Source organism: Heloderma suspectum, chromosome 5, assembly GCF_057233095.1.
Source record: "Heloderma suspectum isolate Gila_16-S chromosome 5, 16-S_ref, whole genome shotgun sequence".
In the NCBI taxonomy this organism is placed as follows: domain Eukaryota; kingdom Metazoa; phylum Chordata; class Lepidosauria; order Squamata; family Helodermatidae; genus Heloderma; species Heloderma suspectum.
In genome coordinates this window covers 119831326-119886018 of record NC_139462.1, presented here as the reverse complement: position 1 = coordinate 119886018, position 54693 = coordinate 119831326, and the positions used below count along the sequence as shown (strand labels likewise).

The following is a 54693-nucleotide window of genomic DNA, read 5'->3' as shown; positions in this document are numbered from 1 at the left end:
GCCTAAACCCCACTTACTGGAAAGAGGAAGGTAAAAGAAGGAAGGAGGGGCTCTTAAGGAGGCAAGAGATTCTTAAGGGGTTGCTCAGGGGGTCCAGGTCATAAGGGGAATCTTGAGAGGAGGGCACACTCACAACCTCTCAAAAACTGGCATAGCTGCATATTAATGTCTAAACATGTCATCTTGGTTTTTACCATGGTCATCGTCATATTGTCCATGGCTAGTTTGAGTCACCCTGTAACCTTTGATGTTGCTGGCTGACCTTTTAAAAGCTGGCTGGAGCTCAGTTATAAGCAATGTTTTGGGGACAGCTGTGTAAAATTAAAAATGAGTTCGAATGCAAACAAAATGAACGGTTTTATGTGTATATGTGTGTAAGAGAGAATGTAATTTCCAAGATGGCTCCTTTCTAAAATAACCAGTGGCACATTTACACAATCTTGGGGGAAGGGTGGGCAGTGGAGCCCACACAACCGGCAGCATGGTTCCCTTACCCATACCCATGGCACGGTTCCTGCATTGCCCTCCCACCACTGCAGCTGTGTATCCCAGCAGCCACTGCAACAGGAATCAGGATGCACTGGCTACTCCAGCTGGCGCTATGCGATTGCAACCTTAGAGATCGCCCGTGCCAGCTACAGTGTCCCCAGAAATTCCAGATGCTCTAGGCAGCGTCTTTATGGGATTTCTCCATGGAGCCGCCAGATTTATCCACGCATTGCCTAATGGATGACATGGTAAGCCACCCCAGGGCCCCTTACCCCCACTGCAGAAGGTAGGTAACAGGGGTGGGCAATTTATCAGTCTTGGGGGGGAAAACACCCCCACACACCCCCACACACGACATGCTAACCCACCATGGTTCGCTCTAGAACGGGACTCACAATGGGTTAGCATTACATGTGAACCCAGCCAGTAGCTAAACAAAATAATTAACCTTTAAGGAAAGAAGCAGCCGAGTCCAGAATCCAGACACTAGAGAGAAGAAGCAGCAACCAGCAGGTAGGTACATTTCTTACTTTTTGGCTTTTTTTTTTTGCTATTCTTAAACTAGTGTCCAGGGATTGAGGGAGTGATCAAGTTGCCAGGACCCCAGCCCCAGAATCACGACGACTCCTTTTTCACATGCTTCCTTCCCCCTCCTTCTCCTCCATAGCTGAGTCTTCCATTATCTTTCATTGATCTCACTCCTGTTCTTGCCGCTTTCCCTCTTTTCATGGAGGGAACTCGAGCGGAACACAATGGGGTAATTTGGTAGCTCATTATCTGCGATCTATTTAAAAATGGAACAAAGGGCATTTAGTGCAGGAGACGCCCTGGAGGTTCACGGCATCATCTAAAGAGCCTCAGACTTCCGTGACTGAGCCATCATAGCAGGATAAAAGCTCCATGTGAAGGAGCCCTCAGACTCCAGGAGTGTCAGGAGACAGGCACTTAAAGTGCTCATGTGGAATGGGTGCCTCTTTTGTGGTACATGAATAATCGGTTGGTGGGAGGAGGGGGGATAGATAATGAGGCCCACTGGGCCAAAGCAAAGTAGCACAATGGCGTGGAGTTGCCAGGAGCGACAAAGGCTAAGGGCCCCAAGCAAGAGCCAGGCTTCTGGCCCATGCAGCACAACTACTGATCAGCTGAGGCAGCACAATCTCAAGTGTATCTGAGAACCCTTTTGAACCTTTTCCAGTGAGAACTGCAGGATTTGAACTTGGAATCTCCTGCAGGAACCTGAGCAGTACCACTGGTCTGAGGTCCTTAGATGCTAACATGGTGATGTATATGCAGGCGTCTAGCGAGACAATTTTAATGGGGTGGGCAGAGACAAAAATGGGGGGTGCAAAAGGGTTGGGGAAGCGATCACTTTAAAAGTGGTTTCTGGAGATTTATGTATTTATTTATCGTATGGCACATTTACATCGCATTACAATAATACGTTTTCACAAAAATAAACCCCAATTTTATGCATTTTAATGAAAAACTAGGACTTGTGAAGTTTATAAAAACGCAAATAATTTAAAATACATTAAAGCTGTCCACATGCAAAATAGTTGTCTAAATTAAATAACAGTGACTAGGAAGTAAATGTATATTGTGCAAGTCATCCTACCATAATGATCTGAACTGTTAATGAAGTCTAGTATGCCATGATTTCTCTGCAAACATGTGGAGGAACTGTTCACTTGGAATTCCTTCAGATATGTTACTTTCAAAGACCAAGATTACAAAGTTTGCTTTTCTCTGATTAAGTACTGAATGCCTGTATGGTGTCAGCACATGTGTAAAAGTTGAGAATGAATTTTCACACCCAGCTGTAGATGCACCAAAGGTGAATCCTGCAGCATAGAAAGTGTAGAAAAAAGTGTGGAAAAGCTTCCTTGTACAGGTACAATGTTTTAGTAAGCTTGTGAAGTGTTGGGGTTTTGCATGATTCTGCCATATCCTTGCAGTTCCTCAGTAGATATGTTTGAAGTTCCTTGATTTCTGGAGTGCATCTTGAAATTTCACAGGGTGGTGTAAGCTTGCTTGGGTCAAGAAAGATATCTGTGTCTATATTCTTTAGAGCTATAGAGCAGCTGAAATGTGCATATTCCTTTCACAAAATTGAGCTGCCATTTCACACTGTATCAGTTGCGCTGAAATTCTCTTAAAAGTCTCATCATCTGTGGAACGGCCCTCGTTCATAGCCTGGACAACGTTGCCTTCGTACATCGGCATATTTTGTAGGCGAGAGCTAGATTTACAAACCCTCTTTGGCATTAGTCTTACTTCCTTTGCATGATCTGATGGGTCTCCTTCATCAGCAGTCTTCAGTCTCGCTTCTTCAAGAATGCTTTGAAAACTGCCATCATTTTGCAGGGATGTACTTTCTTCTGAAACTGCTGCTTGGGAAAGGGCTTGGGAAACATCCACTGAAAATGACCGCAGAGTAGCATTTGCTGGCTGAATCCATTTTAACAGTTAAACCATTTTAATTTAATTGAATTTTTAGTTTTGAAAAGGAGCAGCCCGCAGGATCATTCCATATTGTCCTGTATTCTGTTGCCACCAGCGCAAGTGCAACACATGCAGCAATCTGCCTCTCTGGAAAGACTCTGCAAGGTGGGATTTGTGAACAACGCACATTCTGGCTGTTTTCTTCTAGGCCTCAGCTGCCCCATAACCGCGAGTTCGGGTCTCCTGGGGCAGCTGCTTCCCAGAACGAACTACCCTGGTCTCCTTTGCCATGCCAGGAAAGCACTTAAGAAGTTTCACTTTAAAATTAATTTAATACCTGTAGACATCACTTTTCATAAGGAAGTGCTTAACAGCATGTCACATAGGAACTATATGTCTCTCCGAACTACAGGTGCTAGAATTAAGTGTAAACGCGCACAATCTCTGTTCTAAAGAAAGGCCCTGGGCCAGCAAGCTAACACTGCTTCTGATGGCGCAACTGATGGCGCAAATATTACACACCCTATTTTGGTAGTACATAAGGTCGCATGAGAAAAGTGAAATAACGTGAATTATAATGATCATTTCCACTGCTGGGTGGAGGTCTAAAACTGTTGCAACTAAGACTCTAGCCATATTATACTCTTTGTCAGGGTGGAAACTGAGCCCATAGAGCACCAGAGCAGTTCTGATTCTGAAGAGGAACAGCAATCCATGGGAGAGGAGCTTGCTCCTCTCCCACAAGCACAGCAGCTGGCAGAGATTCCTCCTGCCAGCATTCCTGAGAGAGATAGTGACCCTGGCAGTGAGAGAGCATTGGAGGGGGCTTGCTGGATGCTCGGCGCAGACGCAGGGAGCGGCAACAGATGGAGGGGGCCGAAAGGAGGCTCTCTGCTCGTTTGGCGCTAAAACAACGGTCACGTCCTGAGGACCCAAGGGAAAGAGGGAGGATCTCTCCATAGCCCATATGTTCAGAGTCTTCCCGCACTTCTCCTTCAAACGGGGACCAACTGCCTTACCTGGAGCTTAGGCTACTCTGCTATCTACCCCAGTGCAGTTCCTTGCTTAGTCGCTAGTGATTAGTATCTGTAAGAGTCATAAAGTAATAAAGGAATAAAGCCCTGGAAGGAATCCTCATCGTTTGTGTCCTGAGTTGGCTATTGGAGGGGACTGTAATAGGCAGCTAGGGCGCTCCTGACAGCTTGGTCCCCATTCCTCTTTTTTTTTCTCTTCTTCTACTGCTTCTGGAGGGTGCCATGGACTCGGTGGTACAAGCTCTCGTGCAAGAGAACTAGGCTCTTCGTGATCAAGTGGCTCAACTGACGACTGCCGTATAGGCTCTGCAAGCTGCGGCTCAACCCCCACCACCCCCGATTCCCCCCGGCCGCAAGTGCCATTTGATGCTGACCATCAAATTTATTAAGCAGATAATTAAGCAGAGCATGCTAGAAGTGGATCACACACATTTCAGGTCCACATGAGCAGATTCTGAACAGAGTATACTAGCATGGGTGAATCACACACACGGGGTGGTCCACACCCTGGTACAGATAAGCAGAAACTTATATAGTTTGCAATTCTTGCTGCACCACAGCACTCAGCCAATCAGATACTAACATGCTACTACATGTGGGGGCTACTACAGTTGAATCACGTACATACAGGGAACAAAACCTTCCAGCACAGTTTTCTTATTTACTTACAACATTCCAGTTTTACAACATCCCAGCACATCCTCCTTATCTGCTTACAGTGCATTTCTACTTTCCCACCAATGGCAACATTCAAAACACTCAGAGGGAGGCCTATCTTTTTGGCTGCAGCCTGAACAGAACTACAGTTTCTCCTTCTCAGTATGCAGTGAGGTTCAAGGCCAAGCAGCTCCTACTCTTTTGCTTCTAACATAACCGTTGTGTTTAATTTTGTTAACTGACTGTTGCAGCGGTGTTGTTGTTTTAGTTTTGCTGCTGCTTTTAGTTAATGTGTTTTAATGATTTGGGATTGTTTTTATGTGTTTATACTTTTAAAGTTGCTTTGAGCTACTCCTTTTTTGGAGGGGAAAAGCTTAAAAAAATACAGAAAATACATAAAATAACTATTGCTGGCTAGGCATGCAAAAGGTGAGTGGGACTTTGTTTTACTCTTTCCCATGGTGGGGCACTGTTTCTCATCTTCCATTTCCCTGCTCAGTGCCCTATACCATGAGCTAAGGGAGGTTTCTGCTGTTGGCATGTGGTTGTGGGTTCCCTTGTTGTCCTTGATATAAGGGGATTTGCTCCCTTGTATGAGGGATTCCTGGGGATTTTGATGGCCGCTTCCCACTTGTGCTCCACTAACTTTTGCAGCTCAGCCAGGGCATGGTAGTATTGGCATGTCTGGTGGCTTGTGGGGTCAGGAGACATTATGGGCATCCTTCTGTGACTGTCTCTCATGGGGGCATGTTTGCCATGGTGGTCTGCAGTTGTTTGGTGTCTGCTGTTGCCATGGGTGCTGGTGGTGTGGCTCACAGTTCATTCTGTGAATTTTGGAAAGGCATTTCCCTCCCCTGTGCTCGGGCTGTATAGGATATCAACTAAGTTATGCTGATGCAACAGAATAAGTGGCCCACCAACATAGAGGGGATCATAGGATTGCCATGTGTGTGGGTGTGTGTGTGTGTGTGTGTGTAGGTCAGATGCAGACAGTACAGTACCAGTGATGAAAAGCTGTTGTTGTCCAGCCTAATGCAGTTTATGGTACTTCCACTTACGTTGCAATTTTTTTTACTCAGTAGTTGTCCAGATATTAGGTGTTAGAGGCTTAGACCTTTTCCTAGTGATATCAGTGTTTATAGAAAGAGAGTTTGTACTTTATCTCTTTACTTGCAGGCATTCTTCTCCTGATTTGAATTCTTACCTCGCCAGGATACACTGTTAGGTCTTTGAGCAGGACAGTTTTCTCTCCATTTAAAAAACAAACCAATAGACATTCCATGTCTCAACTGGTTCAACATTCTGTAAGCCCTGGAAGTTTGCAGGTCGTAGTTGTGCCATTTTGGGGTGTGTGTTTTTTAGTTTTTTTTATTTTAATTTACAAACTAATATACTTCTCCATACCTAGGAAAGTTCCCCCAAGTATGTAGCATAACCATTACCTTATTTTTGGGTGGCCATGTTTTGCTTCCAACTGATAGGCCCTCAGCCATGAACAAAGAGTAAAATATAAGTACCTTGGTTACTCTTTGTTTGTAATAAATGGTGCTTTGTTGTTCAAAGCACACTTGTACATCTGTGAGGCAGATATATAATGGTCTGGATCCAAATGGTCACATGCGGTATTCTGCTCACACACGATGGCTTTTTTCATTGACCTTTCACACTATAGCTCCTCTTACCTGCTGAAAAGCTGTTTCTGAAGATCAGAAGGGGATTCAGTGGATCGCTGTGGTTAGAAAGGAAAACTGGCAACTCCTTCCTCACAACAGAAACACTATGTGCTCATGCACAGGGCTGTTTGGACCTGGCCAATGTATAATGACTGATACTGGAGTTAATAGAAAATGCTTTTGATTCAAAAGTGTCCTCCCTCTGACATGCCATTAAGTCACCTCTACAAAGGATTACTGACATAATGTATGTGAAATGATTGAACACTCAATAGTGCTATAAAATGACTAGTAATTACAGAATAAACACATTTTAATTCTGTACCAGCTTACCTTTTTATTGTTTTTTTTACTGCAACTTCCTTAAACACTGGGGCTCTTTTTTTTCCATGGGTGCACCCACTGAGGTGAAGGCATTAGAAATACAGTCTGTCCTTGTTTATGTTTCTTGCCTGGAAACAAGGAACCTTCCACCATACAATACACTTTTTTTCCCCCAACAGTTCTCTCTCATTATTTTCAAGTTATAGACTGATTATACCAGAGGCAAGCAACATGGTGCCCCCAGACACTTTTCTTGGCACCTGCCAAGGTGCCCTACCCCTCCTTATTTTTTTAAATTAGCACATTTTCTTATCGGCAGCAGGGATTGCTGGGAAATGGGTTTCTGTTGGTGCTGAAAACTGTGGGTTCAAAGGAGTTGTTTAGTATGTTGGGGAGCAGTCCCCACCTCTGCCTTCTACTCAGACCTTTGGGCAGATTTCTTGTCCTTTGCCATGCCTCCCATGGCGGCCATTTTTAGGTGGTGCCCAGGATAGTTTCTCAGATTGCCAAATGTGCCTACAGCCCAAAGGCTGATAAAAATAGAGAGAGATTACATTTTATAAATGGAAATAGGGTTATTGGTGTTGTTGGCCACATAATGCGAAGAGAAAACTCTCTGGAAAAGACCCTGATGCTGGGAAAGATTGAAGGCAAAAGGAGAAGGGGACGGCAGAGGATGAGATGGCTAGATAGCATCACCGATGCAATGAATATGAACTTGAGCACGCTCCGGGAGAGAGCGCAGGACAGGAAGGCCTGGCGTGCTATGGTCCATGGGGTCACAAAGAGTCGGACATGACTGAACGACTGAACAACAACAGCAACAACAAAAATCTCAGGCATGATCTAGATGTTATTGGATACTTGGCTGCCACTGAAAACAGTAGCCCTGTCCCCTCTATAACATCTGGAAATATTCAATGTGTGACATGACTTTATTGTGTTATGAGATATTTCACCCCTGCATAAAGGAACTGGCAGAAGAACTCTCAGAACTGCTGTCTATTCTCTTTGAGAAATCATGGAGGACGGGGGAAGTGCCAGATGACTGGAGGAGGGCTAACGTTGTCCCTATCTTCAAAAAGGGTAAAAAGGAAGAACCTGGGAACTACAGACCAGTCAGTCTGACATCAATCCCTGGGAAAATTCTGGAGCCGATGATAAAGCAATCCATCTGGAAGCACCTTGACAACAATACCGTGATTAATCGAAGCCAACATGGATTTGTCAAAATCAAGTCCTGCCAGACAAATCTGATCTCAGTTTTTGAACAAGTAAGTGATCAAGCAAGCGAAAAGTTGTCGCATAGCTGGAAACTGAGTCCTTGCCCTGCCTGAGGCGGCGAATCTCCTGAGAAGCCATCTGCGTGCGCAGGGGGTCACCAAAAAAACTGGCCATCACTGTCATGAAACGTTGATAGTCCCCGAGCAGGGGGTCATTAGTGAGAAGAAGTCCCAAAGCCCATTTAGCTGCCACGCCTGAAAGTAGGTTAATGATGAAGCCCACACGAACCTGTTCCGTCAGGAAATCCTCAGGTCAAAGGCGCATGTACAGCTCCGATTGGGCCCAGAAAATCTGAAAACGTCCTTTCTCCCCAGAAAACTTCTCTGGCAGAGCCACCGGGCACTTGCGGCAGGGGGGAATTGGAGGTGGTGGGGGTTGAACCGCAGCTTGCAGACTCTGTACGGCAGTCGTCAGTTGAGCCACTTGATCACGGAGAATCTGGTTCTCTTGCGCCAGAGCTTGCACTGCTGGGTCCCTGGCACCCTCCATTTGGCAGTGGGAGAAGAATGAGAGAGAGAGAGAAAGAGAGAGAGAGAGAGAGAGAGGAAAAAAAGAGGAAAAACAGGGATCAAGCTATCAGGAGGCGCCCTAGCGGCCTCTTTCAGTAGACTCCAATAGCCAACTCAAGACACAGACGAAAGGATTCTTTTCAAGGCTTTAATCCTTTTACAACTTAATGACTCTTTCAGATGCTAATCACCAGCGACTAAGCAAGGAATAATAGAGTGGCCTTTGCGCCGAGTAGGCAGTTGATCCCCGTTTGAAGGAGAGTCACTTGAAAACCCTGAACTTATGGGCTAGGGAGAGATCCTCCCTCTTTCCCTTGGGTCCACAGGAGGTGGCTGTTGCTTGCGCGCCAAATGGGCGCTACACCTCCTTTCCACGCCCTGCATCGCTCGTCACTCTTTGCGTCTGCATCAAGCGTCCAGCAAGCCCCCCTCCCGCACTTTCTCAGTGCTAGGATCACTATCTATCTCAGGAATGCCGGCAGGAGGAATCTCTGCCAGCTGCTGTGCCTGTGAGGGATGAGCTGGCTACTCTTCCACGGATTGCTGATCCTCCTCAGAATCAGAACTGCTCTGGGGCTCTATCGGCTCAGTTTCCACCCTGACAAAGACGAGGATGAAACTTTTGAAAAGCAAATAGCCAATGTTTCAAGGAAGCATGATGTAGTAGTAATGGGGGACTTCAATTTCCCCGATATTTGTTGGGAGACAAATTCTGCAAAACATGGGCCCTCCAAGAAATTCCTGACTTGTTTGTCGGATAACTTCCTCCTACAGAAGGTAGAGGAAGGAACTAGAGGAACGGATATCCTTGACTTGATCCTAACCAACAGAGATGACTTAGTGGGTAAAGTAGCAGTTACAGGAACTCTGGGGGAAAGCGACCATGTTGTACTTGAGTTCATGGTTCTAAGGGAAGCAAAAGCCGAGTGTAGTCAAATGCGTACCCTGGATTTTAGGAAAGCTGATTTTCTGAGTTCAACTCAGAACAATGATAAGTAAGGTCCCATGGCAAGTGACTCTAACGAGAAAAGGAGTCCAAGATGGGTGGGAGTTTTTTAAAAAAGGAAATTCTCAAGGCACAATTACAAACAATTCCAACAAGAAAAAATGGTGGAAGACAACAGAAGAAGCCAATGTGGCTTCACAAAAAGCTTAGGGATGACCTGAAAACAAAAAAGGACACATATAGGAAGTGGAAAGAAGGCCAAGTAACAAAGGAAGAGTACAGGTAGGTAGCACAGAATTGCAGGGATGGCGTCAGGAAGGCTAAAGCTGAGAACGAGCTGAGGTTAGCGAGGGATGTGAAAAGCAACAAAAAAGCTTTCTTCTGCTATGTGCATAGTAAAAGACAGGTGAAAGAAATGATCGTTTAGCTATTAAATAAGGATGGCAAAATGATAACAGATTGTCAAGGGCTCCCTGGAGGCCTCTCTCAGTCTAATCCAGTAGCCAAGTCCAGACACAGACAAAGGGATTATTTTCAAAGCTTTATTCCTCTTTTACAACTTAACAACTCTACCGTTAGCAACTACATATGAGCAGCAGAATACCTATGCCCTAAGTTGGAACAGTTGGTCCCCGTTTGAAAGGGAATTACTGGCAGACCCCTGAACTTAAGGACTAGGGAGAGTCCCTCCCCTTTTCCCTTGGATCCTCTGGGCGCAGCCGTTGTTTGCGCGCCAACAGGGCACTATGCCTCCTTTCTGCGCCCTCCATTTGGCGCCGCTCTCTGCGTCGGTGTCGCGCGTCCATCAAGTCTGCTTCCCGCGCTCTGTCACTCCCAGGACTGCTATCTAAGCTAGGAATGCTGGTGGGAAGAATCTCCGTCAGCTGTTGGCCCTGGGAAAAAGGAGCGTGCTCCTCTCCCAGGAGCGACTGCTCTTCCTCAGAATCAGAACTTCTCTGGGATTCTATGGGCTCAGTGTCCACCCTGACACAGATGACAAAGAAAAGGCAGAAGTGCTCAATTCCTACTTTGGAATTCCTCCCAAAAGAGGGTCTATGATCCCCCTGGCAAAGGAGAAGTACAAGATGAAGGGGCAGAATTGCAGCTTGAGATCAATAGGCATATGGTCAAGGAACACCTAATTACTTTGAATGAGTTCAAATCTCCAGGGCCAGATGAACTGCATCCTAGAGTCATAAAGGAACTGGCAGAAGAACTCTCAGAACCACTGTCTATTCTCTTTGAGAAATCATGTAGGACGAGGGAAGTGCCAGATGACTGCAGGAGGGGAGGGCTAATGTTGTCCCTATCTTCCAAAAGGGTAAAAAGGAGGAACCTGGGAACGACAGACCAGTCAGTCTGACATCAATCCCTGGGAACATTCTGGAGCAGATAATAAAGCAATCCATCTGGAAGCACCTTGAAAACAATGCAGTGATGACTCAAAGCCAACATGGATTTGTCAAGAACAAATCCTGCCAGATGAATCTGATCTCATTTTTTGATCAGGTAACCTCCCTTGTGGATTGTGGTTATGCTGTGGACATAATATACCTCGACTTCAGCAAAGCTTTTGACAAAGTGCCCCATGATATCCTGATGAGCAAACTAGCTCAAAGTGGGCTAGATGAAACAGCGATCCGGTGGATCCACAGTTGGCTACATAATTGGACTCAAAGAGGGCTTATCAATGGGATCTTCTCAAACTGGGGAGAGGTAACGAGCAGGGTACCGCAGGGCTCAGTCCTGGGCCCAGTGCTCTTCAACATTTGTATTAATGACTTGGAGGAGGAGGTGCAGGGAATGCTGATCAGGTTTGCAGATGACTCAAAATTGGGCGGGATAGCTAATAACTTGGAAGTCAGAAACAAAATTCAAAGTGATCTTGATACACTGGAGTGCTGGGCTAAAAACAACAGAATGAAATTTAATAGGGATCAATGTCAAGTTCTGCACCTAGGAAAAAGAAACCAAATGCTTACAAGATGGGGGATACGTGGCTCAACAACACTACAAGCAAGAAGGATCTTGGAACTGCTGTAGATCACAAGCTGAATATGAGCCAACAATGTGATGTGGCTGCAAAAAAGGCCAATGCTATTTTGGGCTGCATTAATAGAAACATAGCTTCCCAATCCCGGGAAGTACTAGTTCCCCTCTACTCAGCACTGGTTAGGCCTCATCTGGAGTACTGTGTCCAGTTCTGGGCACCACACTTTAAGAAGGATGCAGACAAGCTGAAGAGGGTTCAGAGGAGGGCAACAAAGATGATCAGGGGACTGGAAACAAAGCCCTATGAAGAGACACTGAAAGAACTGGGCATGTTTAGCCTTGAGAAGAGAAGACTGAGGGGAGATATGATAGCGCCCTTCAAGTACTTGAAAGGTTGTCACAGAGAAGAAGGCCAGGATCTCTTCTCGATCATCCCAGAATGCAGGACACGGAATAATGGGCTCAAGTGACAGGAGGCCAGATTCCGGCTGAACATCAGGAAAAACTTCCTGACTGTTGGAGCAATACGACAATGGAACCAATTACCTAGGGAGGTAGGGAGGTAGTGGGCTCTCCCACACTGGAGGCATTCAAGATGAGGCTGGACAGCCATCTGTTGGGGATGCTCTGACTTTGATTCCTGCATTGAGCAGGGGGTTGGACTTGATGGTCTTGTACGCCCCTTCCAACCCTACTATTCTATGATACATGATTAGGGATCACTGCAATGGCAATCTACCCATTTCTTGAAAGCAAATAATCCAAACTAATATCTCATGTTATGATTCCTAGTGCTTCTGATTATTAAGGCAAGATTAATCAACATTGGCCTGATACTGAGTCAATCCATTGGACTATCTTGCTCAGTCCTATCTAATCTCAAATGACCCATTGGCAACAGCTCTCCAAGATCTAAAGCAGAGATCTTTTCCAGCCCTGCTATCTGAAAACTTTTAAACCAGAAGTAACAGGGGTTAACCTTGGAAAAATTTCCATACTAAGTATGTTCTCCCCCACTAAGCTTTGAACCTACTGAGCCTCTTTCTTTCCACCCGCTCATGTGTGTGTGTGTGTGTGTGTGTGTGTGTGTGTGAAAGATCCAGTTACCTTCTAGGACCCAGTATAGGGGGAAGGTATGATTTGAACACACAGCCTCAAGGGCATATGCTGTAGAAAACTGGTGCCACTGAACCAATTATATTTTAAAGTTCTCCCTGAAGTCCAGCAAATATAATTAGAAACCAATAAAATAATTGTTTAGAATTATGATCTGTGCAATATTTTGAAAGAACAAGAATAAGAAGATGATGCAAGTAGACCTTAGAAACAAAAGTGGCGGAATCCACCAGAAAGATCTCTGACACAAGCCACTTAGAAATGAATGGGAATTGTGCAAGAGCATCACATGTAGGACTCTTACATCAACTTAACTGAAATTTACACTGCAATCTCATATAGGGTCTCGAACTCATTTGAATCCAACCTGAGGATTTTACAGCGGACCGGCTTTTTCCGAGTCACGTGAACTGGTTTTTTACTGGGGGGGTGGGGGGGTGTACTAATGCACACTTGCACACTAATGCACACTTCCTGGACAACTACATTCCTGGACATCCCTAAAAAAAATCTGATTTCGTCAATGTGCGGATGACGGAACGAAAGATGCCTGACAATACATGAAACCCAGATGGAACAGATTTAACAAAATCCATACATCCCTAATCTCATGTATATCTACTCAGAAGTAAGTCCCACTGAGTTCAGTGGGACTTACTTTCAGGTAAGGGTGTATAGCCGTTAAGGCATGAGGCCTTAAAACTTTTCAGTGGTGGGAGGTTGTCTACACATTCAACAAAGAGTTGCTGAGTGATCAAGTGATATTGAGTGATCATACCTCAGTGAAAATATAAATATATGATGAAAACCCTGTTTTTATAATTACAAAAATATATCTATGCCATGTGTAAAAAATATTATTACCAATACAAATGTTTCCAACCGTAATTTCTTACTTTGCAGGCTTGCACTGTGTGTGTTTTAACAGAAGTACAAGCTAGTGAAAAGCAGTTTTCATCAGAGACACAGAAAGAGGACTGTCAGCTGGACACTTGCTATATGCTTTGCACTGCTCTTGTTTGAAATAGGACATGTAAACAAGTTGTGTGGACCAGACACAGTGCCCCCTTTTCAGTTTCCCATATTGGATTCCCAAGCATACCAGATTTGGCTTTTTAATTGCTTCTCCTCTACCTCTCTCTTCCTGTCTCTCCTCTCATCCAGTTCAAATGCATACATGCTTATAGCTAGTACATTCCTTGCATCAAATACACCATTATCTACTGTCCCCTCCTTAAAGGGTCAGTTCAGGGTTACAAAGTAATTTAATACACTCATGGGAATTCTCACTTGAACTCAACAGGTTGTTCAATGTCAAACTTAGACGGGATTGTAGCATCTGGTTGCATTTCAACAGATGGTGTGCTGATAAACTCCTGCCTCTATGCAGTTGTTTGGTGATGTTTTAAGTGAGAAGAAACATGCACACAGAAACACATCAAATAAAGCAAAATGAATTCTGATATACCAGTAAACTACCATTAATTAGCTGTCTCCCAGTTTACTAATAATCACTGCTCTCCAAGATAAATAATTGCATCATCTCAGTCAGCACAAGGAAAGATGTACAACTCTTGCCCTGCGGTTCACTTGCTACAGAGAAGATGCGTTGCCTTTTCTGTGATACCATTTAGTCGAGTCATATTGCCAAAGAGTATGCAATTGCCCTTCCTTGTAACTGTACCAGACAGAAGTGGGAAAAACAGGAGGTCCTGGGTGCCAGCTGTACCAGTATCTGAATTGATAGCTGAGTCATTGTTTGCTCTGAGGAAATGGCTAGAGAGAAGAGACCATCAGTGGGCTCAAAGGGCTTGTTTCCCCCACCCTCTTGTGGGAGTGGGGGAATGAGGGAGGGGGGCTCCTTGGTTTAATTAGAATGGACCTGAATCCACCAACTAGCAATGTACAAGTACTTAACAATTTCCCTGCATTGTTCTGTGTTTGGCATAACTTATGCCTTATGAGGTGGGGGAGATTTACCACTTTCGGTGCTCTGGATCCACCATGGTCTTGATGTTACACCACATACCAGCAGTAGTTTTTCCAACAGCTCCTTGGAGTTACTCCTCCTCACCATTGCAAACTGCTTGTTCATCTGCCTCTTGCTCTGGCCCAGACAATGGTTGCGGAGGTGGCCAGAAGGGCGAGCAGTAGATGCCACTGGCCACTGTCTAATTTTTTGTGAACCGCCCAGAGAGCTTCGGCTATTGGGCGGTATAGAAATGAAATGAATAAATAAATAAAATAAATACTTGCTCACTGGCTCTCTGCCTGTTGAGCAAGCAAGTGGTAGCAATTATGAAAAAGCAGAGGAGCAGCAATAGCAGCTAGTGACAATGGTGGTGAGAAAGTAGATTCACTGAGGAAAGGGGCCCCAATGACCAAAGGCCCTCAAAAACTGGATTGTAAGGTGCAGGTGTATGTACGTATGTGTGTCAAGCAGGGGTTCTATAAGCCAGGCTCTGGCATCTTATCACTTGTGCCACCAGGGTTAGGTTTCTGTCACAAATCTTGCAGACCAAGCTGTGTCCTTCAAAGGAGTCACCTAGATACAGGACCTGACCAGCCTCAGAGCTTGCTCCTCCATCTGAACCGTTTCAAGCTAACTGCTTGCTCCTCCCAACCCTGCTTCTCACCGAATTTGACTTTCTGCCAGCGTTGGATTATGCTGCCTGATTCTGTCTCTTCTGTGGTTGCTGCATTTGGAACTTCATCTTCGCCTGCCATGGACTGGGCTACCCACTTCTGGCAACATCATACCCTGAATTGTCTGCTTGGGGCCTGCTTGGGGCCTGTAATGTACTTAGTGCTAACATGGCTTCATGAAAAATGCATGTAATGTATTGTGTTTTGATTATCTAGGTGACATGAAAGTTCTACCTGTGGTGATTCATCTTTCATGGTTCATTCACACATGCGAGTCATCACTTAAATATCCATATATGCATTGATCTTTTATCAGAACAGTTATATGTAATCCTGCCTGTCCTGTTCATAGCATTTCTTTTCTGTGGCACTTCATTGAAAACAGCTGTAATATAGTTCTCCCTTGAACACCAACACCATAATTTCTATAGTATTTTTCAGAGTACGAAGTGCATGAAACTAAACAACCACAGTAGACAATAATCACAATCACTGTCTGTGCTCATAGAACAAATTTATGATTCCATCCTGGAAACTTAGACATATGCACCAGGCTAAGTAAATCAGAACACAATCCTATACATGTTTAGACAGAGAAAAGGCCTACACCTCCCAGCATGCCAGGCTAGCTGGGGCATACTGGGAGTTGTAGGCCTTTTCTCTGTCTAAACATGCATAGGATTGTGCCCTTATTGATCTAAACCAGGGGTTGGCAACTTGGTGCTCTCCAGATATTTCAGACTACAACTCCCACAATCCCTTTCCATCGACAATGCTGGCTGAGGCTGATGGGAGTTGTAGTTCAAAACATCTGGAGAACACTACATTGCCTACCCATGTTCTAAATCATTTATGACCTCAGCTGTAGACCTGTAGGACTAGAAGCATGAACTATGAACTCCCCAATTCAAATCACATTTTGTCTATGAACTGATTGGGTGTTCAGACAACCCAGCATCACACCCTCAGCTTCCCACCTCCAACTGCAACATGGGCTCATATTCCTGTGAAGGATGCAAAATGGAGGTCAGACTGCCAAGACAGTTGCTGCTGTTTCCACTTAGAGTGACAGTGCAAAAAACACAAAACCCCTTAGGAAAAAAGAAAGAAGCTGTGGTACAACCACTGCCAGTGGTGAGTTGTAGATGTGAGACACTGTTGGAGAATTTCTCCTCCCCCCCTCCTTCAACACACACAATTTCTCTGCCCACAAATAGCGTGAAGAATTTAGAGAGGACATTTGTACACAACTGTAATTTAAACACTTTAGGGTAAAATCCTATGGCTGCTAGTCAGCAGCTAGACGGCCATAGGATAGGACGGTTCCCAGGAACCGACCTCAGAGCCTGCACTCCAAGGTCGGTTCCCTGAGAACCATCCTCCACCCCTCCCGTGCTGCCTCACAGGCAGCATGGATTGGCCCCACACTCCGCACTCGTAAGAGGAGTGCGGAGCAGTGAAAACAAGGCATTCCTGGGGATGGGACGGCGAGGGTGGAAGTGCCTTTCCGACACTTCCTGTGCATTGTCCTTTGTCCGCCCCTCCCCCTTGGACTTCCAGCGGCTAGACAGCTGATTTCGGCTGTCTAGTTGCGAATGCAGGGCAGCTGAAGTGCAGAGGGGAAGATCTCCTCCACGCTGCTCTTGCCTTGCATTGGATAGGCAGTTTCCTCCAAGTTTGGAGGCAGCTGCTTATCCCAATAGGATTGTGCCCTTAATGTGCTACTATATAAATGTGTATCACTATTAGATTGAACCAAAACAAATAGTCATTTTTGTGAAAGACATTCCTATACATGCAAATTATTTATATTATTTGGACTGGCTATCACCAGTCTACCCAGTAAATTAATATAGAGTTAATTTAGTATGTCTGAATTTTGTTTCCAGTGGGTTGTCTCTGATCAAACACACCTGAATAACAAGTTTCTGGTTCTAAATGGAGGGAGAGTAAATAATATTAGGAGCCTATAAAATCTGAGCACTAATGGTTTAGGTCTAAGATCAACAGGGAAGCAGGTGGAAAGCTCTTGTTTCAGCTCTTGACACAATAGCGGCTGTGTAGCTAAGTGTCTTTAATGGTGTGTCTAACCTTTTATTGTAACAAATATACATATTTAGTTAATTTAATATGAATTGAATTGTTTTTCCAAAATAACGGCATTCTAATTTTTAACTTTTTATTTACAGTAATCAGATGTAGAAAAAGGCTCAGGTAGCTGTTTCAGTCAAAGGAAGCAAAACAAAGGAATGTCCCAATCATACCGAATTGAAAGCGGAGGGATGGGCACACAGCAGCTGAACCGCAGGGGAGCCGAATTAAAGGAAAACAACAGTGTAAAAGTACTCTGCAAAAATGCAGCTTCCCCACAAGTAAACTCCAGGGTGGCTGCAGAGTGGCCACGACATCATGTGTCCCTAACAACTTTAAGCCACAGCATGTAGACGGGCCCCAGATATGGAAGGGTCCAATGATCCACAGGTAGCTGAAGCAGCAAAGCATCATTGACAATTATCACTGAAAGTTCCTTTATTTGTCTCCATCTATCTCTAGTCCTGACCTAGAGATGTGAAAGAAATACTCTAATCTTTTCCAAGGCATCATATTCCCCCTTCCCCATAATAGCCTTCATGCCAAGTAGAGATATTATTTAATACATTTATACCTTGCCCTTTAGCCTAAAATATCCCCCAAACTTTTAACAACAATTAAAATAGAATTCAACATAAAACTATAATTTATTCTTCTGCTAGTGGCTGAATAACTTTACTATTTGATGAAAGTCCCCTGTGCTGGCAAATATTGGGGATATGCCACCTTGGGGAACCATAGGCTGGTGTAACATAATGTTACCCCAGCTCATAATGTTGGAGACTCCAGTAAGTCCAGAATGCTGCTACTAGAATGTTGGTTGGAGTAGGAAGATCAGTGGTATAGAACAGAGTATATACTCTGCTCTGGTTATCTGTTTGTTTCTGGGCTCAATTTAAAGTGCTGGCTTTGACCTAAGCCCTAAACAGCATGGGAACAGTGTATTTGAATCCACCCACTCCACCCATCTGAATCTACCTGATGCTTATGATCATCACCTTGGGTCCTGCTCTGCATTCCCTCACCATCAGAGGAATGGTGGGTGAACACAAGTGACAGTGTCTTCTCCATGGTGGCACCGAGCCCTGCCCCCAGAAATTCACCAGGCTCCATTACTACTTTTTTAACGAGCACTGAAGACCTTTCTTTTTCAGCAATGTTTTTAGGTGTTGCTTGTTAAAATATTTTTCTGACTACTCCTATTTTACTGAGTTTTTTAAATTTAAGTATGTTTTATCATGTCTAAGATATTGTTGTAAATTTTCTTGTATTCTTACTGCAATGATTGTTTCTTAGAAAAGTGAGATAGAAATGCTGAAATAAGATAAATAAGAAAGAAAACTATTTTTAAATGTACCTGGATTTATTTCCCCCAAAATACAGATATTCAGTGGTTTTTTATATTATTTTATTCATTTTACTTATTATTAGTTGTATACATCCATTGTAAATGGTGATGAGAAATCCTATGAAAGAAATAACATTACCTTGACTTCTGATGAAAGTATTGCCTTTGTTATTGCCTTTCTTTTAAAAGTTCAGTGACTTAAAACTGCATACTGTTGCCAAGTTCTACCCAAAATACTCTGTTTGTAGGTCAAGCCACAAATTTCTATTTTTGGCTTCTAATAATCATTCCATAATACTCTCCCATTAGGCTTTTCTACATGAGGCTTTTAACCCGCCACTTTACTAAGACTTCTGCTTCCGGATTCTTTGTGGGATTAAGATTGGCTCCTTTATATGTGTTTTTTTCTGGGGGGTTTCTTTCTCTGCCTTTTATATGTTCCATTACACAAGCACTAGGTGGCACTGTGGTATAACAGAATTGTGCAAATACACCAGGATTTCATGCCGCCATTCAAGGAAATACGAGACTTTCCTCGTTAGAAAAAAAATGCAGTCATGATTGCAAAGAACAGGAGAGGCGCTGGAGGAGGAGGATCTTGTGTGAAGCACCTGCAAACTACCATGGGTGAGGAATCACAAACACACAATCATTGCCTCATATAGAAAGTCTCCAAGGCTCTCCTTGAAAAAAAATTACACTGATTATAGATTAAAGGATTAGAAAGTCTGAGTGGCGTAGCAACTGGAATGTTGGAATTGAAATCCCTGTTCAGCCACAAAGCTCACTGACCTTGGATCAGACTCTCCCTTATCATAAGTTACTTCACAGAGTTATTGTGAGGATAAAATGGGGGAGGAACACCATGTACTGTATCTTTCATCCTTTAAAGGATAATGGGATAACAGGTGGAATAAAAAGCGGGGGATGATGGGATAAAAGTGTATGAACACCCTGAAGTACAGGGCTGGCCCTACCATTAGGTAGACTGAGGTGGCTAGCCTCCGACAGCATAAAAACATAAGAAGAGCCATGCTGGATCAAACCAAAGGATTATCTAGTCCAGCATTCTGTTCACACAGTGGCCAACCAGCAGCCTATGGAAAGCCCACAAGTAGGACACGAGTGCAATTGTCCCCTCCCACTCATGTTCCCCAGCGACTTGTGTACATACGCATACAGCAGATTTGGGCTGTCATGAAAGGGCAGCAATTTTTTAGTTATTTACCTTGTTATTGTTGTATTTTTACTGCCAGGAATTGGGAGATTTTGTGCTTGTGAGATTTTCTGCCTCATATGCACCTTGACTAGGGTGCATAGGTGGGGGTCAGCCTTTGCTGCACTGACCTCAGGCAGCAACATGTCTTGGGCTGGCCCTGCTGAAGTGCTGTATTTGCTAGGAGTTATTGCTATTGCCCAGGCAAAGCATGGTGAGATGTTGAGCTGTTTCATCAAAGTTTCTGAAATAAAGCAAACAGTACATAGAATATATGTTCTATGAACCGGTGACATTTGGAAATAAGAGGCAGTTATACTGCTGCATGGGACTGTGGCCTGTTTCACTCTATACATAGGCTTGGATTGAGTAGCGTAAGCAGAACTCTATGCCCACAAGGTATCTCAGCCTGCTTTTTGCCAGTTTCGCCCTACTGCCACAGCACCCTGTCCCTTATCCCATTCCATTCTGGAAGATTCCCTTACCTTCAGGAGTGGCTGGGGAGGGGGGCCATGGGACCACAGTGGGGAGGAAGTCAGAAAGCCCACATTGTGTATGTGATGAATTCTGCTTGAACTGTCTGAACTGAGGAATTCTGCAAGTGGTCCCAAACCATAATTTCTGACAAGACACACACCAGTATATTTCCTACACACCAGTACATGCACCAAAACCCACCCCCAATCACAGCTTTTTGTCACACACACACACACATTATGTGTATCTATGTTTAAATATGTTTCTTCCAGGGCTGTAAATGTGTTCATCTGTTTAAGCAAAAACTAAGTTTTTGTGGCACCTTAAAATGTATGTTTTATAGTAGCACAAGTTTTTGTGGACTATCATCCACTTTGTCAGTTCCATAAAATGTAAACCTCACCTCAGTGTGTGTATATTACACACACGCACGCACGTACAGAGGGGAGAAATGTATACAATGGGGCCAAACGGCCATAAAATGCAAGCAATACAGTGAATTCACATTTATTTGGAAAGCTCAAATAAGAATACACAAGAAAAGCCACCATTCACAAGTTTTAAGTGGCGATAACTCTAGTTATGAGAATTGAGGATGTGGAATCAACAGTACTCAAATACGTATGTGGTGGGAATGTAGGAGGGTTAGAAAATTCTGGGACAAGATATTTCAAGAAATAGAAAGAATTACTGATCAAGAGATTTGTAAAACTCCAGAATTAGCTTTATTGCATGTTTGTAAAAGAAGAGAAAGATTAGAGAAGAAAACATTAATTGGTTTCTTGTTGACAGCTGTGAGGCAATTAATTGCAAGTAACTGGAAGACAGCCCGGATGCTGACAATACCTTTGTGGATTAAGAAAATTTGGAACAGAGGAATAAATGAAAAGTTGACACAGAAGCTAAGAGTGCACAGAGGAATAAAGAAAAGAGACCCCTTCAAGAAGGATTGGAAGAACTATATAGATTTTATAAAAAAGAGTCGAATGGAACAATGATAGAAGCTGATAGAAATCTATGGGACTCATGAAAAGGAAACGATAATAAAGGAAAAAATAGGGTAAATTACTATATTACCCTGGAACAGAGATAGAAAATAAAGGAGGGGAGAAGAATCCCGAAATTGTTCGAGCCGGCGGAGGGATTTTGAGTTCATATTGATGTGTTTTTGTAATTTCTCTTGGGGGGGGGGGGAAAGTAATTATGAGAATTAATTAGAGTAGCACCAACTGACCAAGCATATGTATTGAGAGGGTCAATTTTATAAGGCGACAATCGCCAGTCAGCCCTGCTGAAAGTGCTGTGACTAAGGGCGCAATCCTATGCAGGGTTAGACAACTCCCAGCATTCCCCAGCCAGCTATGCTGGGAGTTGTAGGACTTTTTTCTGTCTAACCCTGCATAGGATTGCGCCCTAAGATCACCCATCTGCTTCCTGTTTGGGATGTGTCACTTCCGCAGTTCCCTCGCTTTGCGTCGTCGAAGATGGCGGAGGAAGAGAGGGCCGCGGCTGGGGAGGAGGGTTTGCTGCAGCCGCTGCTGCGCCTGAGGCGACATTTCACCCGTCAGGAGTCGGAGCCTCGCGGAGCGCAGCAGCGGCCTCCGGCGCCGGCGGGTAGGTGCGCCCGCCACGAGCTCTCGGTGCGCCGTCAGAGCAGGCTAAAGCGACCGGTCCTTCTGAGGGTGCTCGGGGGCAGCGGCGGGTGTGCGCCCTTGTGCTGGCCTTGGCAGCCAAGTCAGAATTTCTGGTCGCCAGGGCTTGCCCCCCTTCAGTGCAGGCCCATCCATGTCTACTCAGAAGTAAGCCTCGCTGTGACTAATGGGGCTTTCTCCCACGTAAATGTAGAGGTGTGAAGGCCCGCAAAAAATGGGGGGAAACCCGGAAAGTTTTGAAAACACACACGTTTTCTCCGTTTTTTTAAAAAAAACACTGTCCTGGTATCCATAATGATGACGGTGGTTTAAAAGTTATTTTAACAAAGAAATACTACCAGTGCAACTCCTGGGACTCTGCCTGCCCTTCCCTTTCTGGCTCCAAATTTGTGCTTGGGGGAGGGGAGCAGGGGCTCCTTCTAGAGCTCCTGCTGCCCAAGCAAATCCCAGCCTTTATTTTTGGCTCCAGAGGGAAAGGCTAGTGGTTGTTTCTGTGATGGATGTTAGAAGAGCACCTCAGCACTACTGCCATCCACTGCCCAGCTCCAGCCAGGGCTGAAGTTCGCTTGTGCAGTGAGGTTGCACTAGCAGCATCACCACCATCCGCTGCCCAGCCCCAGCCTTCCTCTCCAGAGCCACATGGAAAGATGGGGCTCGTTTGGGTGGTAGAAGTGCCACCTTCTACCACACACTTTTGGAGCACTGTCACCTTCTACTGCCCAGCAAAAGCTAACATAAGGCTCATGAGGGTGGTAGAGGTACACCTTGAAGTACCACTGCCATTCATTGCCTTCCCTTTTGGAGCTGGAGGGAAAGGCTGGAGCTCATTTGTGTGGTGGGAGTGGAGACTATTTCTGGAGCACTTTTGCCACTCGCTGTGCAAACAACCAACTGTCCAGTTCCTTGGGTGAGGCTCTTCCTTGTGGTGATGAGCTTCGGAACCCTCCAAAGCCCAGTGCAACTGAGGGGGATGTGTCTGCCTTCTCCCCAACTTCAGGCAAGGGAGATTGGGGTTCATAGTTTAGTATCTAAGCCACTGCATTCCAGTGACTGTACTACCTTTGTTTTAACACAGCAGAATAATTTGCTATTGTTAACAATATAAACTCTCTCTCTCTCTCTCTCTCTCTCTCTCTCTCTCGAGAGAGAGAGAGAGACTGAGAGAGAGAGAGCGCATTTCAGGTGTTTAAAGCTTTACCATCATCTCAGCAATCTATTTGTTGTTGTTTATTCGGTCAGTCGCTTCCGACTCTTCGTGACTTCATGGACCAGCCCACGCCAGAGCTTCCTATCAGCCGTTGCCACCCCCAGCTCCCCCAAGGTCAAGTCCGTCACCTCCAGAATATCATCCATCCATCTTGCCCTTGGTCGGCCCCTCTTCCTTTTGCCTTCCACTTTCCCTAGCATCAGCATCTTCTCCAGGGTATCCTGTCTTCTCATGATGTGGCCAAAGTACTTCAGTTTTGCCTTTAATATCATTCCCTCAAGTGAGCAGTCTGGCTTTATTTCCTGGAGTATGGACTGGTTTGATCTTCTTGCAGCCCAAGGCACTCTCAGAATTTTCCTCCAGCACCACAGTTCAAAAGCATCTATCTTCCTTTGCTCAGCCTTCCTTATGGTCCAGCTCTCGCAGCCATAGGCTACTACGGGGAATACCATTGCTTTAACTATGCGGACCTTTGTTGTCAGTGTGATGTCTCTGCTCTTCACTATTTTATCAAGATTTGTCATTGCTGTCCTCCCCAGAAGTAAACGTCTTCTGATTTCCTGGCTGCAGTCAGCGTCTGCACTAATCTTTGCGCCTAGAAAGACAAAGTCTGTCACTGCCTCCACGTTTTCTCCCTCCATTTGCCAGTTGTCAATCAAGCTGGTTGCCATAATCTTGGTTTTTTGAGGTTTAACTGCAACCCAGAATTATTATTGTCCTATTGATGGGTTGCCTAAGGCTACTAACAAGTTTGTAGCTGAAGTGAGATTTGACTTCCTGCCTTAAAGTTTGCATTTGTACAGCCTAATCCTAACTGTGTTTACACAGAATAAGTCCAGCTGACTTCAGTGGGGCTTTCTCCCAAGTAAATGTGCATAGGATTCTAGCCTTATCTTCTAGAAATTGAATATTTTATTAGTTTGCATTTGTATCCCAATTCAGATTTTATTTTGAAAGCGTACATCACTGCTTATAAAATACCCTTCTCTTGTTTGTCCCTAGGACCTGATATTCATAGGTATGCTACTTTTTCACATGAGGTTCCATTTAATTATCATGATTCATAGCCAATGATAGACTTCCCTCCTTAGTGCAACATACTTTGTGGAGAGTCATGACCAAGGTTAAGTAAGAAAACTCCTTGCTTGTTGAAGTCCACTAATAGTGATAATGAATCACTTTTACAAATTGCTATGCGTAGGGCTGATCACAAGTCACTGTACACAATTAGCATACCGTGGAATACTTGTGGCTGAATTCTTAAAAATGTGGCACATGCAAATATATCATTCCTTCTGCCTGCCCTAAATACCCCACAGAACTATACTGATAGTATCCAAGCTGACAATGCGAGTTTATATTTTCTTTTCAAATAGCAGAACCATGCCTTAACCATACATGTTTTTGTAATGTGCTGTGAATATTCGAAGAATAGAATTGCTAAGCTTTGCATTTTCTTTCTTTTGTTTTGAAAGCTAATCTTTCTATCTACAGTCTTAACTCAAATACGTGAGTATTTGTCAATTTTGTGATAGAATAGAAGATCCTTAACTTAGAATTCCACAGTGCAAGTGTAAAGGTCATAACTCATTAAGTACAAGGACTAGGGAAATAGTGGAAAATAAAATTAGGGTGCAGTCCTATGGGTTGTGCCCTGGTACGCGTAAACCCCTGAACTCTGAGGTTTATGAGTATCCTATGCAGAAAGGGAGGCTCCTTGTGCCCTCTGTGCTGCATTTTAACTAGACAGGTGATTTTGCCTGTCTAACGGAGGCTTCGGGGAGGGAAGGAGGCTGAGGCAGCAATAAGAAAAGGCAAAAGTCAGCCGCTCCAACTTCTTCACCTCCCCACCCCCAGGAGCACCTCTTTTCCCCCTCTCCCTGCTCTGTTTACCGAGCACAGAGAAGCAGCTTGCACAGTTCTCTCTGCGTTGAGGGGGAGGGGAGTGCGGTTTCCTGGCTCTGAGCTTGGAGCATGGAGCCAGGAATCCAAAAAATCCTGTGTCTCCCACACACTGCCTAGGGGACATAGGATTGCTTCCTTAATGTGGTTTAAATAATTTGGAATTTCTGAAGTCCAGATACAGTTATGGATGGCCTTATTCATGTGACCATGCTGCTTTTGGCTGGATGTTTTTATTCTTGCCCAGTGTGCACCACACTTCTGAGGAACAAGGCATCTGAATTGTTTGCCATGAGTAGAAGCCTCAGTTTGGCACACCACTTGAAAACTTCGAAGTAGCATGCACGATTATGGCTTGTGCTTGTGGCAGTTCATTCAGGTGAACTGTTCCTCATGAGCAAGGAATTATTCTGGTTAGAAAACCAAGTGACCAGTTGTGTGAACTATTTACCTATGCCTGATATTAGTATGTGCATTGGAGTAAAGCAGTTTCTGAAATATTGTTCTTCTGTCATTTGCCCTTAGCCTTATATAAAATGTTTTGATTCTCAAACAGAACAAGTGCCATTTTCTTTTAGCTAATCAGTTTTAGTAATACCAGTTCCCAGAATTCAGACAGAACATTTGTTAGGGGTTATTTTTTGGTAATACAATGCTGATTGAGGAAATCTCACAGGGTGCCCTGTTTGCTATTGAATGTGATTAATTTCCACACAAACACTAATTGGATATAGATAATGATTGGAACCCTGCCCTTAGCTTTCAATATGGCTTTTAAGAATCAGGTAAATAGTAATGCTCTTCTTATGATAAATGACTCCTAAAATAGACTAAAGCAATTGGAAAGATAGATTTGTACACTGAAAATGTGGGGATTTATTGATTTATCCTTTGCCATATAATGTTTTGGTTTTTGCTGCATTTCAGGAAATGAGTAAATTTTTTTGTCAAAAATAAATTTTGATAAGTAGAGACTTGTCATAAACTGGTGGTTGGAAGAGGTGGGAAAGTAGGTGGACGGAATGCCTGAATCTTCCCTTTTCGCCCTTTCCTTCCTTTCTGCAAGCAGATCCCTCTGCCAGCTGATTTAGAGAAACTCACTACCTGCTACCACTTCTGTCCACAAGCTATGATGAATGTTACACTGAGTGCACACCCTGCCATGCACACACACAAGTTCAATATGATCAAAAGATGGAAATGCCACACTCTATAATGTCCATGGTTAAGATGAGTGGAAAGCTGGGAAAGCATGTATATTTTACTGTAACAGTGTATATGTACTATAACGAAGAGTGAATTAGAAGAATGATGTGCTTTGTGTTACTTGTGTAACTTTATGCTCCATGTAATGACTTATACAAAATAATGGTGGGTTTATTTACAGCTGAAACTACAAGCATAGAGAAGAAAGAGAAGCCTCTTCCCAGACTTAACATTCACTCTGCATTCTGGATATTGGCATCAATAGCTACTACGTACTATGTTGAATTCTTTAAAACTATTAATGATCTTATTCAAAAAGAAAGGTAAGGAGTTTTTTCTTGACAAGTACAACTTATGTGAACTTCACTTGAACAAAATATGTGTGAATTTTATATGTTGTTATAGGTATTGTATATCAGTGTTACTGATAATATTTTAAAGTATTCAAATGCCTTTGAAAAAGAAATGGCATATGTACCCAAGGTCTGGCGATCTGACAGTAGTTTATTAATTTTGCTACAGTGTGTGGGAATAGAACCAGTGGATGCAATCCTCAAACCATTTATTCTGAAATAGTTGTGATGATTTGAATAGTCAGTCCACAGGGTGACTGGGAGAGTAAGCATGTGAATGCTGGTTTTTTTGTAGGGCAAGCAATGTTATTTATTGTGAATAGCATTTGATATGTTTGGGAAGGAGAATTTAGTATAGTAAGTTTAGATGAAGCTCTTAGGCTGTTGAGCAGTTGGAGATAAGTAAAGAAAGCCTTACTATGATCCAAACTGGCAAATAGACTATTTTTTCTTAATACATTCATTGTGCTTATGTTGTGCTTTGAGACAACATCTCTATTTAGGCATTATCCCCTCACATGATTAGCATTGTTTGAAGGGGAGAACAGGGCTATCCCTTCTGCCACTCCACCCCCCCCCCCTGGCTGCTGCCCCCATTGCAGCCCAACCCTCTGCCATTCCCCTAGGAGAGTTCTTAAGAGGGGAGACTGCTCTATAGCCATAGCCCCCACCTGCCCCGGTGACTTAGACAGCCTGGCTTATTGTTTGTGTGTGAACGTGGCCACTTCCACACTTAATGCGGTATGATGCAGGGTACATAGGGAAAAGAGAGACTGAAAGGAGCATTTAATTCTTGCCTGCAGGTACAACTGAGCTTCCTTGTAACAGTAGCAGAGGTGGGAAAAACAGGATGGGTCATGGGTGCCAGCTGTAGCAGCATCTGAACTGAAAGCTGAGTCGCTGTTTGCCCTCAGAAGGCTAGAGTGAAGGGACTATTGTTGGCCCCTAGTGCTTGTTTTGCCCTGCTGTAGTGAGAGGTGGGGGGATGAGGGTAGGAAGCTCCTTAGGTGTTCTTAGAATGGGCTTGAACACAGCCCACTTGTTACATACTGTAGTTTGCCAAGCTTCATGTTCTGTAATGTTGGCGGAACTAATAACTTTTGGCGGGAAGAGATTTACTACCTTTGGTGCTCTGTCTCTGACATTATATGCAGGCCTTCATGTTGCAGCAAACAACGGGAGAAGTTTTTCCTCAGCTTTGTTTTCCTTCTAATTCAGACCAGGGGTTCTTCCATACTTTTCCTCTGGCATGGATATAATCTACTCAGTCATTTATTCCTGAGAATTCAGACAACATTTTTCCCAAATGTTGTATTTCCACACCCCCATGCCCAATGTTGTCTGTGTTTTTTTTCTGCTGTGTAGCAATGTTTGTCACTTCCAGTGCAATTGTAGCACAGCCATTTGAACTGTGCACTGATAACACTATGGTCTCACCTGGTTTGAAGGTGTGGTTTGTCATGTCATTTGTGAAAGTGAGTGACCCCCACCTCTCTCTTACCTGCCCGCCCCTCCATGTTACCTGTTCTACTACTATAATAATATATTGTCTCCACCTATGCTGCCGAATTTGTGTCATTTCCTTTTTAAAAAAAATTCTGTAGTGTGCTGTTTTGCTCCAGGGATCTGCTTTTAGAGAGGAGTGAGGGAACCAAACTCTCCCTCTAGAGTAAGAGTCTGTGGTGGATCTGCCCTCATAAAGGACAGAATTTCTGACCATTGCTGTGGATGGGCATCTGTACGTGGATTCAAGGAATGTGAATCTTATTCATCACCTTATTTATTTATTTATTAATTATTCAAATTTATATACTGCTGTCAACAAAGGCATCAAACAGGTGAACATAAATACAATGATATAAAAACAACAATAAGGGAGCAATCCTATGGCCGCTAGACAGTGGCTAGACAGCCATAAGATATGCTGTTATCCGGGAACTGACCTCCCCCCATTTCCGCACTGCCTCGGAGGCAGTGTGGAACAGCCCCGTCCTCCATGCTCGCAGGAGGAGCACGGAGTGGCTGGAAAGGGGTGTGGCTGGGGGCGTTCCGGGTCAGGGAGAGCGAAGCTGCCTGTACAATACATTGTATGTGTCGTACAGCAGCCTCCTTCCCCACTCCATGCTCCTGCAGCTAGACAGCCACAATCGGCTGTCTGGCCGAAAAAGGAGGGCAGGAGGAGTGCAGAGGGAACGATCCCCTCCATGCTTCTCTTGCCTTGCTTTGGATAGGTGGTCGCCTCTGAACTCCTATCCAATCTAGGTAGGATTGCGCCCTAATATAACAGTAAAAACAATACAAAATTAATCAGCAGTAAAACTGCACACTCTACTGTATGCTACAAACCGTAGCTGGCAGGGTCACACTTCAGGGAAAGCCTCTATAAAAATGAGTTTTAAGAAGACGTCTTAAAGTCAGAACTGGGGGGCCTGGCTATTGTCAATTGGTAAAGCATTCCAAAGCGTGGGTGTGCATCACTAAATGCTCTACCGCAAGTGCTTCTGAGGTGAACCTTGAAGACTTACTGAAAGAACTACTTTGCATAGCGAAAAAACTTTTCTTCATGGACATGTTGAGTCAAGCAAATGAATTACAGGTTGAATTCACCCAAGTTTAATCATAGAACTAAAACTTTTACAACTGCTGTACTCTATCTAGGCCTAGGCAGTTCTCCTTCCTTCCCATTTCTTGTTCTTTCTGCTTCCTCTCCCGTCATACTACAACTTCCAGCAAGCTCCCAACCCTGACCTGTGTCTAAGAATGCTATACATGTGAAATGAAGACCTCTTCTTAATAGGGAACCAGTTAGAACCTGAACCACCACAAAACCTTGGCTCCAGTGGCAGAAGACAGAGAAGGTATGTGGTTTTCTATGTCTGTACAGGAGCAGTCCTAGCTTGGAGGATTGTCTTAACTGAGCCAATGCAACATAATCATAGAATCATAGAATAGTAGGGTTGGAAGGGGCCTACAAGGCCATCGAGTCCAACCCCCTGCTCAATGCAGGAATCCAAGTCAGAGCATCCCTGACAAATGGCTGTCCAGCCTCGTCTTGAAGGCCTCCAGTGTGGGAGAGCCCACCACCTCCCCAGGTAATCGGTTAATGTACCTTTGTTAATATGAAAATCATAGCATTTTGGATTTATTCTTATTAAACCACCATTTCTTTTCTCTCTTGCAGTTGGTGGTTTGCACTTGGCTGTTGTTTATTGCTTGTCAGTTTGTCTGTGGCCTTTTATTGTATAATATATCTTGAGTGGTATCATGGAATCGAGGACTATGATGCTAACTACCCTGCACTGATACCTGTCACAACTGCTAGTTTTATTGCTGCAGCTGTTTGGTAAGTTTGTTGCCATCCAATGAATCATGCTAGTTTTCTAGATTTCCATTGCTTCCAACAACTTATTTAAGTGATTAGATTTTCAGGTGGGTCACTTCTTTAGTAAATGTTAAGTCTATTTTGTTGCCTGTAGCATTAGTGTCTAATTCAATAATTCAGTGTGTAGAGCGAGTGGTGAGGGGAGCATAGTATTTATGGACTACACATAGGCTGCAGGTTTGTTTTTTTGAAAATGTGCCAGCTCAGCTGTAACAAGCCGGAGTGAGGAATGGGCAGCAATTGAGCATGATAAGGATTTGTACTGTCTTGGTTATGCTACCAGGAAGCAGGTTGGATTGATCACCAAGAAAAAGGGCCACTTTTAAATCATTGATACGTCAAATATTTATTGGTACTTCGTATATTTCCTAAATAATGGTGCATGCTATCTGGTTAATCCATAAAGCATTTTAATTTACAAGTAACAGTGCATTTACACTATCTATGAGGATGTACTGTGTATATATATTTAAAATTTATCTTTACAAAATAACAATCCACAACTTCAGCTTGCTGCAGCCCATAAGTTGGATCCTGATTGCCATGATTTAGACCCATTTATTTCAATGTGACAAATTAGTTGTGACTAACAAGTCCCATTGATTTCAATGGGACGAAAGCATGACCAAGTCTGGATCCAGCACCATGTGACTTTGCATGTGCTCTTCGTCTATATAGAGAAAATGAAAGGCACAGAACTTTCCATTAGCATGGGTTGCTAGCTACTGCACAGAGTAGTTTATTTTTGTAAGATAAAAGAAAATGTCTTAAGTTTGTATCTAAAGGTTGCATAAGTAGAAGGCTTTCTCTTCACCTCTTTCCCCCACCCGCTGACACTCCCACTGAAGCAAGATCCCTCTGCCTGATTTTGGGCAATTCCCCCCTTACACTGCAGGCCCATATGACATAGCCCCGTTGTTCAGGACGGCTCCTCAACCCTCTGGAGAGGATCTTCTGGGTGTACACATGATTGCAGCAGGGAGGAATAGAAGACAGAGACTGGTTCCATAAGCTGACATCTGCTCATGTAACCATACAACTCCTTGTTTGTAAAGTAAATAATAATTTGAGAATTGAGTAAATTGCAGAACTCACTTTAAGAGCACAAAACTAAGAGTACACAAAATCACTAATGTGGGCAAAGCACATCATCCTCTAGCAGCACAATCTTGTACACATTTCTTCAGAAGAATGTCCCATTGAGTATGGGGCTTACTCCCAGGTGACTGGGTATACGATATAGCACTAGTGATAAATGGGATGGGATAGACTTTTCTAGATTCAGGGGTTGGATTCCAGTGCCTGTGATGATTTGCCAGTCCGTGGCCCATAATAATGATAAAGTATATGTCTAGTTGTGCTTATATCAAGCCTATAACATTAATGCAGTTTATGACTAATTGTGCTATGTTTACAATACTTGAATACAAAGAGATTTTCCCATGACACTTTATTTGCATAGAAAAGAAGTCTTTAACTCAGTGGCCACATTTGTACCAAATGATAGGCCAGAATTCTGGAGAATCTTGGCTTTTTGTTCATGAGTAAGTGTGCCAGGTCATGCTGCCCAATCGCTCCCACTTGGCTTCTTCTGTCAGTGGGAGTGGCTTCTTCTCTCAGGAACTCACCAGGAGGAAGAAGCTTGGTGTTCCATCGAAACTGGGACTCCTGATTTGTCGCTCCCCTAACAAGTCAGAGTCTTGAAATTGGCTTACAGTTCCTGGCTTGCTTGGGAGCATCCAGGAGATGGGTTTAGACATAATGCTAAGTGTTTTCTTGCTGGTGAGTTCTTGGTTGCTGAAGCCACTCCTATAGATGGTAGGAGCCAAGTGGGAATGATTGGGCAGTATGCAGCATCATACTTCTCCAAAATTCTGACTTACTTTTATTTGATAAAAGCCCATTTAGTTTTAAGAGATAAAAAAGTAAAAAATATAAAATTAAAAAATCTGTTTAAAATAATTAAACTTGTTTAACTACCCTTTTGGGAAGAGGTAATGCAGAATGGAATCAGAATGGGAAAAGGTGATGCAGAATGGGATGTGGACCCTAATCAGTCTCTGGAAGTGTGTTTTTCTTTCTTAAACTGGGGTATACATTCCACTTACCTCTTAAAGAGGCTTCTTCCAAAGATTGCTGCTCACCCATGTGAAGTCTCCATTTGCTAGGAAGCAGAAATGGTGACAGAAAACAAACCAACATATGGCACATTACGCTTTCCTGCTCCATTATTGCAGAGAAGGTGGAAAACCCAATATACAGCAGTTAATTAGGGATGCAAGGAAAATTCCTTCCTGGGTCCCTCAAACTTTGTACAATCCCAGAGTTAAGACTGAGAATGAAGACTACAGAAAAGAGTGTGTTGTACAACTTGGCAGCTGACTGAACCAGTAACTGCATCTTTTGACTTTATGTGGTCCATCCTGGCTGGGGCAAATCTTTGCCCTCCCTTCCCAATCCACCCTATTGGCTCTCATGAAACAGAGGACTACAGTGGGGGAGTTCTCAGTGCTGATCTGTTTTTGTGACCTTGCTTCTATCCTGGACACTGTAGAAGTGCCCTTTTCCTCATTTAACCATCTGGAATGGTCTCACTACTCTGCTCAGCATGGGCACAGACAAGCTTGCCCAAGATTCTTAAACCTTGGAGGCTATCAGAAAAGGAATATTCTGATGGCCTTTCAGTTCTGTTACATTATGGAACCTGCCTTGCTTTGGGGCTCTAAACAGAATGTGACTTATTCAAACTACCATTTTTCTGTCTGTCTAAATGCACTCAGTAAAATTTGTAGACTACTGTAGTCAGGAGTGGGCAACTTGTGGCCTTCCAGATGTTTTGGCCTAGAACTCCCATAAGCCCTAACCAGCATAGTGAATGGTGAGGGATGATGGGAGTTGTAGGCCAAAACATTTGGAGGGCTATGTTGCCCACCCCTGCTGAACTTTTCAGTGACAACTGGATTCATAATTTAGATCCCACCCTCCCCCAATAGTAGTCCCTTTAAGGGTAAATGTAATATATGCTATACTTTGAACTACTGACAATAAATCAAAATGCATGTTTTTAATGTGTTTTTCTTGTTTCCAGTTTTAACGTTTCTTTATGGCCTATATGGTCTTTTCTCACGCCTCTGGTGCTCTTCATTCAGTTCATGGGTATTGTGATGTTTGTGTCACTCCTGGGCTAAATCTCTTATGGTAAGATACCTATTTATTTATTACATTTCTATACAGCCCAATATATGAAGCTTTCTGGGCAGTTCACAACAATTAAAACCATAAAATATAACATAAGATACAATATAAAAGTTTAAAACTACAGTAGAAAATAAAAATAAAAAACAAAATAAAACCTAGCAATGCAGAGATTTAAAATACAGTAACAGATTTAAAAGAGAAACTGAAAGACTAAAATGCCTAGGCAAATAAGGTCTCCTGGTGCCAGAAAGATCACAATTTAGGTGCCAGGCAAACCTGTCTGGGAAGCTCATTCCACAACTGGGGTGCCACAAGAGAAAAAGGCTGTCTTAGTAGCCACCCACCTCACTTCCTTTGGTGGGGGCTCTCAGAGAAGGACTGCTGAGGATGATTGTAGGCAGGTATATATGGGAGGAGACGATCCTTCCGGTACCTGGTTCCAAGCCATTTAGCACGTTGTTTTAACTGTTTTATTGTTTTAGATTTTAACTGGTATTAGCTTATTTAATAGTTTAATATGTTTTTAGGTGTTTAAATTATTTATTGTTTTATACTGCTTAAATTGATTTTATATGTACGCCGGCCTGAGATCGTAATGATATAGGACAGGAGATAAATGTTTTAAATAATAAATATTTAGGATTAAAGAATGGACAGAGTGCAGTATCCTGCACAAAAATCTATTCCTGGTTACTCCCAAGTTTTCTTCATTTCCTCAGCACAACTTAGAGTGAAGGTGAGTCATTTTGTTGCTGCTATTGTTAAACAGTTGGCAGTCAGAAGTCTTTGTTGATATACTACAAATCACCTCGAGATCTACCAGTAGATCCAGAGCTACCTTCTGCCCACCCTTAGTGTATGAACCCTTTGCCTGTGTTGGTTCTATGGGGCTTAGCTGGAATAAAAAGTTCCAAAGATTTAAAGTAAACAAAATTTCTTTAGTTGGAACCACAATTATACCGAATAGAGCTAAACACATATATTGGTTTGAATAAGAATAATCCAATATAAGAATAATGTTAGGCCCTTTGGGCAGTATTCATTGCTGCTGCTGCTTTCCTGCTCAATCTCTTGCACAAATGGGACCCACCACCCATGCCACAGAAAGCTAGTAGTTAAAAAATCAGTGTTGGAAACAAGCAGAAACTTCTGCAAGCTGTGCTGACCTGCTCCATTCCAGAAGCTAGCATTTCTGCCTCTTTCTGGTTGCTTTTTAAACCACCCTGTTACACTAGTGGTGGTTTCTGGTGACATGTGGACAGATTTGGATACTACACTTTGAGTTCAAAAAGAAAATTAAATAATTATTGCTTGCAAATTTTGTAGTCAACCAGTCCAACATTCCTGTAATCCACTTCAGAGGACACTTCAGAGTTGTTTTTCTGCTAACAGTTTTAGGCCCAAAGCAACAGGACAACATAGCAAATGACAAACCTATAAATTGCAACTTCAAGGATATAACCCTGCAATAACAATACAAATATAATGAATAGCAGAGAAACAGACATTGATTCCCCATACCCTTGCAAATCAAGCATGTCCTTAGGCAAGTTCTCTCTCAGCCTCAGTGCTCAGTCAATTCAATTTACCTTATACAAGGTGCTAAAAGAGCCCATAATTATTATTCAGCTCTCTAGCAGAAAAGCTGAGCTTTTTCCTCCTAGCTCTCCCCTCAGTGATGGCTCTGCCAAATGAACCAGTTTATGGGGGTTGCATCTACGTGGACTGGCAGCGGCTCTCCTGGCTTTCAGACGAGAGCCTTTTGCTGCCCTGTATCAAGATGCCAGGTATTGAACTTGGGATCTTTTGCATGCAAAGCATGTGCTCTTCCACTGAGCTGTGGCTCTTCCTTAGTGGTGGCTCTGCAGTTAGGGGACAACCTTATTGGGTGACATGTTTGTAAGCTTTGCTTGTCAAGACTTTATCTTACATTTTTTAAATGTGTCTGCCTTTGGTATAATGGTTTCTATACTTTTGATTTGGTCCATTATATTTCTATATGTGTTAAATGTTCTGTATTACTTGATCTTTCTAATGGAAAAGGGTTGATTCTGTAATTAAGTCATTAGGTGTTTACTAGGAGATCTGCAAGAAGTTCCCTGGTAAACTCTTGTATAGAACATGATCAACCTTAACGGAAAATTAATGAAGCAAGATAAATTGGAACATGCTGTTTTTAGTGGGGGAAATTGCTTTATGTGGCAGCTTCTTAAGTAATAGTTGCTCTTGAATTATGAAAACCTTTAATTTTCTTTTTATGACAAGTTAGTTTATACATTTGTGAATTATTATTTTTCTCAAATTTTAGATGTTGAAGTCTGGAGAACTAGGAAATTGGATTTGCCACAACATATGGAAACTCTTATTATTAGAACTTCTAAACATCTGAATGTTCTACCATTTATTCCAACATTTGTAAGTTTTACAATAAGAGTGCATGTAAAGGAACAACTTCATTTAAATGTATCACTTCTGATCTACTTCTCACTGTGCAGTAGCATATTTTAGAGAAGTAAATGGTGGACATGCTGGTGTACCTACTTGGATATAGGAATGAAGACTTGCAAACTGATCTCAAGCAACTTGTGTTTAAAAGTGAGATTAACTTGAATTATTTAATTTGTTCTGTGTCTAAAAGGGAGATTTTTGCTTTGTAACATGATTTGGAACACTTTGTATATGTGTGTAAAGTCATTGAAATGGTACTAGAACATCATGTTTTCGATACTGTGCTGGCACAGGAAGTCATAACAATGGGCTTTAGGAAGTTAAAATACAGGTGTTTATTTCACCCTTTAAAATGGTTATGCTTGTGATATCTTTGTGTGAGAGCAATGACAATATTAAAATTTTAAACTAAATTTCAATAAGTATATTGAATTCATAATATCTTAAACCTTGTGTGAAAATATGGCAGTACTATTTTGGGCACAATACCTGTTTGAAGAGGAACCCAATAGGTCATGATAGAGCTTTGTTTTCCCTTTCCCTTGTGCACATGGGCAGTAAGCATGCTAGGCCACTACAAAGAATGAGAGACTTGTGCATGCTCCCACATCCCTATCCACCCCCATCCGCCTAGTTAAGAAACATGAGCTTTAAAGTTCAAGTTGCTTGGCTGAGTGGAGGGAGAGGACTGAGTGGAGTGGTTAGAGAGATAGGAGGGTGTACCGGCATCCCATTCAGGGTAACAGTCTGGCAAGCTGCCTGTGCATAGGCCAAGGGAAGACAGAGCAGGGGAACCCAAGGCTCTGTTGTACCCTATGGCAGCCATGTACTCCAAAATCTCTGGAGGCACCATATTGGGGGATGCTGCCCTATGGGATCTCTTCAGACATTGCACTTGTGCTGGGGCGTAGCTTGACACCTATGTTTTTACTATTTGGTGGTTTGTAGTATTCTTTAATCCCATAATCTAGTTAACCTTTTAATACATTTTATATGGGTGGCTATTGGTTAAAGCAAGTTGGACAAGCAAACTTAGGTTTATCAAAAATCTTAAATAAAAATTTGTGTTGTGTAACTTTGTCATTTAAATGATGTTCATTATTTCCATGTTAAATTTAATTTTGTAATGTAGCTAAAGCTAGAGGAGTTGATTTATCAACTATCAGTTCACATTTTTTAATGTGTCATTGGAAAAATTGCTGACACTTGAAATCTATCATTCTAAACTATATGGATTTGAAGTGGCTAGTATAACTACTAACTTTTCTCATACTGTGTCTTAAGTGTGAACTTCAGGGCACATTATTAGTGTCCAATAAAGAGCCACATCCAGGTTTAGAGAGGACTTTAAAGAAAACCTTTAGTGCATGTTTTGTCCCCATGAAGTTACTAGCTGCATTGGCCTGTTCTGTTCTGTTAAAGGAACTTGACCAAGCAAATATTAGTGAAGAATTCTTAGAGCAGCAGGTGAAATCATTAATTAAGCAGTACAATGCAAAGTAGATATATTTAAAAAATCATGTTATAATCCTGTAATTCTTTTCAAATGCAAATGCTAATCTTGTAGTCGCATCTGAAACTGAGACCTTGGTATCTGTTTTCCTGAAGCTGCACCGCATCTAGTCTGCTAAAGTGTTACGATGATACCTGTTGAAGGTAAATGAATAGCTCAAGCACAGTTTACTGTTCAGCACAGCTGGTGCTTCCATTACAGGAAGTGAGGCACTTGCATGAGGCGACTCGTTGAAAGGAGCAGCAGATTGGGCCTGCCTCTGCCACCCTCCTGCCCCAAGCACCACCTTTGCACTGTGTGTGGCTAACTGCTCCTCTAGGAGGGAAGGAGGACTCAGAGGCAGGGTGAAAAGTTGCCCCCCATGCCTCTTCCCTCTGCTTCAGACTCCTGTTCCCTTCCCCTATCTTCTCGGAAGAGCTGCGAGCTTCAAGCTGTAGGAAGGAAGCCCCCAGGGTCCTAAAGCCCTGTTAGCTTTCTCTTCCTGCCTTTCTCCTAGTGCTGCTACATGGGGTGGAGGCAGAGGCGGCACAGGCGAGTTTGTTCTCTTTCTCTGCTCTTTTTGCAAAGAGTGTAACAAAGGCCTTTCTTGCTCCTTCTGTCTCACTTTCTAGTTCCCTGCCCTGTCCCTGCAAACGGTTTGGAGAGAAAAGGGCAGGAAGGAAATGCCAGGGGTCCTAAAGAGTTTGTTTTCCCCTCGCATTACTCCTAGCAATTTGCACACATCTTTCCTGTGGAGTGCATGTTCCTTTAAGATGAAACACTCCTGGAAATTGTGTTCTGCATATTCTACACAGGGGTAATTTGGGGCTTATAATAAAGGATCTCCCCCTCCCCACTGGCAACCCTGAAACTTGTGCAGACTTTGCAAAGAGGCTGAGACAGGTCTCCTTCCATGCAGGAACTGAAGTCCAAGTATGCATTGGGAACTCATGCTCTAGCTAACTCAGTCTTATACATATCTACTCAGAAGTCTCATTGAGTTTAATGGGGCTTACTCTCAGGTAAGTGGGTGTATGATTGCAGTTTTGGGGTCACAAAACAACTGTTTCGTGATGAAGGAGTCCAGGTGTTGTTGTATCAATGCAACAGAGCTTAAAAACAGATAACCCAATAAATGTAAAATAAAATGGGGATATGAACCAAATACCAGTATATTTAAGTTGAGTATTAATGCAATAAAATAATTGTAGAACATTTACAAATAAGCTTCAGTCAGTTATCTAGTCACTTTGATCTCACTGGGCAGGGCTTTGGAAGGTAGGAGCAGGTTTTGTTGTTTACTGAGTTATTGGGTAGAATACTGATTGTATACATTTCCACATATAAGAGATGTAGACACCTATTTTTAATGAAAGCAGAAAATTCTGCTCCCCCACCTCAGATGTCTACAGTCTTGAGATAGCTCCTCTTAAACCAGTCCTGTGTATACTAATCTTGGAGTAAGCCTTATTGAATGCAATGGAACTGCTACTTCGAAGTAAACACACATTGGATTGCACTGTTTATTCTTGGACATTAATTTCCACAGTAAGCAGAATTGCCAAATGCAACCTGCTTTGTCAGCTACAATTTATGGTTCATGGATGGCATGTAACAAAGTTTGTAGTTCCAACCTGCAGTTCTAACAGCAGTAGGAGCAGTCAGTCTGCGCCACAACTTTTGTTTGCATCTGTTTATACACTGCAGGAAATAGTTGGGTACCATTTCAGACTTCTCGGGCATGATTTAGAATAGTCCAAAGTTCTTAAACTCAAAGCTTTAAGAATGCAATACAAACCCTACCAATACACACAGTGAGGTGGGTTTTTGGGCAGCTGATTTAGGGTGTCACGAACGGACAGCAAATTGTTATTTATCTATTTATTGTATTTTTACTCCCAAGGGAGAATTGCTTGTGGGATATTCTGTCTCAGATGCCAAAGCACTTTAGCCACTCATGGGCCTTGGGAAGGGGTTGCCATTTGCTCTTCTGCCTCAGGCAACAAAATATTTTGGGCTGGCCCTGCTGTTCAGTATAATAGTTCATAGTGGTACTTAGATTCAAGTTAGCAGGTGCATCAGAAATACCGGATGCCAATTAAGCTAAATGTAAAACACACTCATAAGCTTTTTCAGTACATAAACTATAAAGTCTAGTGCTACCTCCATAGTCTGAAATGTTTAATGAAAAAGGGTAATGGTCCTTGACATAATAACCTGTTGCTTGTTCATACAATTTATTGCTTCTGAGAAGGAAAAACAACTGAATATTTTTAACAACAAGCAGTACATCAAATTGAAACAGTACTGAGATTAGTTACCAAGCCTTAATTTTACTGGACTTCTTTAATTATGTAGCCATGTAGTGCTGGTTCCATGTTGATTTGAAACTTAATACTGAGAGAGTGTTGCTGATGGGGAATATTTAAATATTTTGAATTTCACAGAGGATGTCGACAGAAGTTAGGAGGCTGAAGTTGAGCCCAATCTGTAGTCTCTGCCAGGAACCAACATGTCATGTTCTGGTAAAATATTTCACCTTTACCTTTTTTCTCCCTATTTGCCAGCGCCATCAGTGCCAGCGCCTTTCTGCTTGGATGTCATAACTGATAACAGAATCTACCTTAGCAATACAGTGTATGTTGAATATGAATCATAAATGTAAAATTCTGGTTTGTGAATAATAAATTTGATTCATGAGCTCCAATGAAGCAGCTCTATGGCATGTGAGGAACTCTAGTATGCACATGGTGACCTGAATGAGCAGGTTACATTGATTTCTTCAGTGTTGTTGTGTGCTCCAGACATATAGTGGGACTGCACAAGGAACTTTCCTCAGATTGACGTGAATAGAAGAGCAACATCCACCCTTGAAGAGCACCATGTATAATTTGAGGTTCCGGCTGGTTCAACATGTGTCCCAGTCTCCCACTGATCATCTGGCTCATATTGGTAGAGCAGGTGTAGGTAACTCTGCACCATTTAGATTTTTTGGACTACAACTCCCATAATCCCTGGGTGCTGGCTGGGGCTGGTGGGAGTTATAGTCAAAACATCTGGAAGACACCAGGTTGCCTACCCCTCATGTAGAGGCACCGTTTGTATGAACTGACATTTCCACATAGATAACATATCCATAGCCAGTTCATCCCATCTAAGAACAAAAGAGCACTACTAGATTAGACCAAATGTCCATGGAGTCCAGCATCGTGCTTCTCACAGTGCCCAAACCATGCATCTGGGAAACCACAAGCAGAGCTTTTTGCTTCCCAGCAGCTGATATGCAGTGGCATACTGCCTCTGAATCTTAAGACTCTATATATCAAAACAGGGCAGCAAGATTGTTAACAGGGACTGGCCAACGAGCTCATACTACGCTGGTACTTTTCCAGCTGCACTGGCTGCCAGTCCATTTCCAGGCCCGATTCAAAGTGCTGGTATTAACATTGAAAGCCCTTAACGACTTGGGGCCAGGTTATCTGAAGGATCACCTCCTCCCATATGTGCCTGGCCGGACCTTAAGATCATCCTCAGCGGCCCTTCTCCATGAGCCCCTGCCAAAGGAAGTGAGGCGAGTGCCTACTAGGAGGAGGGCCTTCTCTGCTGTGGCACCTGGGATGTGGAATGAGCTCCCTAGTGAGGTTCGCTTGGCACCTACATTGTATTACTTCCAGCACCAGGTGAAGACCTTTTAATTTTCCCAGGCATTTTAGCATTTTAGCTTCCTGGTCTTTTAGCTTTGCTGTTTTAAATCTGTATTTTAAATCTCTGCATTGCTGCTAGGTTTTATTCTGGTTGTATTCTGGTTGTATTGTTATAGTGTGGTTTTAAAGCTTTTATATTTTATATTGTTTTACTCTGTGCTTTTTCATTTTAATTTTTGTGAACTGCCAAGAGAGCTTCGGCTATTGGGAAGTATAGAAATGAACTATCTATCTATCTATCTATCATCTATCTATCTATCATTGGTAATAGCAATTGATAGACCTTTTATTTATTTAAAAATATTTCTAAACCGCCTGTCAAGCACAAAATACCCAGGTGGTTAATAGTAATAAAACCACAATACAATATAACTTATGACTAAAAATTAATTATACAATAAAACCATACATTAAAAATTCTAAGGACAGGTGTCAAAATTCACCAACCACTGAGGTGAATAAAGATTTCAACATGAATCTAAACGAGGGGTAGGCAACCTTTTTGGGCTGCGGACACATTTGGCAATTTGAGAAACTCCTGGACACCAGCAAAAAATGGCTGCCATGGGAGGCATGGCAAAGTGGGGTCTAAGCCCCAGCACACTAAATTCATTTGAACCCACTGTTTTCAACTCCAACAGGAACCTGTTCCACAGAGATCGCAGCTGCCAGTAAGAAAATGTGTTAATTGGGTGGGAAAGTGGGAGGGGCAGGTGGGTGAAAAGAAATGTGACTGGGGTGAGTTGGTGCCCACGGGCACCATGTTGCCTACCCCTGACCTAAACTATAATAGGGTTGGTGCATGTTTTATTACCTTGTAGCAGCAAATTTCATAAATAATGTGTGAAGTACTTTTTTATCTTTTGAATAATTTTCATTGGATAATTCTGAGTTCAAGTATTAGGAGAGGAAGAAAACTTGGATAGTTTATATAGATGTTGTAATTGAAACTATCTTTTAACTTGCTGGTCTATGACCATAATAAAATTGATTGAGAAAGAAAACCTCTCCAATCTACTTTCTCCACACCAAACATAATTTTATAAGGTTCCTTGTATTCCCCCGAGTTGCCCTTTATTCTAAACTCAAAAGCCTCCAATGCTTTAGCCTTTCCTCTAAGGGAAGGTGCTCCAGCCCCCATATAATTTTTGTTCTTTTCTGCAACTTTTAACCACTCTAGCATATCCATTTTGAGATGTGGTGATCAGAACTATATGCAGTATTCTAAATGTGTCTACACCATAGATTTGTGTTGTTGTTGTTAAGTCATGTCCGACTACAAGGACATTATGATACTGGCTGTTTTTTCAGTCTCTTCTAATGATCCCTGCTATTGGATTTGCTCTTTTCACAGATGCCATGCACAGGCAGTTTCATTTGAGTTTTCTACCATGAACTCAATATCTCTTTCCTGCTTAGTCACAGTGGGGTTAGTTCATAGCCCATCAGTGTATATGTGGTGAGGAAATTCTGACTGCCTTCTCTTGTGAACTGTGGGGGTGGGGTAGTTTTGCCTATGGCCACAAAAGGAGGGCAAAGCAGTAGGTGCGGCAAATCTATTCAAGCAAGAGCACCTTGCCTTGAATGGGCTGCCGGCCTTGTGGTTGGCCAGTGGGAGACTAATAGTGAGTATGGTAGGTATTGATTAAGCTTGGTATCCTCCTAGCCGCATTCACATTCTCTGAGCAACACCCCACCCCAGTTTGTAGTGTGGGGTTAGCCAGCTGTCTATTATGGGCTGAGTAGGAATTTATTTTTCTTCTTGTACCAGTTTGGCTGCAGGTAGCAAAAGGTGTTGTGTGGTTGGGTTTGTTTTTTGCCTACTCCATACTGTATTTTTTGCAGTCAAAAGGCATAGCTAAAGTATTGATTTTAGTCAGATTCAGTGTGGGTAAGTAGTGGTACAGGAGCAAGGGATCTTGATCAGCACCATGAGGCCCTAGTTAAATGGTATGGAGGGGGCTGGGCCAGGGAAGGAAATGGAATCCAGTTCATAGTTAGAGCAGGAATAGGCAGCCTGGTGCCCTCCAGATGTTTTGGACTATAACTCCCATAATTCCTCATAATTTGTCTTACTGGCTAGGATTTGTGGGAATTATAGTCCAAAATATCTGATCGCCTATCGCTGGGCTAGAAAGTCTGGGGGAGTGGTGATGAAGTCGGGACTACCTGAAGGCATCGCAGGAGGTATTCCTTTCTCCATTTGCAGATCTCAGCACTTGGGGGAATAAGTGGGAACGTTGCATGACAGCCATGCAAAAGCGATGGTTTACCCCATTGCCCCCTTTCTTTGGATCTCCCTGCCCCTGGAGGTCAGGAAGGCACCAACGCTGTGTTGTTTCCAGCACCTCCTGAAAACAGCACTGTTCCAGGAGGTATTCCTTAATTGACTGGTCACGGTTTCTGTTGGTATTGTTGTTTTTAAGCATAACTTTAATGTGTTTTCATCTTTTTATTCTTTTACTCTTTTATCTTTTGTGTTTACTACTCTGAAATGTGTTTTAGATATGGAGTATCTTTCACAGCTGCTGGATGCTAAAGGCCAAACTACATATTAATTGTGTGGTTTGCCTTTGAGCAATAGCCAGTTCAGGGGCCCTGATGCATGAGGGGTAGAGGGGCTTTAAATCTTTGTTCCCCTGCTGAAGTCTTTATTGAGATCAGGCTTTCTGTACCTGCTACTCACATGCAGAGGAAAGCTCTTATCGGAGTGAAAGGGAGCCCCCCTCAGTAGTAAAGGAGGGGGGTTCACATCAAACTCTAAACCACGCCCCTTTTTCGAAGGTGACAGTTGTGCCGCCCCCCGTTGAGACGGGAAGTCCCGCACTAGCCGGAAGCCCCACTTATGTGATCAGCTGACCCGGTCATATGACCTTCAGGGTCACCTGATGGGGTACATGTGACCCCTCTACGAACCCACCATGCCGCTGTGGACCCATAGGAATTGGTTTTAGAGCCCTAGGGGGCATGGCCGCGGAAATTTCCACCAGGAAATTCCTGACTTGTGTGGTGGATAACTTCTTCTTACAGAAAGCAGAGGAAGGAACTAGAGGATCGGCTATCCTTGACTTGATCCTAACCAACAGAGATGACTTAGTGGATAAAGTAGCAGTTACAGGAACTCTGGGGGAAAGCGACCATGTTGTACTTGAGTTCTTGGTTCTAAAGGAAGCAAAAGCCGAGTTTAATCAAACGCGTACCCTGGATTTTAGGAAAGCTGATTTTAATAAACTCAGAACAATGATCAGTAAGGTCCCATGAAAAGCGACTCTAACGAGAAAAGGAGTCCAAGATGGGTGGGAGCTTTTAAAAAAGGAAATTCTCAAGGCAGAATTGCAATTACAACAAGAAGGAAAGGTGGAAGACAACAGAAGAAGCCAATGTAGCTTCACAAAAAGCTTAGGGATGACCTGAAAACAAAAAAGGACACATATAGGAAGTGGAAAGAAGGCCAGGTAACAAAGGAAGAGTACAGGCAGGTAGCACAGAATTGCAGGGATGGTGTCAGGAAGGCTAAAGCGGAGAACGAGCTGAGGTTAGCGAGCGATGCTAAAAACAACAAAAAGGCTTTCTTCAGCTATGTGCATAGTAAAAGGCAGAGGAAAGAAATGGTTGTTCAGCTATTGAATAAGGATGGCAAAATGATAACAGATGACAAAGAAAAGGCAGAAGTGCTCAATTCCTACTTTGGTTAGTCTTCTCCCAAAAGAGAGTCTATGACCCCCCCGGCAAAGGCGAAGTACAGGCTGAAGGGGCAGGATTGCAGCTTGAGATCGATAGGCATATGGTCAAGGAACACCTAATTACTTTGAATGAGTTCAAATCTCCAGGGCCAGATGAACTGCATCCTAGAGTCATAAAGGAACTGGCAGAAGAACTCTCAGAACCACTGTCTATTCTCTTTGAGAAATCATGGAGGATGGGGGAAGTGCCAGATGACTGGAGGAGGGCTAATGTTGTCCCTATCTTCAAAAAGGGTAAAAAGGAGGAAACTGGGAACTACAGACCAGTCAGTCTGACATCAATCCCTGGAAAAATTCTGGAGCAGATGATAAAGCAATCCATCGGGAAGCACCTTGAAAACAATGCAGTGATTATTCGAAGCCAACATGGATTTGTCAAAAACAAGTCCTGCCAGACAAATCTGATCTCATTTTTTTGATCAAGTAACCTCCCTTGTAGACCGTGGGAATGCTGTAGACATCATATACCTCGACTTCAGCAAAGCTTTGGACAAAATGCCCCATGATATCCTGATGAGCAAACTAGCGCAAAGTGGGCTAGATGAAACAACGATCATGTGGATCCACAGTTGGCTACAGAATCGGACTCAAAGAGTGCTTATCAAGGGGACCTTCTCAAACTGGGGAGAGGTAACGAGCGGGGTATCGCAGGGCACAGTCCTGGGCCCAGTGCTCTTCAACATTTTTATTAATGACCTGGAGTAAGAGGTGCAGGGAATGCTCATCAAATTTGCAGGTGACACAAAATTGGGTGGGATAGCTAATACTTTGGAAGACAGAAAAAAAATTCAAAGTGATCTTGATAGACTGGAGCGCTGGGCAGAAAACAACAGAATGACATTTAATAGGGATCCATGCCAAGTTCTGCACCTAGGAAAAAGAAACCAAATGCACAGTTACAAGATGGGGGATACGCGGCTCAACAACACTACAAGCGAGAAGGATCTTGGCATTGTTGTTGATCACAAGCTGAATATGAGCCAACAATGTGATGTGGCTGCAAAAAAGGCAAATGCTCTTTTGGGCTGCAGTAATAGAAGCATAGCTTCCCAATCCCGGGAAGTACTAGTTCCCCTCTACTCAGCACTGGTTAGTCCTCATCTGGAGTACTGTGTCCAGTTCTGGGCACCACACTTTAAGAAGGATGCAGACAAACTGGAGAGGGTTCAGAGGAGGGCAACAAAGATGATCAGGGGACTGGAAACAAAGCCCTATGAAGAGAGACTGAAAGAACTGGGCATGTTTAGTCTTGAGAGGAGAAGACTGAGGGGAGATAGGATAGCGCTCTTCAAGTACTTGAAAGGCTGTCACAGAGAGGAAGGCCAGGATCTCTTCTCCATCATCCCAGAATGCAGGACACGGAATAATGGGCTCAAGTGACAGGAAGCCAGATTCCGGCTGAACATCAGGAAAAACGTCCCGACTGTTAGAGCAATACCACAATGGAACCAATTACCCAGGGAGGTGGTGGGCTCTCCCACACTGGAGGCATTTAAGATGAGGCTGGACAGCCATCTGTTGGGGATGCTCTTACTTGGATTCCTGCATTGAGCAGGGGGTTGGACTCGATGGCCTTGTAGGCCCCTTCCAACCCTATTATTCTATGATTCTATGATACGCCTAGCAAGATCTCTGGACCTTCCAGGGTCATGGGAAGTGTGTCTGGTTGAGATACAATACCCGCACAGCTGGTACATTCTAACTAGCGATGCACACATTGAAATTCATCAAAGGAAAAGCAAGTGGGCCTTTTTTCTGCGCTGTAGCTATTATGCGAGCATTCCTGATGTGGTCAAAAACATAAACAAGCTTATACTAGATAAACGGGTGGCCTGGAAGCGATTATGCACTACAATGCGATGTCTGGAAAAGTTGTTATTAAAGCCGCACCACCGTATAGCGTAGTAGCCAGTACAGAGTTGATCCACTTATTGGGGCCGTTAACTGGAAATCCTGACATTACCGGCAGCTTTAACACCTTATGTGTCTACACAGACATTGTGAAGCACCAGATCGTTGGGGACTTTTATGTACGTTTACTGCGCTGTGTGCCAGTGCGTGGACAGAACAAGGAATGTGTCAACATTGGATATGACAAGCCTCACTACATACCTGTGAGTAAGTGTCACATTGACATCATCACTGTTGAAATAAAGACGGATCAGAACAAAAGTGTACCATTTCGTTTTGGTAGGGTGGTTGTGAAGCTGCACTTTCACCCCCGGAGATCCCAGGTACTTTAAAGTTAAAATGGTCATCCTAAAAACATATGGGGAACCTACCCTGTATAGGGGATATTATAGGGCCCAGGCCGGAAATGCGCTGCCAGGATTCCATGGCACCCCTGTTATGTTCCGGGCGGGGATCGGTGGGATTTTCAGGAGCCTTTTCCGAAAAGCAGTTCCCCTTTTTAGAAGAGGGTTGGACATCATCAAACCCCATGCGAAGACTGCTGCACCTAATATTGCTAAAGATGTGGCTGGTCACGTTACTCAAGCAGTTCTGAATAGAGTGAACAATCCACTTTGTCAAGAGGGGTCAGGCCTAATGTATATTAAAAGGAAAAGGAGCCGAAATAGAAAAGCATCACGGGTGAGATTGATTGGACCACCCCACCCCCTTAAAAGAAAAGTTGTGAGAGGAAAGAGATGTCAGAAGCGACGTGTTGTAAGAAAGAAGAGACGTCCAGCTGCATCAAAAAGAGATATATTTTAGACTCAGTCATGGCTTTTATCCACTGCGGCTCTGAAGAATGCACTAAATCTGAATTGGATCTATTCAGCATTGGTCCTACGCAGACCAGTATTGAGAGAAGTTTGTTTATGAAGTACCACCCTTGTCAGCCCTGACAGAATCTGCACCCCTAGACTTCTTCATCGCAGGAAATGGTGAAGATTATATGGATTTAAATAACACCTTGCTCTATGTGTGCTGCAAAATTGTCAATGAAGATGGAAGCAACGTTGCTGCAGATGCAGCAGTAGGCCTGGTGAATTACCCCATAGCATCCATCTTTAGTCAACTGGATGTAACGGTGGGGGATCGACTTATAAGTCAGAGTAATAATTCTTACCTTATCGTGCTTTCATTGAATCTGTGCTGAACTATAGTGAGGATACTCTAGCAACACAATTCTCAGCAGGCCTATTTTACAAAGATACAGCCGGGGAACACGAATCCGCGGGTCTGGACGGAAACAATCAAGGCTTCATTAAAAGAGCAAACCTAGCAGCTCAAAGCTGAAAAATATTGCTGTTGGGACATCTTCACACTGATCTGTTTTTTCAGGAAAAACTGCTGTTAAATGGAGTTGATGTGAAAATTAAACTTACATGCAGCAAAGATGCTTTCTGCTTAATGACAAAAAGTGCAGCAAGACGTTACAGACTGCAAGTTTTGTCAGCCTCCCTTTTTGTGAAAAAAGGCAACTGCCTAAACAGGTCGTTATAGGCCTAGTGGATAATGATTCCTTCAGCGAAACTTTCAATAAAAGTCCATTTAATTTTCAGCATTATGATATTAATTTCACAGCTCTTTACCTGGATGGAGAGCAAATCCCCACGAAGCCACTCCAACCCAATTTTGAAGATGGAAACTGTGTAAGAGAATACATGAGTCTGGTACAAACAGCTGGCAAACATATGAAAGATAGGGCCCTTTTAATTAACCGCGAGGAGTATGCGAACGGTTACACACTTTTTGCATTCGACCTGACACCAGACCAAGAATGTGGAGATCACTATTATTTGATTAAAACTGGGAACCTGAGAGCAGAATTCCGTTTTGCTTAAGCCCTGGCCGCCACGGTCAATGTGATTGTGTATGGTGTTTTTGACAATGTGATAGAAATAAATGAAATGAAAACAGGACAAATGTCCTGTTTGACTATATGTAACATGGACAGCGTGCAGCTAACTCGTGTGCTATCTTCAAGCTTCTACACCAGAAAGATTTTCTACAGCGTGTTTCCTTGTGACATGCTTCTCAGTGGGAGGGTGCACCAAAGGCCTGTGGGTTTAGTAGTCAATACCCACCCCCACAACGTACCTGGAGAGCACTGGCTGGCCATCTACCTGACAGAGGATAAAAGTGGACAGTTTTTTGATTCCTACGGGCACCCGCCCAACCACCGCCTCTTCCCTAAAACCATCATGAATTTTTAAAGAAAAAATGCCAGCAAGACTGTGTTTCAACCCAGGCAACTCCAAGCCGATGAGTCCATGGTTTGTGGCTACCATTGTGTATTTTTCCTGCAGCAGCGTTGTAAAGGCCTAACATTTAAACAGATTTAAGAACTGTATTCTCACAATTTAGAAAGAATTGATCAAATGGTGGAACATTTTGTAAAAAACAAGAAGAACATGTCCAGGCATGCCCTAGACATGTTCCAGCCTGCCCAACGCTGTAGATCATGCCGTGATTTTCATAGCCGCATTTCCCAATAAAGCACCCTCTATTGGAGTTTTTTTAAAACAAAGAATTTCTTGTCTATATGTTTTCTAACTACTTACCCTATTCTTACAATTTAGAAATAAATGATCAAATGGTGGATCATTTTGTAAAAAACAAGAAGAACATGTCCAGGCATGCCTTAGACATGCTCCAACCTGCCCAGGCATGCCTTAGACATGCTCCAACCTGCCCAGGCATGCCTTAGACATGCTCCAACCTGCCCAGGCATGCCTTAGACACGTTCCAACTTGCCCAGCGCTGTAGATCATACCGTGATTTTAGCTGCATTTCCCAATAAAGCATCCTCTGCTGGGTTTAAAAGGAAAAAAAGAGGAAAATTTCTTATCTCTATATTTTCTAACCATTTACCCTTAAAGTAGACAGGCACAACACAGATTACTTTTAAGTAAGTTTTTTTTTATAAATACTAATTTATTTTTAGTCCTGATAAAACAAAAACCACAAAAGGTTACTTCATAAGCTGAAGCAGGTAGGAGCATCAGAACGCTTTTGTGTTTTTTAGCACTCGTAGAGGTGTGCAACAACATTGGCGTCGCGCCTTTGGGGGTCTTTAGGTAGTCCAAGGTTTCTCTATGGGTAGGATTACCCACTACAGATGCTGGGACATTTAGTTCATCCAGAGCACTCATAAAAACATCCTGTCCTTTTGGGGCACGCTTGGTTTTCAGGGTCTGTGTGATCCCCTTCACCAAATCCAGAATATTGGAACCAGGTACAGCCACCCCCTTGTACACAAAGTCTCCTTTCTCATCCCACGAAGAAACATCTCTGTTTTGCTGCATTTTGATCAATAGGAGCCTTGCATTGTTCTTATATCTAGCAGGAAGACTGTCCAGTACTTCTTGGAAGACATTGTCAGAGATTACTGACGCTTCCACAGAGGCTTGTTGTGGCTGAGGTAGAAACAGGTTTAGGTTTTCTTTCTCTGCCTCCCTCTGTCTTACATGAGTTAGATATTTTTGAAGCAAAGAAGCATAACGTTTCACTTTTTCATGTTCTGTTAAGTCACTCCTGTGGAGAATTCCCTGCATCTCAGTATCTAGTGAGCTGATTGCTGCAGTTCTGATGTTTTCCTCCTTAGGAGGTGGACCCTGTAATTTTTCCATCTGTTGGCTAGGAACCAAATACATCTTTTCAGCATACTCCATCACTGATTGGCTAAAAACCCGGTGAGCAGGGGGACTGCAAAACTTAGCAATGGTCCAAGAAACCCACCAGATTGTTTCACCAGATGCTTCTTTCTTCTCAGAGAGACTTTCTTGTTACTCAGGCTTTTAATAAGGTTATATTTCTCTCTCAATGTACATACCTGTTGGGGAGATAGAGGAATGTTGCCTTTTAAAGTATTGAGTGCTATTTAAGAGATGGCTGCAATCAGATCATCAGATGCCACACATAAAATGGCTTTCTTCTGGCGTGGCGGTGCCTTAATAAGAATTTTTAAGAGTGCCAAATTTCTCTTTACATGGTTAGACATGTTGCCTTGCAGAGGAGCTGGGCGTCAATAGATGGGCCAGCACTAAAGGCGATGCCTTCTGTAACCAGCTGGAGCTTTTTTCATGGTGTACACTACAGGCCAGTCTGGTGGAAAAAGACCTGTTCTTAACCTGTAAGTTTCTGGGGTAGCTGCATTTAAATCTACCACCAGATAACCATAAGGTTTGCTTGTAGAATCTGCAAACGCCTCCTTGAAGAATTGACTGTTTTGTCAATTTGACGAGCTAAAATCACAATTGGTAATTTATCCCTGGGGTTTTTGAACAGCACCGTATATTTTTCATTTAGGCTGATGGTGCGGTTGCTTTTTCCCTTGCAGAAAATATTCTGCGTGATGAAAAAAATACTCAAGTTCCTGTGGTGTACATCATGAGTAAAGGCCTTTTCGACTTCACAGCTCTCAGACGCCGACATCAGATCATCTTATCACCAAAAAATTTACTTTATTGAGGGGTAACAAATCATTATCATCAAATTTTGCAGGCAAACCCTCCACAAACTGAATAAATGGGCATTTACATAGCAGGTCTTTGTACAGAGGCTGCCAACAACCATAACACCACACAATATTTTCAGGTACAACCGAGAACACACTGAGCATTGTCCAGCATATTTTTGATGAAAAAGCTTCCCGCAGTTGCTAGGCCCCGCTAGAATGGCTGAAAAGGGGTGTTGCCAGCGTGTATCCATAGTCAAAATATGTAAGGCAGTGTGTTAAACCCTTTAGTAATAACTCTTTTATCATATACCACCTTTTGAGTTTTCCTGAGAGTCTTAGTTTCCAGAGTCCAATGGCTTTTGTTCCTTACAATACCTGGCTGTTGTACGACAATCTCACGAGGCAGTCTGCGCTCCCTGTCTGAGACGTAGGCAAAAACTAAGTCTTTGAGACTGTTGAAATTAATTTTTTCAGTTGGTGGTATTCAATGTAATGCCTTTGACCTCCAAAAAAACTTTCCCTTGTCCTGACAGTTTAAAACCATAAGACTTGGGACCAGCCGACACAAACTGTGATAAACTCATCTGCAGGGATTTCGCTTGTGAGGTCTCCTAAGTAATCTCCGAGAAGGGGCATCCACTGCTCCTCCCTACTCACAAATATCACAGAATCTGTATCGTGATATAAACAGCGCTCTTGCAAGCCATCTAGCAAAGCGTAGAGCTTCAGCCAAGCATATGCTGTTGTAAAGGCAGCTATGAACACATTCGTCCTACCTAGAGTCATTATGCAGTCTTCAGAATGTTTCCAGGACACGCATGCTGCATCAGTATCGATGAATTCACACATTGAAACCTCATAAGCATCAGAAAACAGAATCTGAAATAACTCATCAGGGTCTCTCACCACTTATGTGTTAGGCAGGTTTGTCCTCTGGCCAAATTTCCCCCACAGAGAATTTAAAAATAATTTTGCAATTTGCTGTTTTGCGGGGTTCATGGCAATCTCATCGGGGCACAACGCCACCCCTTCATTTTGGAGATAATCAATGATACATTGCTGTTTGTCTTCTGCGCTGACACACCAGTGTCATTGAGAAGTACCAATTCTCAGGTTTGTTAAAATAATGTGGGAAGTAGCCCTTGGTGCCAGTAAAACCCAAGGCTTTTGGTAGCTTTGAGAGGGCCATGGAAGATGACAGAGTGAATCAATAAATTTTATATCTAGGCCCTTCACTGTGATACATAGCAATTTTCCCCCTTGAGTAATAAGATCTTCAGTTTCTCTTTTATCAGCTGACTGAGAATAAAGTAACCATCATACCCCTTTGAGTTATGGGCTATAAAAGTGCACCCTTTGAACTGCACACTGGCTGTGAAGGTCTTGATAAATTCAGAGAGACAGGAATCACCCTTAAACTCCCACGTTTTGCCAGCCATGGCCCACTGGCTTAGATCCCCATGCGCTTTCACACGCCGCTTTCTTCTTGCCCTTACCTGGTTTATCCTTAAAGTGTTCTACAGTTTCACCCGCAAACGCTTTTGCAAAACAGAAATTGGGAACATGAAATCCTGAAGACTGGTGCGCTTCAAAGTCATAAAACATATTTCACGGACACTTTAGGCTTCTTAAGATGCCCCATATAGCACTCATGCTTATCACCATCTATGATAAACCCCCAACAGACAGTGCATCGCCTTCCTGGACAACGCTCAAAGTTATGATCACGTTTCTGGAAAGTCTGACAGTATTCACAATAGTCTCTAAAGACACGTTTTACTTTACCCTCTAAGGCCAATTCTCTATGCCTATTTAAGCAGGCGCTGGATCTGCAGTTCATCCGACAATATCCACACCTCTTCATTTTACTGACATTTACAGCACAATCTGCACTCAAGCAGAGCCTGCACATACATAGACAACTGTGACTGTGGGTAAAGATTGTACTGCATATTTCACAATAGTTTTGAGCTCCAAAAACCACCTTTACACTACGCACACCATAATAATGATCATTGTGTAGCATCATAGTATAGGTTTTGAGGTACCTAGGCCCTGGTACTTTAAATAGCCCCCTGTCAGGAGCGCCCTAGCTGCCTCTTGCAGTCCCCACCAATAGCCAACTCAGGACACAGATGACGAGGAATTCTTTCCGAGACTTTATTCCTTTATTACTTTATGACTCTTTCAGAATACCAGTTGCTCGTGCCAAAGCAAGGAACAGCACTGGGGAAAGATAGCTGAGTAGCCTAAGCTCCAGGTAAGGCAGTTGGTCCCTGTTTGAAGGAGAATCATGGGAAGACGTCTGAACGTATGGGCTAGGAAGAGATCCTCCCTCTTTCCCTTGGGTCCTTGGGATGCGACCGTTGTTTGCGCGCCAAACGAGCACTACACCTCCTTTTCGTGCCCTTCATCTGTCGTTGCTCCCTGTGTCTGCGCCGAGCATCCAGCAAGCCCTCCAGCAAGCCCCCCTCCAGCGCTCTCTCACTGCCAGGGTCACTATCTCAGGAATGCTGGCAGGAGGAATCTCTGCCAGCTGCTGTGCTTGTGGGAGATAAGCGAGCTCCTCTCCCACAGATTGCTATTCCTCCTCAGAATCAGAACTGCTCTGGGGCTATATTGGCTCAGTTTCCACCCTGATACCCCCAGCCTTTTTTTGCAAAACGTATGACTTGAATGTTGACCCTTAAATTGTTTTCAATCAATGAAATGTCACTGAGGGCTACTTTTTTCTGTTCAGACCAACCAAGTTCCGTATGTAACTGTCTGGCGGTGGTCAACAACTCTGCATCTGTGGGTGTCCTCTCGGCCATTACTGCTAAAAGACCCCCAGCAAAGCAGAGATTGGTGCCTTGTAATTTAGATCTCATTTTCTAAGGATGATTTGACTGTTCGGGAGAGAACCTATTTTCCTACTTGGATTCCCACCGCCCCGTGGAGCCCTCACAATTGTAACAATCAGCCACAGCATAACATCCTCACATATTTCAGCATGGCTTTGCAGGAGATTACTGATATGGCATAGAAAATCTTCTACATGTAAAACATCCCTATGTCTTTTAGCTGAAAAAAGAGGATATGCTAATCCTCCGCTGTCCAATCGTAGTTGGACAAAATCTTGAGGAGAGATTCTCCTATTAACATCATCCAGGATTTGCTGGATCGTTGTGTATAATGCAGTCACAGCCTGTGAGAATGATGTAACATGTTCTAAATTAACAAATCTAAATTCTTCACCTATGTACATTGACCTGTAACTAGGGTTGGCAGAGAATTCCGCCACGGATTCCAGTGAGGCCAGATACTAAAGAATCCGTGGCGGAATGGCCTCCTGCCCCCCCCCCCCGCGGAATCCCCTGGGATGGAACTTACCTGCGGCGGATGCGGCGGCGGCGGTTCTGGCAGCGGTGGCGGCTCCAGCGGTGACGGCTGGTCTACTGGCCGGCCGCAGCCGGGCTGCTGCAGCCGGGCTGCTGCGGCCGCCATTGCCATCCTTCGACCTGTGATAGGCTACGTAAGAATTTACGTAGCCTATCACGGCTAATCCCTAAAAAAAAAAAAAAAAACAAGCCAGCATACGCAAATGGCAGCGGCTACGGCAGCTGCCATTTGCGTTCTCTATTTTTCGCCATTCTAGCCTACGTAAATATTTACGTAGGCAATTATGGCGAAAAAAAGGGAACCGCAAATAGCATAGTGGGCGCTATTTGCGTTCTTTTTCCCCCGCTGTTTTATCCTACGTAAATATTTACG

General features: G+C 43.3%; 1 protein-coding gene across 1 annotated transcript; it reads left to right on the top strand.

Annotated features, from left to right (window-relative positions):
- Nucleotides 1–21705: 21705 nt before the first annotated feature.
- Nucleotides 21706–52950, top strand: TMEM128 (transmembrane protein 128). Its single transcript, XM_084857126.1, has 5 exons — nucleotides 21706–21858; nucleotides 26393–26534; nucleotides 29746–29907; nucleotides 33035–33144; nucleotides 35453–52950. The coding sequence occupies exons 1-4, from the start codon at nucleotides 21729–21731 to the stop codon at nucleotides 33132–33134; spliced, it is 534 nt and encodes a 177-aa protein (XP_084713252.1). The 5' UTR covers nucleotides 21706–21728; the 3' UTR covers nucleotides 33135–33144; nucleotides 35453–52950.
- Nucleotides 52951–54693: the final 1743 nt, after the last annotated feature.

Excerpts from the sequence above, each read along its gene's own strand:
- TMEM128 (XM_084857126.1), top strand. The coding sequence starts at position 21,729 with ATGGCGGAGGAAGAGAGGGCCGCGGCTGGGGAGGAGGGTTTGCTGCAG. Across the intron at positions 21,859-26,392 it reads GCGGCCTCCGGCGCCGGCGG|CTGAAACTACAAGCATAGAG; the intron begins GTAGGTGCGCCC and ends GTTTATTTACAG. Across the intron at positions 29,908-33,034 it reads TTTATTGCTGCAGCTGTTTG|TTTTAACGTTTCTTTATGGC; the intron begins GTAAGTTTGTTG and ends TCTTGTTTCCAG.